Source organism: Oscarella lobularis, chromosome 20 (assembly GCF_947507565.1).
Source record: "Oscarella lobularis chromosome 20, ooOscLobu1.1, whole genome shotgun sequence".
Lineage (NCBI taxonomy): Eukaryota > Metazoa > Porifera > Homoscleromorpha > Homosclerophorida > Oscarellidae > Oscarella > Oscarella lobularis.
In genome coordinates this window covers 680,645-749,418 of record NC_089194.1, presented here as the reverse complement: position 1 = coordinate 749,418, position 68,774 = coordinate 680,645, and the positions used below count along the sequence as shown (strand labels likewise).

The 68,774-nt window shown below is 44.1% G+C and overlaps 4 protein-coding genes and 2 long non-coding RNA genes across 13 annotated transcripts; 4 read left to right on the top strand and 2 right to left on the bottom strand.

Annotated features, from left to right (window-relative positions):
* Positions 1–858: 858 nt before the first annotated feature.
* Positions 859–2,769, bottom strand: LOC136199254 (uncharacterized). The gene has a single exon (XM_065989428.1). The coding sequence runs from the start codon at positions 2,767–2,769 to the stop codon at positions 859–861; it is 1,911 nt and encodes a 636-aa protein (XP_065845500.1).
* A 6,673-nt stretch (positions 2,770–9,442) lies between these two features.
* On the bottom strand, positions 9,443–32,940 carry LOC136199086 (E3 ubiquitin-protein ligase rnf213-alpha-like). 4 transcript variants are annotated; one of them, XM_065989199.1, is made up of 53 exons: positions 32,289–32,940; positions 32,067–32,174; positions 31,838–31,969; positions 29,151–29,273; positions 28,942–29,094; positions 28,681–28,890; positions 28,433–28,630; positions 28,321–28,381; positions 28,132–28,268; positions 27,185–28,082; positions 26,946–27,131; positions 26,526–26,722; positions 26,177–26,472; positions 25,868–26,124; positions 25,598–25,822; positions 25,360–25,546; positions 25,242–25,303; positions 24,861–25,182; positions 24,714–24,812; positions 24,548–24,664; positions 24,306–24,501; positions 23,932–24,243; positions 23,302–23,879; positions 23,084–23,243; positions 18,443–22,969; positions 18,127–18,394; positions 15,776–18,060; positions 15,544–15,725; positions 15,240–15,476; positions 14,989–15,179; positions 14,821–14,923; positions 14,488–14,591; positions 14,249–14,428; positions 13,939–14,193; positions 13,766–13,889; positions 13,328–13,714; positions 13,140–13,262; positions 12,963–13,079; positions 12,659–12,907; positions 12,522–12,606; positions 12,432–12,466; positions 12,127–12,381; positions 11,882–12,068; positions 11,727–11,821; positions 11,616–11,673; positions 11,370–11,551; positions 11,180–11,318; positions 10,861–11,131; positions 10,601–10,808; positions 10,478–10,552; positions 10,144–10,431; positions 9,912–10,087; positions 9,443–9,848 (listed from the first exon to the last, which is right to left on the bottom strand). In XM_065989199.1, exons 1-53 carry the CDS (start codon positions 32,557–32,559, stop codon positions 9,710–9,712), a joined length of 17,010 nt encoding a protein of 5,669 aa, XP_065845271.1. In that variant the 5' UTR covers positions 32,560–32,940; the 3' UTR covers positions 9,443–9,709. The 4 variants fall into 4 exon arrangements, with proteins under 4 accessions (XP_065845271.1, XP_065845273.1, XP_065845274.1 ...); XM_065989201.1 differs by having other exon boundaries at positions 28,321–28,378; XM_065989202.1 differs by having other exon boundaries at positions 28,945–29,094.
* A 250-nt stretch (positions 32,941–33,190) lies between these two features.
* LOC136199253 (ATP-dependent helicase wrn-1-like) lies at positions 33,191–35,287 on the top strand. The gene is made up of 7 exons (XM_065989427.1): positions 33,191–33,332; positions 33,632–33,746; positions 33,792–33,999; positions 34,052–34,279; positions 34,334–34,430; positions 35,061–35,106; positions 35,149–35,287. Exons 1-7 carry the CDS (start codon positions 33,191–33,193, stop codon positions 35,285–35,287), a joined length of 975 nt encoding a protein of 324 aa, XP_065845499.1.
* A 639-nt stretch (positions 35,288–35,926) lies between these two features.
* Positions 35,927–36,382, top strand: LOC136199115 (uncharacterized). Of its 2 annotated transcripts, none has more exons than XR_010672982.1 (5): positions 35,927–35,958; positions 36,010–36,067; positions 36,116–36,169; positions 36,220–36,285; positions 36,343–36,382. It is a non-coding gene; the product is annotated as an uncharacterized lncRNA (long non-coding RNA). The 2 variants fall into 2 exon arrangements; XR_010672983.1 differs by having other exon boundaries at positions 36,340–36,380.
* A 703-nt stretch (positions 36,383–37,085) lies between these two features.
* On the top strand, positions 37,086–37,791 carry LOC136199106 (uncharacterized). The gene is made up of 3 exons (XR_010672975.1): positions 37,086–37,281; positions 37,335–37,387; positions 37,566–37,791. It is a non-coding gene; the product is annotated as an uncharacterized lncRNA (long non-coding RNA).
* Positions 37,792–39,144: 1,353 nt separating this feature from the next.
* LOC136199099 (E3 ubiquitin-protein ligase rnf213-alpha-like) lies at positions 39,145–60,408 on the top strand. Of its 4 annotated transcripts, none has more exons than XM_065989219.1 (64): positions 39,145–39,279; positions 39,334–39,385; positions 39,467–39,529; positions 39,590–39,629; positions 39,922–39,956; positions 40,008–40,085; positions 40,134–40,238; positions 40,294–40,320; positions 40,373–40,489; positions 40,548–40,592; positions 40,638–40,709; positions 40,766–40,909; positions 40,963–41,042; positions 41,091–41,211; positions 41,264–41,293; positions 41,349–41,402; positions 41,469–41,666; positions 41,716–41,773; positions 41,826–41,893; positions 42,072–42,182; positions 42,236–42,407; positions 42,465–42,623; positions 42,679–42,866; positions 42,919–43,193; positions 43,255–43,505; positions 43,554–43,784; positions 43,832–44,045; positions 44,111–44,169; positions 44,218–44,512; positions 44,565–44,672; positions 44,730–44,852; positions 44,908–45,100; positions 45,159–45,467; positions 45,523–46,115; positions 46,170–46,335; positions 46,399–51,571; positions 51,627–53,854; positions 53,910–54,082; positions 54,134–54,370; positions 54,420–54,613; positions 54,664–54,772; positions 54,822–54,922; positions 54,979–55,185; positions 55,236–55,496; positions 55,553–55,685; positions 55,735–56,127; positions 56,187–56,312; positions 56,367–56,468; positions 56,523–56,783; positions 56,835–56,919; positions 56,987–57,021; positions 57,077–57,162; positions 57,221–57,368; positions 57,880–58,072; positions 58,127–58,215; positions 58,271–58,328; positions 58,379–58,563; positions 58,617–58,755; positions 58,805–59,075; positions 59,132–59,339; positions 59,391–59,465; positions 59,521–59,808; positions 59,867–60,042; positions 60,090–60,408. In XM_065989219.1, exons 2-64 carry the CDS (start codon positions 39,334–39,336, stop codon positions 60,235–60,237), a joined length of 16,716 nt encoding a protein of 5,571 aa, XP_065845291.1. In that variant the 5' UTR covers positions 39,145–39,279; the 3' UTR covers positions 60,238–60,408. The 4 variants fall into 4 exon arrangements, with proteins under 4 accessions (XP_065845291.1, XP_065845292.1, XP_065845290.1 ...); XM_065989220.1 differs by having other exon boundaries at positions 39,584–39,629; positions 40,662–40,709; XM_065989218.1 differs by having other exon boundaries at positions 39,584–39,629; positions 56,190–56,312.
* Positions 60,409–68,774: the final 8,366 nt, after the last annotated feature.

The window sequence follows — 68,774 nt, the reverse complement described above, 5'->3', positions numbered from 1 at the left end:
CTGGGTAGGGTTTCTCTAGCGACACTGGTTTCTAGGCTTTTGAAGACCGTAGCTCTCAGATGTACAGTACAAATAGCCGCCTTCGTTACGAGCACATCCGGGTAAAAAGGGCAACAGACCCCTACTCAGCTAAATAGATCACGTGACCCGGAGTTTCATATCCCTCTCCTTCTCTATCTCTGCTACATTTGAAGAAGAGGTAAGGTCACGTGGGGTCTAGCGCACTTTACGGACGAAACCCAACCAAGAAACGGGTTCTACAGAAGCCAGAAAAAATCTTGGAATGGCCGCTTAATGTTCTTCTAAAACTTCTATAACTGGTTCAGGCCTTCCAAGTGACGGAGAGTGCTAGAAAACTGCATGATCGTCTAAACGAAGTTGCAAATTTGGGCCATCGTACGATCGAAATGGAATCAAATAGAGCTTGAAAAGCTATTTAAAACCCGCGTATAAGCAGCTTAGGATGCTGTTAAACAGCATATTAGAAGAAAAAATCGAAGTTTCTTTCGCAAAACGAAGAATAGTTTTACAATAAGACAGCGCATTATCCGGGAGTTTGCGTGATGGTTAACGCACTTGCAGTTGCCGCAGCGAGACAGCCGTGAGGTCCTTGAACGTCGGAAAATGACGTTTTCTGCAAAAGAATGCGTAGAAGCGAGTGGAGCGTTTGTCCACCAATATTAAATGCTGCAACACCAGTAGGTGCTGCAAGTATGCATTCGCTTCCGAGCATTTCCTTTATGCAATTTATTAGATACGACTTTCCGGTTCCAGCGGAACCGCAAACAATCATTCGAAGCGGCTTGCATTCGAAGCCGCTTTTTGTCAACTCGTTGTGGCTGCGAACAATGTCGTACGCTAATTTCTGATTGCCTTGAAGAAGGCTTGAATCGGCAGCCGACACGAGCTCTTTATTGAATGAAGTGCTTTTTTACGCGCTTCCGTTACAAATTTTGGAGCCTCTGACAACGGTGGAAACTGCGCAAGTTTTTCCGACCAGTTGTAGTGTGCGAGATCTCCCTGATTAAACTCAGAATCTCTTGTGTCGTCCTCGTCAAAGTCATCGGCTGAATTGGGAGGACGGCACAATTTCATCCAGTCATCTTGATCTCGGATCTTTTTATGTCCAAGATCTTTATCGTCGTCTTTCTGTGCCTTATTTGGATCGTCGTCTGTCTCTTCAAAAGGCATTTGAATATTGACTATTGATTCAATATCTTCCATCAGTTCAATTCTATTGACCAACTTCTTGCTGGCCGTTCGAATGAACTTTTTGAAAGCTTTTGTAGAAGGCAGAGGAATGGTTTCACCGTCTGTATCGGTAATCTCATTCTCGACTTCTTCCTCTTCTTCGATAGTCAAATCGTCTAGCTTACGAAAAGGTTCGAATTTCATCAACTGGTAGTAACAGTACTTTTCGTACTGTTCCTTGTTTGACTTATTGCAAAGGATTCGCGGTACTACACGAACGACTATAGACTTTTTTCTGCGCACCGTTTTACCCTTTGCGTTTATATAGTAGTCAGAGACGTAGTCCAGTAGACAAACGTCTTCAACTTCTACCGGACGTCTCATGTACTCTTCTATTACAGTTGAAAGCGTTGCAGTTCGCCCTGGCTTTGCAGCCGGATTGACTTCACGCTTATTCTCTAAAACGAGCGTTTTGAATTCGCGGGTCGATGTCACCAGCTTTTCGCCCATAATTAGATGGCAAGTTTCCTGTGCTGAATAGTCGCGCTCGCCAACGGTTTTCATTAGCAATTTGGAAACGGCCTTTCGAGCCGGATCGTCCGTGGACATTGACTCGGTAATCATCTTAAACGTTTCCTTCAGCGTTGCTGATTGCGGCTCGCTTTTTGTTGCGTATTTTGCGATATACTTACCGACAGCGTATGGGCTGACGATAACTTGCATGTCAACATTCGCTCGCCAACCTTCCAGCTGGAAGCGATTGTGACTGTTTACGCGAGGATCGTTGCGCTTGTGTTCTATCTCCGCCTCGGTATGTTGTTCCGGCTTTCCGAAAGGAGAAATTTCCAGTGTCGTTTCTTTTCTCAGCGTTTTTGGAAACCCGAAACGACACACGGACTCTCCAATTAAATTTGTTTTAAGGCAAGTCGTTTGCTTGCACTCTGTAAGGCACTGAACAGTGGCTATCAGACGCTTGTAATCAGCGTCATGATCGCTAATGTCGGCCCACTTTTCATGGCACGGATGATTGCCTGTCTTTGTTTGCGGCATTTCTCTTTTGCCTTCTTCGTCGAAAGAAGGATTCATCGTCGACACAAGCCAATCGGCAAAGTCGACAATTTCTTGGCCTTCTTCCGTTAGAATCTCTTTCATTCTCTCTTCGTTTGGTTCATCGTCTTTGCCAAGTTGAAACTCGGGGTAATCCTTTATGCGACGAGTTATCTCTTCGCAATCAGGAGCATCCCGAATCCAACCGATGCCGTGCGTGTGAGCACTGTCACGATGCTGGTATTCTATGCGAGCCCAACAGTCTGTAAAGCAGTAGACGTTTGCCATAATATTATGCAAATAGTCAGTGGCTCGTTTAGTAAATAGCCAATCGGCTAGCATGGGATTGCTGTTCAGAGTTTCGTTTCGATCTCTATGCTCTGCATGCAAATCCTCTGCCGTTTTATCTGAACTATAATGCGCTGCCAAATTGAAAAACTCGGGCCAATGCAAATCAGCTGCGCTCAAAGTAAAAAAGCAGCTTGGCGAACAGAGATTTTCCATCATGGCAAAAAGATTTTTCTTCTGCATGTTCCAGTACTGTTTTGTACCTTGCAGACTTTTGCCAAAGTGGACAACTTTGTTAGCAAAATGAGAAATTTTTTCCGACGTTTTTGTCATCTCTCGGAGTTCCTCAACGGTGAGGGCTGCATCGCTCGGATTTTGTTTGACAAAAACCCGAGCGGTTTCTAACGCCCGCCACCTCATCATTGTATTCAGAGCAAAATACCTAAAACGCGGATGCCTAGCAAAACGCCCGTCTTTATACAGCATTATGTGTTTCAGGTATTCGCCCAACGTAACCGACCGTAATCGGGGACTACGGAAGTCTCCTGCTCCCGTTGGAAACAACGCCGGAAAGGCTTGCGTAAAGTAGCCTTCCGTCGTAAACTCACTAATAAGATTACTGCCGTAAGTGGGCCAGCTCATATGGTCCAGCTGGTCACCATTTTCCTTGCAGCTATCTCCTTTTTCTTCAGCCTGTTCATCGGCAGACTTGTTTCCAAGACTGTCGATAAATTTATCAAGCTTTTGTCTTTCTGTTAGGTTTAATGCTGCGGAAGGCAAGACAGAATGCGAAAAGTAGACTGCATCGTCCTCGTCTTCATTCGTGTCTTTTGTTTTTTTTGCCTCGTCAGCATTAGCGCCAACAGGAGAATATCTTCGAAGGAGGAATCGTCATTATCCGCTCTAATCACATGGAGATCGTCAAGTTCTCCATCTTCAGGAAGAGCTTCTAATGCCTCGGAATCTATCTCTATGTTCTTGTAATACTTGTTGTTCCTTTTCAAGTTTACGAGTGCCTCGAGAACTCGTTGTCGCCTTACGCGGAAGTCATTGACCTTACCGGAAGTGCGCGTCTGGCGAACAACGACCATACCCAAATTACTCTTTGTTCTAGGCAGACGGGTCAAAACCGACTGCACATTTTGGGGCAAATTTAGCACGTGACCACGGTATCCAAATTGCCTTCCGGCCGGCAATCTGAAAATGTGCATCATTGGTGCTATTTGCGCTATGAGCATTTCTTCGACAACGGATAAATCCTTAAGAGGCGGTGGAACACGCCCAGGATTCATGCTGTTGTCGGATGTAAGAAGGCCTACACAACCGCCTACACAACCGTTTCCTTGGTCAGTTGTGCACTGCTTGCACATTTGTGTGCTGTACCTTATGTCTAAAGTGGGCCACGGCTCCTCGCACGAAACACACGTATGGAAGGTTAAACCTTCCATGCGTTTGTGAAATGCGTCTAAGCGAGGATAATGTGCAGATGCAAATTCATCTTGCGTCGCCCACTCTTTCCAAAAAGGAACCCTTTCCTCGCCCATTTCAACTGATTTTTCACGAAGAGCAGCTTCCTGCCTCTTTCGTCGCTTTCTTTGCGCTTCCATATCGTTTCGAAACTGCTTTTTATTCGCAGTCACTTCTCGTCTTTTAGCCGACTTGCGCTTTGAATCAGCTAAAAGACGCTTTTGGCGTTCTTCCGCCGGAAGCGTTTCATTTTCTCTTCGAAGAGACTTGACCATAGCGCCACGTGACAGACGCTCTTTGCGCTCTTCTGGCGTTTCATTATCTCTTTGAAGAGACTTGCTAATGGCGTCACGTGACAGACGCTCTTTGCGTTCTTCTGGCGTTTCAATATCTCTCCGAAAAGACTTGCTCATAGCGTCACGTGACAGACGCTCTTTGCGTTCTTCCGGCGTTTCACTATCTCTTTGGACGGAATTTCTAAACGCGTTACGCGACAAGCGCTCTTGGCGTTCTTCTGGCGTTTCTGCTCTTCGTTCTGCCTGGTGGCTTTCGACGCCCTTCCTTCTACGAGCCAATGTCTCCTCGACACTTTCGGAAGACCTCTTCCGACGTATTCTAAAGAGAGGATTGCATTTTTCGGACTCGTTCTGCGCGTCAGACTGATTTAGACGATGAGTTCGCCTTCGTTCGCGAGCGAGTCGCCTTTGTCTTGAACAAGGGGATTCCCCTGAAGTGCCTTCGTATTTGTGCGACTTTTCTTTCGTAAGCGGCAGCAAAGCCTGCCGCATTGAAGAGTCGCATGCATTATTTGCCGAATAAGCAAAAAAATCGGCGCGTGCCCACTCAAAGTGGGCGCGGCGACCGATATCCCGTGAGCTGATTCAACCGCAAACGCATCATCAACGCGGAGCGGGATCAAGCCCACGCGATCGTTCGCAGTTTGCGAAGCGATCGATTTGATGGTATCTTCATCGGAGAGAGGAGGAGAAAAGCTGGTGTCATTCATTGAGAAGCTGTGTGACGTCACAATGTAGAGGAGTTCGATGTTGCAAATTACAACGGCCCAGCCATCTCTATCTATGTACTACTAAGAGCGGCGGCCATCTTGGATAACATCAGAACCTTTCGTTAAATCACTAAGGCTTATTCGCTGCGCCTTCTACCGCACTCTCTTGCGGCGCAAACATCTCCGACGATCCGCGCGGAGATGACTGGCCATCTCTTTTTTCTCCGACGACATCGGGCGCTCCCTTATGGGGTGCACAATGTCTGGTGCTTTTGTCTTCATTATGACGTCGCACGGCACCACATTCTCTGAATTGTGTGCTTTAATTAAAAGAGAGCCCACTTGACATACGCTACGGCCTTATTTGTACCACAATAACGTGCAAAAGATCGGGCGACAAATGAGCCATTCTCCAGAAACCTCACGGCGTATGACGTACTCTATAAGTGGGCCCAAAAACCTCGCATACGGAGTCGAGCATTCCGTTTACACAGTACCATTTATGCTTTATACGTCAGTCACTTCTCTAATCTCTTGAACGGTAGAACTTTTGGTCATGCGGAGCGTATCTCAATAGACCTTATCCTGTTGCGTAGACCCAGCATGGCGGGTCTATAGAATAAGAAATACTTCCGCTATTTGTGCTCTCTGATGCGATGTGTTTCCTTTTATTAAATCTATTGTGGCGTGCTTGCTTTCATTTCGTACACTTGCTTGCTCGAAAGCTAAATACGCATTTTGCTAAACATTACAAATTGATATTTAGGACCTTAAGAATCAATCTCTAATATTTAGGATCCTAAGAATAAAAGATGGGGGTTCCGATCTTTGATTCTTAAGGTCCAAAATACGATCTGCATGCGTCTGCTTATCTTTACTCAAATACACATGCAAATAAGCCCGGTAAAGTGAACTAAACACACAATAGAGCTCATCGCGGGCGCCGCCACCAGAGATAATATGATGCCACCAACACTCACACTACATATTGCAGTATCTCTTTGCCCGTGCTTCGCCACCAACACACACACTATGCTGTGGTATCTATTTTCCCGTGCGAAGCACGGGCATCAAAACTAGTTTTCTATCTATGGTGCAGCTACGGCTCTTTGATAATCGATCCTTCGGATCGCTCTTCGAGCGATCCTTTGGATCGCTTTTCGAGCGATCCGAAGCTTCGGATCGCTTTTCGAGCGTTGTTTTCGATAGGTCCATTGATCCGGGTGTTCGACTGTCCGCCTGCGTCACAGACACGGTTTTGATTGTGACGTCAGAGCGTGACAATCGAAACTGTCGTTTCGGTTTCTCAGGGCATTTATAACACGGAAAATAGCACAGATCGATTGGAAATAAGGAATTCTAAGCATTTTTTCCGTTTATGAAAGAAAAAACGCTTTATCCGCGCCGAAAATCGCCTTTTTTTGGGGCACCGTTTTGGGCCCTATGTCGCGCATGCGCTTTACAAAGTAAGGGTTTTTCTTATGTGACGTCACAATACCGAGCGTGACGAACAGATATACAGACAGACAGACAGAAGGCCCATTCACACTGGCGACGTAACGTAACGTAACGTAAGACTTCTTCTCATGATTGGTCACTCTCTTTTGTGACATCACTCTCCTTGACCATATTTGGAAGTTACGTTACGTTACGTTACGTTAACTACGCTAGTGTGAATGGGCCTAGACAGACACTTCCGGCCTTGAGATCACGTTTGAGAGAGCCTCCCACCGCCGTTATACGGGCTCCACCCGTACAACTAAGGTGGTCGGCTCCATGAGCCGACCACAGCAGTTGTACGGGGTGGCAAACGCAGTTTGCGAGCCCGTATAACGGCGAAGGGAGGCTGTTTCAAACGTGATCTTAGAGCCGGAAGTGTATGTCTGTATGTCTCTGTCTGTCTGTCTGTCTGTCTGTCTGTCTGTTCGTCACGCTCGGTATTGTGACCCAACTTAAAAACCCGTTTTTTCGTACAGCGCATGCGCGACATAGGGCCGAAAACGGTGTCCCAAAAAAGGCGATTTACGGCGCGAAAAAGCGTTTTTTTCTTTCGTAAACTGAAAAAATGCTTAGAAACCTCTGTTTCCAATTTTTCTGGGCTATTTTCCGTGTTATAAATGCGCTGAGAAACCGAAACGACTCTTTTGATTGTCACGCTCTGACGTCACAATCAATCGTAATCCAATCATATACTGCATATGCGTGGGTATGTACGCGTGTACGGGTAACAGTAAATATGACCCGTACACATACCTACACATTCAATAAACTTCAAAGCCAGTATCAGAAAAGGCCTAATTAGGATCCTAAACATGGGCCCTATCTATGTACCTACAGTAGGTGTGTAGGACTGTGCTGTAAGACTGTGATGTACGTACAACAGTGTGAATACATGATAGCATGAAATTTTATGACGTCATGTTATCTAAGGCGCTCGCGTACTGTTAGCGGTAGGAGGCTTTGCATGATGGCCAACAGCAGGCCATCATTCTCTAGTTAGGCGCTTTTCTGACGTACTGTATTTGATAATGTGCTCTGTATTTGAGGAGGACCTATTTACGGGGGCAGGACGGACTTCCAAACGCGCATGCTCCGTCGCTAGGGCTTTTACGCGGCGTAGAATGTTCCTAAATCGAGCCGATTTGGCCCTCTAGCGAAGGATTTCGACTGTTTTCTTTGATAAAAACGAGAAGATAAGTTATTAATCACTAGGTCACGGGCGGATTTAGAGCGGGACCCTCTCGAACGAAACCTGCATCACAATGGCAAAATCGCGCAGTCGCGTGCACTTCATACACTATGGTGTATTGCCATTGCGGTCATACTTACCTGTGAAGTTGACTGTTTAAGCGAAAGAAGCACTCTAAATGATAAAAAGGGCCTTCTTTCTTTGCTTTGATTTTCGGCTTTTAAAAAAGCCGGGCTTAATTCCCACGTGGCTTGTGGATTTTTCTTAGCCGTTTGATGTAGAATTTCTTTCGTGGAAAGCCCTTACGTCGCTTGTACTCGTCACCGCTCTAATTGCCAGCATAGCTGTGATCACAGAGTACAGTTTCGCGGCGTTTTTCTTTCTGTAGTGCAGAAATGTATTCCGGTCTCACTGCAGAAGGCGGAAGATTTCTGAAGGATGCCTTTAGATGCTGTTGGAACTCCGTCGTAGTATACCAGTTTTCCTCTCTGTCTTCGAAGTCTTCCTCTCTATCGTCGTCCTCTTCCTGGACGTGGCCTTCATCTGCATCATGATGGTCTTTTGCGATGCTCTTGTTGAAGGCTTCAGAGAGTTTTTCATAGAGTCGAGCAGAAACGGCTGGCAGTAGACGCATGATTCATCCTTTGTGCATGTCGAATGGAAAGAGTCAATTTATTCTGAGTGCCCGCAGCTAAGTAGAATGACGTCATCGTTTTCCGAAGTGCAACTTTCCAAGTCACAAAGGAGATCTGCATTAGGCAATTTTGGCGTCGAGAAGCCGAGAGGAAGACTTCGCTGTTCTAAAGTGCAGCTGAACATGTTCCTAGTTAGCGCGGCGTTACGGTTTCACTTGAGTGCGATGCTTCCGTGCCAAAGGTTTCAGTGAAGTTTCGACGTTCAGCCGTACAGCGACAGATGTATTAGGCACAAGATTCCCAATACAAAATGTAAAGTCGACGTTTATTTCATTTTTAGTACTATTTTTCTATTCGCGTTATATTTAGATAAAACCGTAACGCACTGCCCTGATCCTGGCTTTAGCAGGAATGAGCAGCGAATGCCTCAAAGCTTCAAACAGTTCGCAATTTGGGAAAGCGTTGGAATTGCCTTTAACGACTGCTATGAACTCCGAGGAAATCGTACCTTGACGTGTTGAAAGAATGGAACGTGGGAGCACAAAGATTTTCCTCATTGTCGACGTGAGCTGGCTGACAAATTCCAGTTGTCTAAAATAAGGTTTTCACTCACTCTTTATGAGTCATGACTTTACTTCATCATAGTCTCTACTGATGCTGTCGTACCAATGTGCCTTAATTAAACGTTCTTGAAAGAAGTTTTTTATTGAATATATTACAAAATATTGCATGCTTTGGGTGCTATATCCTTCCGCAAACCTTGAAACTTCAGGAGACGGTAGGGTAAACGGCTTTTTCCGTTTTATCAGAGACCATTATTACCCTACAATATACGGGTATGACTAATGTTCAATGCCCGTATGACCAAAGTTTTGTGGCAAGAAAGTTTTGGGTAGGTCTCCTATTTTTCGAAGCAGTTGCGTAAAAGAAAAATTTTGTTCTTGCTTTATCCCGCTAAATCCTTTCCACGAAGATTTTTTCATCGACAGCGGCTTAGCAACTTGTTACGATATTGACAATTTTGTAAAAATAGTCGAAAATTACTGGCATGTGAGTGATTTATTGATTGCGTTTCTTCAGTTGATTGTTTGCGCAGCAACCCGCCTTTTCAAAGAATAATTACAGATACAGAGAAATTTTTTCCTTCTTTAGATGTCACTAAACACGTACAGACATAGACATTTACCTAGAAACATCCGAGACAATACCAAAAATTATCCCTGACATTCTGACCTAATCAGTATAATCATGCAAGATTTTGACAAATGAAAACCAGTGCACGTCTAAGGAGCTACAACAAAGAAGTAAAACATATAAAGACAATTGCTGCAAATAAACTAAACGAGCAAATGCTAGACAGTCACACAGAAATGAAATGCAAGTGCACTAACAACGATCCAAACTGTCTTGAAGGTGAACAGCAGTGCTCCAGCAGTGCAATAAATGACGGAGCAACAAAGCCTCTGGACAACGCTCTGATCCTTCCAACTCTGATTGACATAATTCGTCCAAAGCGTCTTTGATTCTACACGAAGGACAATAAATAAATTAAGGTAATTTGTGCACTTCATGCAGTGCTCTTGCTTACACGTAATCTTCAAATCCCTTGACCTCACTCTTATTTCTCACTTGAAGCAGAGCCAGTTCCATAATTTCGCTCATGAAAAGATTGACATTAATCGTTCTCAGATATTTTTCTAATTCCTGTTTCAATTCGTTGTCCATGCCATCTTTGTAAACGGCAGGAAGGTCTTCAAAAGGATCCTACAACCGATTAGCAATGCTATAAAAGAATAATTTAATAGTCCAGCAAAGATTACCTGATAATTCAGCGCCAATCTTTTTCCCTTTTCCACCGCTGCGATTCTCCAAAGAGATAAAACGTGCTTCAGACGGCAATGCTGTCGCGCTTTAGGACTGACAAGACCCTGATCTTCGGGCATTCTCAATGTAGAGTGCAAATAGTCGTGAATGAGCTTTTCCTTGTCGCCTCCAGTTGAAACAATGAAGCCTAAAAGAACATCAAGGACTGAGAGCACGCTATAGATGTCTGTCAAGTTAGGAAGTTCGCTAGCGATCTGCCGCGAAACAGCTGGCGCCAGATTGGCCTAAAAAAGCAATCTTATACAGTTCATAAAGTTAGATAAATCGAACTTGAGGAACTTTATGCCTAATTTTTACAAAGAGCGCTGTTGTATACAGATCTCCGCTGAACGAAAACTCACGAGCCTAAAAATATTGAATTTAAACACAATTGTAGGAAGAATCGATCATCACCTCAAACTGTATTTGCGGTTTTCCTGTTAAAAAACGATCAACCAATTGGCGTTCAATTCCCGCAAAATCGTATGATATGTCACATCCTTTCCCAACTTCCAAGGAATAATTGCAGTGAGATAGCACAAGCGGAATTAAATTTTTTTCTAGATCGTAAGAAATGAGTTGTGTCGAAGTGATTTCTCTCATTGGAATTTTGGGACCCAACCTAAATATAAAATGAAAAGGCATCATGCAAAGCTGTCTCAATAAAGCCATACCCAGACATTCCACTTAGACTCCGGAATCGAGCAACGAACTCGTTGTGCACGCAGTTGATCAAATAATCAACAAGCGACATAGAGCATGTTCCCGGGCCTTTAGTTGTCGGCAGCAAAAACGAAACGGAAGTTTCAAGCGAAATAACTCGGGGCATCTTATCTTCAGCTTTCTTCGGCTTGAGGCGACCGTGTTCAAAGATTTCAGGACACAGGTAATGCCAAACACTGCTGAAAACTTGCAGCAAATCTTTGAACTCTCGTTGTTCATGGTCTAAGCATATTAGGCAAATATATGAAGGCTACGAAAGGCCAAGCTTACCTGGCAACTTCTTCAAAAAGTTACCAAGTGTGAGGGCTTTTGCCTCTTGAAGTGACAGTCGGTGGTGATATTTGTCCAAGAGTAACCGCTGCAATCGCAGAATTTTTGGCAAATGGCGCAAGTATCTAATGTTTCTTTCCTAAAGGACTAAAGTTTACGCTTAGACTTTGTCCAACTATTTTTAACTTGCTTCTTTCAAGAACTCCTTTAATATTTTCGGTTGCGCTTCAGGTCTGCCTGAGTACTGCTGATTCAGAGTAACTTTTAGATGTGCAACAGTAACTTGAGCTCGGTATCGCCACAAAGAAGGAGGTGAGGTCGACCCAGGAGGACTCTCCACTTCGTAAAGCCACCGCAATAACGGGCAATTTCCTTTGAAAAAAAAGACGGGCAATGAACAGCAAGAACACTGAGAAGTAAAAGACGTAATACATACCAACTCTGTCGTCCTTTGTAACTAATGTCATCCACTCGCCCATGGTTTTTCCCATCGTCTAAAAAACTAAAAATCAAAAACAGCGATTTTCTTTTGTGTAGCGAGAGAGACCAGCAACAATGGCTCAATGTATGTGACGTTGAACGTTTTCTCCCACATCTGCCGGTCTTCTTTTGTTTGCAATAAACAAGTACTTTCAAATTGTTCTACAGTACAACATTACAACTCATCGTCAAGGTTGGTTATAGCAGAAATTCTAAGATTACCATCCCGCCGATAAAGGACAATTCCATTGAGTATCTGATGAATGACAGCACATCCATCATCCGAAGTCTGACCAATGGCTTGGGCAAACGCCACTATGTCCTTTTCAAAATGCTTCCAAAAGAAACTAGGTAAATCGCCATCCGGAACTGCTGGACGAACTATCTGAGCAAAAGATTCTAGCGAGTCCTAAAACAGGGTATAATTCAAGATCCGACACTTAATAAGGTTAATGGTAGTTTTCCACCTGGTCGGCGTTGCAAGACGCCCACATTAGCGCTGCATGCATCAGAAGACGTATGATAGCGCAGGAAGGAGATGAAAGATCACGTTCTGGTGCTACCAGGTCAGGTCGAGCATCAGCTTCACCAAGAACATGACCCTTCTCAGTGGCATCGTCCACTCTTTCCCCTGGCACGTTGCCTTCTGCTAATTCGAGGAAGCTCGCGGCGCCTATTCGAGCTCCACAGTGACATAATCCCTTTTCAACAGCTCTGCCGCACTAAGATGCAATTAAGTACGGGAAAAGCCTTCGAAAGACTACATTCCTACATTATCAATAAAGTAAGGGTGGCCGTTGGGACACACTAGATAGTCGATTTAACGTCAGAGTAAACCACGCAAAATAATTATGATTTTTACTATGCCACTTCGTTCCTTTATCGCCCCTTGCAGCTCCTTTCACAGCCAAAAAGTTGTCGTCAGGCATGGTAGGAAAAAAGGAAGACTAAACGCATCGATTAATTATAAGCAGGGACTTAACCTAAATGAAGGGTTACTCTCAACATTTCGGGGTTTTTCATCATATAGATCAGCGGCTTCATCAACAGATTATCAGCTGTCTCTATTGCCAACAACACGTGCAAAGCTACTGCAGCGGCAGACCTTATTCGTGAAGGCTGGCTAGGAGCCACAACAACAGCCTTCGGAGCACGAGTTCCACCCAATGAATTGTCAATTAATTGATTTCCGACATTTTCAGCCCAGCAAGGAAGAGTACGGCAAAACTCTCGGAGTACGTTTCGAACCTTACAATTAATCTCACAGCATGCGCAGAACGATCACCATAGTCACATTCCTTACCTCTTTTCCAACGTGTCGAGACACATCTTCGGAAGCTTCTCGCATTGTCACCTCTCTGTAGATGGAAAGAAGTATAAACGCTGTCTTTGCGTGACCTTTCACATCATGTGGTAGACTCTATATAACAGCAAATATTGCATACCTTGCGGCGCTAATAATCTAGAACATGCAAACTACCTCAACGGAATCGGATAGAGGAGCGGAAGACGCTGTAAAAACGCTTCGAGCGACTCCTTCACGAACAAGCTTGTACGAATTTCCAATAGATGCACAGTAATCAAACTCAACTGCTTCATTCTCCTTAATTAAAACAAAAGGCAGCGTAATTAGGAAAAATATTAAGAACGGTTGCCAAACAAAATTACGTCCGTGTAGTGTCGTATGGCATTCTCGAGCCATAAAAACTGATGAATATGAGACAATTTGGATAAGACATCAGTTCCGCTTTTCCTAACAAGCTGCTTCAGTAGAAACAAGAGACGATGTGGATCGTTTTGATCAGATAATAATTTCTCAACCATGCGGAATACGGCGATGCGCTCTCTAGGGAGAGGACTACCGCGTGGTTTACGAAGCTGTTGCAAAATCCATTCAGCAACCACACGAAGGCTAAAGCGAGTGCTTGCAACGCTTTGAAGGTAAGCAAGACTATGTTGCTCGGCATGGAGATTTTCCAGGACCTTGGTTAATTCTCTTGAAACGAGAAACAACAGATGCTGAGGATTCCCACTTGAAGCACAATCCAGTGAATCCTACGAAATAACAAATATGGGATTAGAATAAATGCAATATCTGAAACTTGCCTCTACGCATTGAACAAATATGACTCTAAGATCCATTATGTACTCCGCGCCGTCTGCATGACACTCGATGACTTTTTGAGTTTCTTGCAGGTAGTTATGCACGAGACCTTTAGTCTCGTCTTGGCTAAGAAAACGATCGTTTGGAAAGACAAACTATCTAGAATTTTTAACACCTGTATCGAAGCAACAGCTGCAAAAGGAAAGAGCGCACTACGGGAGTGCTATCTACGAAAAGCAGAAACTCTTTGTCCTTTGGTGTTTCTTCTCCCAGTTCTATTGTTCCACGGGTGATCAAAGTCATGAGAAGACGGACAACGTCGGAGGCGGGGGCTTTCTGAGCTTGCGCGTTAAAAGTATAAGCAGAAACCAACTCCATGAAAAAAGACGTGCAACACCTCTTGAATGTTAGAAAGCTGTCTATTTTTTTTCTGCAAAAATAGAAATCAAGCGCGTATCAGAATATGAAAGCCACAATGTACCCACTTCAAATCCACAGATATCTGGAATTCCTGGTTCTGCACTAAAGTTCCACAGTCAGGGCAAGGAAAATTCGTCCCATTGCTCGACATGTTGGTTAAACACAACAGGCAAAAAATATGCTCACAAAGCAACTGAACCGGATTTTTCCACAGTTTTTTGCAACACAAGCATTGTTTACTAGATCTACAAAAACAAAACGAATTAACTAAAAGCCCTAACAATCGCAATTACTGTTGCCTCACTGAAACATTTTAGAAAAGCAGTCTTTGCTGGCGTCATGAAGGAAGTGTAGTAAAAGATTGATGGTTTCAGCAGTTCTGAAATCCGGTGTTTCATTTTCAATATTCTAAAAAATGCTCTTTATCAGCTGTAAAACAATTAGATGTGCTTTTTAGAGCGAATTTAAAAGTTATTATTGTATTCAGAAACTTAGAAAAGAACATCAATACTTGCCACTGTTAGCACTATGCCAACGTTACCAATTTATCGTGCGTTCAAATCAAACTATTAGGAGCTGTAAGGAATTTTTGACAGCCTGCAGGAAAGCACCAAAAAATACGCAGAAAAGTAATTACCTTCCACAAAGTGCAACCAGTTTTAGCAACAAATTCACTTTCTGCCAACGGCTTAGCGTGCACAAAATAAAGCCGAACAGTGCAAATTTTGGTCCACATTACGCTACAACACAGAAACCAATGTCATGCGGATATTCAGTCACATGGAATTAAGATCAGAATCCTTACCGGGCTCTTTGGAAATTGTCTGACCGTTCCGGTAAATCGTCTAGGATTGGTAGTGCTAGCCAAGCGTCTAGAATCGGCTTAGCTTCCTGCACGCGCTGCATCCATTTATTTCTCGTTCCCTGAAGAAGCAAATCAGTTGAACTTGGATAAAGGCGTTCTAGGAAAAGTTTGAAGGCAGCGGAGTCCAAATTCTTTAGAAAAGAAAATATTAACTTAGATTGGAAAACCAATTTACTGCTCAAATACGGTACCATTTCTTGAGAATTATCTTTTCCCTTCTGTCTGCTAAGAAAAGAAAGAACGCTAGCATCAATACGAGATAATTCAGAAAAGTGTTTGAGGCGAATTCTTATATAGTCGTGCGCCACGTGAACGGCGGGAATCGTCAAGACTTTAGTTGACAACGTTTCTTCGGCTGTCAAGATATCCTTTCCGTACGATGCAGCACGAAGCTCCTTGAAACCATTGACGATGGCCGCAACAACAAGCTGCAACAGATATCGCAATTTAAGTCTACTTCAATACAAGACTATTTACGTAAACCGAGTGACTTACAGAGTGCACTTCTCCGTGGCAAGCGCAAGGGTAAACCATGTATACAAAATCAGCCAAGTATGCTGTTACCAGTTCATCTCGAGCTTCCGGAAATGACAAATCTACGTCACGAATCAAACTCCCTAGAGGACTTTCGTCGAAAACGTGCTGCATAGCGTTCAACAAATTTTTCGTTTCGAGGCCTATAGAGAACATTTCTGCAAAACAACACTCAACTTATAAAAGCACGTACCAGTGCGTTCTTTTGTTTTCTCAAGCATTATATCTATTTCCATTTTGAGGTTCCCTGAGAATGGAAACTGTGCGACAAACGGTTGCTCTTGAAATCCGTGGTTCTTAACTAAAACCCGCGGTCGAGCTTGAGCATTTTCACCAGGCGACAAGCAGTCTTCATAGTTTAGAGACAGCAGCCCACGGCAAGAAAAAATGTCAATCCATAAAATGCTAACCCAGTTGGGAACAGTAGTAGCTTTTGCGTTCCGAAGTAAGAACAAGTTTGAGTTAGCATCCATAAACGCTATCATTTCAGCAAAGACAGGGGTGATGACGCGGACAATTTTAAGCCAAAGTGATTGTCGAAACGTGCCTCCAGCTTGAATGCTATCCTGGCTACGCGCTTCAATCTTCACCCATTCCAGGGCGCTATCTTCGCTACCCCTCCCCTCTTTCTCTTTCAGCAACCTGACAACGCGACGTTTCAGCTCATTGAAAAATCTTATAACATGAGTTGGAGCCGATGTCTCGTCCTCAGGAATTAGACTGAATAGCAAACTGATTCGCTCATTGGCTGATTCAGCTGATGACGACTCATCATCAAGATGGTCAAGTCGACTAACAGACCCGTGAATACATTCGCGAAGAACTGGCGCTGCGCTGAGAACACAACCTACCGAACTGTTAGTTGGCAAATTCTCGCTTTCAGAATCATTCAACTGTATTTCGCTTTCTCGTGGGTCTCCAAAGAGAGAGCTGATTTTGCGACCTACTAATGACGTTATTGGCGGTTGCGTCGCATGACTGACTGGTAAATCGTCAATGTGAACTTCAGTCCAGGCACCTCCTTGAAAACCCAAGAATGAGCCGCCCGCTATGCGGGGAAGATGAACGACAACGACAACGTGCCGATTGACCACAAGTTTGTTAGAAAAACTCCGCCTGCGAATAGCATTTTCTTGTTCCTCCTGCACAAGGTAGCGAGCACATGCTACTAAATCTCCGTTAATGTCTCCGGCTTCGCACAAGATAATCAGAATGGCATCCAAATCATCGGGTCGCGAGTAGAAGTCTCCGACTCGAGAGCAGAACTGCTGTTCAGTATCAAATTGTTGCAACGATATCGACTCCGTCCGAAGCCCAACGCGAGCTTCAACATCGCGAATATTTTCCGTCGACAAAAGTCGGGAATGGGTTGTGATTTGAACGAGAAGGCTCGATCTCTCTCTTTGAAATTGATGTTTCAGGTAGCTAGCTAAATTTGAATGCTCTTGTCGCTCGAAGTAAACGTCCCACAATGCATCCGCTTGATTGTGCAAAGATGATGCCGGCAAGCGGGCAACCGCGTCAGGCGTGGCACACCGCAAAAGCGAGCAACAGGCGTCATCAATTACCGTTTTCTCCCAGTTTTCGTCTCCTGTGCCTGAATCCAATTCACTTCGACCATCCTCCTCGGCAATACGATGACACGCCCGAAGGATGACAGTAGCGACAGCGTCTTTGTGGTATCCCATAAAAGCGTCACCCGGCTTAAAACGGCTTTTTTGACGACCTTTCCCTTGCTCACGCCAATCTACTTCAGCAAATTGTTTAACCCACAGACAAATGTTGTCTACCATTCGCTGCTGCTGGCCAGTGAGAATAGACGACATAGCAAGAAAGTGTTTCTCCATGCGATTAATAAGAGGAATAGGATAGTCTTTGTAGACGACGTCACGATCTGCAATCAGGATCAATCGAAAATTTTTGTGTACTTGGCACTTGACGCGATGGCTACCCAAGCCCAAGTCAACAAATCTCTGACCACCGTGGTAGACGTAATACTGATTCAGAGCGTCGTAGAGACTTTCGTATAGTTGCTCAAGGTTCAGAAGAACAACTGTCCGGCCGGTTGCCATGCAGACTTTTACGCGATTGATGGTTCGACAAATCTGGGTGTATTCCTGATCTTTTGAAAAAGAGCTCCCGAAAATAATAACAGGATCTTCACCGACGAGAAAGCGCTGTCGAACGATGTTGAGAGCCGCGTAGTTTTCCGTCAGCAAAAGAAGATAACGGCTTTCTTCAGTATCCACGAAGTCGGTGTCTTTTTTTAGGCTCGCTTTGATAAGTCCTGCCGAGCTGCAATCCGGTGCGAAGTCATGGCCGCCAGCCGAAGAAAGATTAACAAGATGCTTGTGAAAAATTTCGACAGAGTCAATTCCATCCAAACCACCAAAATTACGCTTGATTGCGTGAAACATTTGGTCCCACGTGGGAGGTTGCTCAGTCATTTTGCAGAATGAAAACATCATTTTCACAAGACTAAAATAAAACATGAGGGAAGCGCCATTATAAAAAAGGACATTGAAAATATGCAGACACGTGTACCTGTAGAAATCTCGAAGGCCAAAAAACTCCCTTTCCTTTTTCTTCTTGGCTTCTTGGCAGATCTCGAGATAAGCGCTTGCCATGCCTGCTATGTACGGTTCCAAGTGGCGCTTAGTGCGACCGTCAGTGCTACATATTCCTAACGCACTAACAATCAGCTCCTGGTCGCTAGGCACTTCTCTTTGTACGAGGATTCCGCGATTCATCTTGGCTGGATCAAGAGCCCAATTCGATATCCCAACGAATGCAACTCGATTAGATGGTAGATCTACAATGACAATAAAGAAATAAACTGTACCTAACCTGACAATTTAACCTTCTTCACTGTCATCTGCTCCTGCAGTTCCGTCGTCCAGCAAAGGATGCAAAGCTTTAAGAGGAAGGCGAGGAGAATCTTCTGCCAATCCCACTTCATCGAGTACAACACATGCAACAAATTTATCAAGATCGTTTTCTTTCTGCATTCGTTGACACTGACTAAAGGTGCTGATAATACCTCCTGCCGTTGAAAGCTGACTGCACTGGTAGGAAACCATATGAACCTGTTTGAGCCGCCTGAACAGATCAGTGCTTGACAAGTCTCCGCGCATGGCATTTTTCACCACGTCTTTAGCCAGAGACTTGGAGCTCCCTGGCTTTCCCACGAGAAAAAGAGGAATACGAAGATTAATACAAACAACCATCATGAAAACATTCTCCTTCAGAGCGTGGTTCTTCCCTATCTTAGGAGGCAATTCTAATTCGTCCAGAAAAGCTGACTGGCAATACTCAATCTCCCTCCTCATCTGCGCAGAACCACCTTTAAGCGCGCAAGGTGGCGAGAAGAATTTACACACTTCTTCACGAAACTGTTCGCGCTCCTGCAGGCGAGCTTGGTAGCAGACTCCTAGAGACAGAACAAGAGAACGGGTGAGAGTATCGAGAGGTGAAATTTGTTGCTCGATTGGCAATGTTTTCTCGGCTTTGCTGTACGCTTTCTCTATATATGGTTCAAGAGCCTCGTCCAGTGTGTAAAACCAAGCCATCACCATCATTGCTCTTTCGACGTCGCGTAAACTGACAAAACTGCACTCGTCATTTCGAGATCGCATATAGTTCTGTGACGCTGCAAGCACGTTCGTAACGACGTCAATCATAGATTCAATGCGGGGAAGAGATTTCTGTACCAACACGTAGCGCGAGACGATCTGGCTTATGTAAGCCTTTTCTGCATCTGGTTTAAGTTGTCCGAAATCCCAAACAAGGGCTTTTACGCTGTCTGGCAAGGGATGAACTCTGTAAACAAGCTGTCTCAATGGAATTTGCCCTAGCCTGTCTTCCGTGTCGCCCGTACGAACGTGGTATCCCAAACCTGCCGCCTCTAACTTTTCAATCATGACTTCCGTATGCTTTCGGTATGGATTGCACGCCGCTATGACATGAAGATCATGACCTAGTCCGCGGATCTTGTGTCCGTTGACTCGCTTATCACACATAATTTCTTTGATCAATCCAACCGCGTCAGTTGTGTTTGCTTCATCAAAGAAGAGCACAGTTTTCACTTGATGCAGTCGATAATTTGCTTCAGCTTTGACTTCAGCTTCGTGAACCTTAAGCATGATGTCTTTACGAGTTACACCACCGTGAACTTTCATAAGAAAAAGATTTTTGATGTTTGTAGCTTCCTGTGACTTGCACTGAAGCCGGCACATGTAGCGTATGAGACGCGTCTTCCCGCACCCCGTCTCTCCCATAACAACAACTGGTATGCCGCAACGAAGACGCATGTGAATTGCTAAAATTTTAATGACGTTATCAACAGTCAGTTCATAAGTCGGGTCAGGATCAGGGCAGAAGTTCAAACCCATTACGTTGCATAGAGCGGCAATTTTCTCTTCCTTTGACCATTGCTCATAGTCTTGCTGAAGTCTAAACCCTTGCGTGTGAAGAGCGGCACTGAGCTCACGAGTCATTATCTGTTCATCAAGTATTTCTCTGGTGCGCATGTGCACCAGCTGCCCTCTTCTAGTTATTCGCAAACCGACAAACGTCATGGATTGCCGATCTTCGTTGAAAAACAGATAAGGATGAGGATCTTGCTCCCATTTGCGACGAAGCAAGTAATGAGAAAGACTTCCGGCATGCTGAGATGTACCGAGGTCGATGTTTAGCGATGGAGTAGAGAAATCTTTTGACATTCTAATCATTAACTTCATCACAAAACTTTTGAATCCAGGCAGGTCTTCTCCCGATGCTTCTTGACTGCAAAAATCGCTACTCTCACAGTCAAGAAGCTGATTGCTCAGAAAATTAACAAAATGTTTTAAAATTGCCCAGGAAGGATTTTGCACTCCACAGCTTCTTAGCAACGTCTCAAGACAAACTGGTGGCGTTCCTTCCATCGATCCTACAACAAATTTGAATTTTTCTAAGCTTTGACCGCTGAGATATCGCGTCAGATACTGAAAGGTGCGCTGAAAATTTGAATTTCCGAATTCGCGTACATCTAGAGAGGGATCTTCAATACGAGGATTTTTCTCTTTCTTAAGAATGTCTAAGGCTGCTTCCGGTGATCCACGAGAGACATAGGGAAGGAAACACACAAACGGAACGTGCCTATTGGTCTCTTTGGCAGACGTCGTAGAAGATTCTTCTACTAGGGCTGCCTGTTCCTGGGACCACGTGCACTCCAGCACGTACATATCCGTCAACCTTCGACGCCAAACGTTTCCTTTCGAATCCATAATTTGCCCAAGAACAAGCAAATTAAACAGAAGATTTTCGAGTCCCTTCTGCCTAACTGAAGGCGATATGTCAATGTGAATTAGTCTTGAGAGCGCTTGCTTAGGAGACGGAAAAGCCGGATCCAAAGTCTCCAACATGACATCGGTATCTACCACTAAATCATGCAGAGGTACTGTTACTCTAGTTAAAGGATCCTTCCGGCCGTATTGAAGCCTACGAGCCTGTTTGTTGTTTGATATGTCATACAATTTTGATGCCATTTGATCAATAAAGAGAGTTTTCCCCACACCGGCTCTTGTTGAAAACACTACGCGAACACAGCATTTTTCGTGATCAAGGACGGACGCTGCTGGAGTCCAATCCACATTTGTAGCCGTTCGCAACTTCTGTCTAGCAGGACCATCGCGAAACTTTCTTTTGAGATATGCCTGTACTTTCCCGGGCGTTGGACAGGGCAACGCGTGCTGCTTGTACTGTTCTAGGGCGGAGACAATGTACGATCGATCTTCGTTTTCAGAGCAGCATACAACCACAAGGCGGTACTGCTCCCCTCGCTGACCGTACAAGCCTTGACCAAGTTGGTAGAGTTCTTCTACTGCATCCCGGCTAACTTCATACGTCAATCGATCTGCTCCGGCAAGACAGAATAGGCGACTCTGACTTGGATCCTTAATGGCTCGTCTCCAGAAAAGACAGATATCTTCAACAGTCGTCGTTGAGGAGCAGAGAAGGACTTCTTCAGCAGACGGGAGAGGACTATCATCGTCTTCCATGTACAAGCTCATAACTGTTTGTATCAGCTCAACTTCTGGGACAATGAAAAGATTCGGAGCACCAAGTCTAAGAAAGTCGCCCTGGAACGACCTTGAGGGCAAACGAGGTGCTGACCTAGCCAAAATCTCTAGAAACTCTCCAAGGGTCTCAAGCGACAAATATTCATCGTTTTCAGGATTAAAAGTTGCAACATCTGCTGCTAACTCGTGTTCCGGTAAAGACGGTTCCGCATCAAATACAGAAGAGTTTATGTCCATAGTTGAAAAAGAACTGTCTGGCATCTCAAAAGAAAAGTCAGACGTGTGATCGTCAACAAATGACGACGATCCAAACGCGAACGACATTTGTTCAAACCCTGACGTAGAATCGTTCTCATGTGCTGACTCCTGTCTGACACAGGCTTCTTCTAAGGATAAAGTCACGTCGTTTGACGCGATGTTTGGTTTAATGCACTCGAGGAGGCCATAAACCTTGTTAGGCAAACCGTAACTCCCATCATGAGCAAGGTGACCTAATTCTCGTCCAAGAATTAGAAGCTGAGCCATTGTGAAGTAGTTCAAATAGTAGTACGTCATTCGAGTGTTTGCTAAGTCCTCTTTCCATTTCTTCAAGTCAGTTTCCATTTCCAAGGCGACGTGACGCATTTCCTGACAAAGCTCTTCAACCTGCTTCAACTGAACGTTGTTTTCGTCGCCTGGGTCGTTCGGGCGATTCAGTGGCGACACGCAATCAAACGATTTTTTCCAGTTGAGATACTTCACGTGCCCCGCTCTGCACAGCGCTACGAAATTGAAAGCCAAACGAGTCACATGCTCTAGAGTGTCGACAAAAACATTCACTTCATTTCGCCGTTCGTCTTTATACCCTGATATAAGTATCAGTTTGCTCTGAAGATCCTGAAGATCACTTAGATAGTATTTCTTCAAACTAACTGCGGGTTCGGTTTCTCTAATGAGAAGGCTTATGCAATCCGAAACACTCTGTGGAGTTTCTTTTGAACGGCATCCTAAGACGTATTGACCCATAGAATTGATCACTTCCACTTCGGAAAAAGAAGAAATTTCTACAGAACCAAGAGATTCCTTCATTATTTTAAAGTCACGAAGGTCTTTCGCCGTGTCACTCCACTTTTTGGGAATATCTTTATCTCTCTCCAGCTTGTTAAACACAGCCTTACAGGCTACTTGAAATTGGTCCAAAAGAATGTCAGCCCTTATATCAAACAGAAGAGACGAAAAGCCAGAGCAAGCTGCTCTAAGATGAGCTACTTTGATTGCCTCGTAGTCTCCTTCGGCACTCGACCTTGTTCCCGCCAGTTCAACAAAGGTTTCAAGCTCTTTCCATTCTACGTAAAAAAGAATTTGATAATCACGAAGACTTCGGTCTAAAGCCGGTCACATTTGCCACCCCGTTCGGAGGGTAGGCAGTAAAACGTGCTCGGCTACAGCTGCCCACTAACCTTCTAATTCTTCTCTAACCCAAGCGACAAGATGATCGCATTTTGCGAATTGTTCTAAACAAGCGATTTCCTCTTCTTTCATGTCAGTAAGAAAGCGACTGGCCAGCACAAGGTCGTCTGTCATTACTGACAAGGGTTGATTTAAGAACTCCGCGGAATTCTGCCGGTCACATTTAAACGAGTTAGGCAAATGCAACATAAATCAAAATTTGATGTACCTGCTCTTGCATTTTCTCCACAGCTGGAAACCTTTCAATCTTGAGCACGTCACACACATGAAGAACGGCAGTAGCTGCACTAGACGATTTGTTAAGTCTTGCCAACTGCAGTATCTGCTTTACTCTCTCGGGAACCCATGTTTTAGACAAAGTCGGCGCAGGGTCCATTACCATCAGTTCGTGGCATAAATCCTCTTCCTTTCCGAGTATATTCGAAAACAGCTTCCCAACGTCCTTCAAAGTGATACTTGCTTCATGCAGAGATCTGCACACTCTCTCCCAGATCTCAAAGACAGGTCGAATTATTTTTTCAACAAGTTCTTCCAAACTAAAAGGTTGCGTCACTGGCTGACCGTTGCGCTCTCGCTCAATTTTTGCTTCTTCTCCTCTTTCCGTCCACAGCTTTCGGAAAACGTCACTGTTTTGAACTTTATCCAGCGGAATTAAATACTCTCGAACATCGTTTGGCAAAGAGAAAAACGTGACACGAATGCTAGCGCCATCTGTCACTGCCAGGCTTCTCATCGCATTGTCGGAGACATCCATAATAGCACTAGCAGAGAGATCATCAAGATCGACTAAAGAGACGTGGATTAGATAAGAGGCTTTTTATAGAGGTACATATCATACCATTTCCCAGAAGTCTGCATGAATTAGCAAAACTCAAAACCGATGATCGTTCTTCATCGAAAGCTTTATATTCGAGGCGGCGTTGGGTAAGAGCGGAAATGGCTACTTGCTTAAGTTCGCTATTGTTTCTTCTGCCGTCCACGACGGAGCACATACCCAACAGCCTTTCCATGCCATTTTCCGCCAACTTATAATCACACACCGTAACAGAAGCGGAAGCTAATTCCTCAACAAACTCTACCAGTACTTGTTCTGCGCGGGCAAGTATCCGACCAACGTTTCCTCCTGACTCTTTGCCGGAAAAGAGCTCTCCTAAAGAAAAAAAACGAATTATCAAGATAAAATTAAGGCAGCCAAAGGAAAGTGAGGCAAACCTGAAAAGCGTAGGAATTTGTGCCACAGTGGCCACGTCAAAAGACCCTTTCGCCATTCACTTTTACTGGCCGCATCGTCTGGCGCATTTTTTGTTAGTAAAATTTCCAAGAGTCTGCGATGGTGACCGGGTTTTCGAGTGCGACTTTTCGCAGCTGTCATCAAAGCAACAAATGCTGCGTCTTGATTTTCTTTACTCTATTTACAGACATGATACAGAGGCGTCAAAAATAGGCAATCTCACCGAAATGAGCTTCTCCAAAGCTGATTCTGACATCTTCATAAAACATCGATCAATGATAGGGTGAAATTTCGAATCTCCCATTAGACTGTATGTCTTGAGAATTCGTTCTCCATTGCTCTAAACAAAGTTGAATGCAATCACCACAAAAAATTAAAAGGTGCATTACTTTTCCCAATTCATCCGAGAACTCCTTTTCGAGTAAATTATTCCAGCGGGCTTGAAGATCGCCATTTAGGAAACCGGTGTCAAACAGACCATCCCAGACCTACGAGAACGTGAACGCCATTTTAAAAAAAAAGATAAGAGACGCAACCTCGACATCTTGACGTAGAGCATCAGCACTTTGGGAGCGCGGTGACGAATCCCGCAACCAGCGGAAAACATCCAAGGCCGTCCTTTTTAGCACGTCGTCGACTGATGTCACATAGAACCTGGACGCTGTCGCTTGGTCGGAATATGACTCAGGTACTTCGTTTAAAAGAGAAACGTATGAGAAAACCAAATCAATCAAGCTACGGATTAGTTCCGTAGACTTTCTTTCTTTGAATTTTGAGCAAATTTTTAAGAGAAGCTGACTGCTGCCGTAAATTCCACTCCGCACTATCGCCTGAGTTGTGCTCGCTGGATTCGTATCCCTATAATGAAAGTACAACATATTCCGAACGAATCACCGAGTGTTAGCTTCGTCTCTTACAAGCTTGTCAACGCCACCTTGGCAGCTAAAGAGCTAACTAACTCCTTGTTAACAACCGACACCTTAGAAGGAAAAAATATGATCAAGAGAAAAACGGAAAAATAAAAATGCACAGTACCAGCTCGTTCTTTTCTGGTGGAGCACTATCCCATCTTTTAACCACAGCAAGGATAAAATCACAAGGATGAAGTAAATCTTCAAACTCCTTCAATTCACTGAACTTGACAACAAACAAGGCAGGTCTTGCCACAACAGGGTCAAGAGCTTTCATGGCGACAATATCCTTTTTAAAAGGCAGAAGACTCCTGAAGTATGCTATGAAATTTAAAAGTACGTTCCATAATAAAAAATCATACTTGGCTTTATAATGTTTTCGTAAGTGCTCCAATTCTTTTTCTATTCCGCTGTGACTCCACCACTCTGGCATTTTAGGGCGGAGAGAAGTTGGAAACTCAAATGGCAATGACGTTTCGCGAAGAAAGTGAATTAAGGGAATAGCGACTATCCACACAGGAGGAGGGGGAGGCTGCCTTGGTGAGCAGACGACGCGAAAAATTTTGTACACAGCCGCAAACAGAGATCTAAAATTAGTAATAACACATGATGCTACAATAAAATTTCCTTACGCTCGATCCTGAAAATTGGCCAGAAGTGAATCGTATGATCTGCATTGATGGCCGTCATACATTAACTTGAAGTTCCGAAGCAATGCATGATAATCGCCGTACAAAAGCTGGTCCTGTTTGACTTCCAAATCGTAGTGATTGATAAGAAGAGAAATGCTCAAAGCTGACAAAAGGGCATCTTCAGCCTCTTCTTCAGACATGATAAAATCCCTTCTTCCAAGCTCTACTAATTTAGGAGTCAAAATATCTGCTATGATCTAAATGCAACGTTATTTCAGCATTCTTGTTTAAAAACACAGAGCGCAATACCCGTTTTAAGCGGAGTGGAGGAAGCACGCAAAACTCTGTTAAGCCGCGCCTCTGTTCGTAGGGAAGGTTTGAAAGAGAAGATACAACGTTTTGAAATTGCTCCACAGCTTCCACGGCAGGCATGTTAAAATTTTCGCCAGAACTCTTTGGAAAAAAACCTTTCCACCTTGGCACCGTTGCGCGAATAGCCAACTCTTGGCTATCACTGCGAGCTGTAGATCCAGCAAAATAAGCCCAGCCTTTTTGGAATATGCCGGGTTCTTTCCGAACTACGTCATCGAATTTATGAAAAAGACCTACAATTAACACAATATCTTATGAACGAGTCCTTGCACAATCTTCCACGTACCTTCTTCTGCGGTTCGTAAAAACTCGGGAAGATTAAGAACACGGTTGATCACTCCTTGAGAACCGCGAAACAAAAACTCCCATTCTGGTGAGCCGTTTCTGTAAACTAAATACTTGTACGGAACACGGACCGCTTGTAACTCCTTCTCGATGTAAAACATGCCACTCAACTTCAATAATTTACCGCCATCTGTGTTCCTACAAAAAGCAATATTAAAATGTGAAGGGCAAGAACTAAAGACAAAAATAGATGTTGAGATTGTGCATATGAAAAAAAATGCCTGGATTCTGGCACATTGGGATAAAGCTAGCTTAATTTAGCGTTAAACATTCGAGAGACAACGAAAAAAATAATTCATTCGTGTGTGTGCAAAATCCTCACTGAAATATTAGTATCAAAATGACGTTGCGCTTTACTTACTCTTCGCCAACAAATTGCATGTCAACAACATTCCAATTCCAGTCTACGTACACTCTTGCACCAAATCGAATACACACTTTATGATGAACGTTTGTAGTATCGAATTCCCACTCAGGATGAAGTAAGGCATGGAAAATAACTTTAACCCCTCTTCTAGTATTAGCTCTTTCCCTCGCTTCTAAGACCCTATGCTGTCACGGTAACCAAACAAAGTATAGAACGCAAGAATTGCAAAATACCTGGTGTTTCCATTATCTAAAGGAGCACTGGTTAACGTCTGTGTACGGTCTGCACCAGATCGAGCGTCTGTCACTTGTGACACAGCTGGATTGGCAACGCTGCCATTGTTCCGTGCTTTTGCTGCATGGCGATCTGCTGCAGTATCAGATTGACAATCGTAATAAATTTCTTTGTCTTGCTGTTTTTCTGCGTCAGAATGACGACTCTCCTGGTTAGTTATCGAGGGTTCATAGATTGCGACATCCGCGCCTTTATTAGTATTCCCAAAAGAAGAGCCACTGCGCAAAGCAGAAGACTTGGCTTCGTCACTTACAGCCGCAGTAGAGCTTGGAGTAGGAGAGTCGTTATGCGGCTTTACACCCTCTGTGCCGGCTTGTGCATTGATGGTCGGTTGCGTTGCACGGGAATGAACGGTCTCTGCGCTGCTTGTCGAATGGACCTCTCGAGAAGGAGATATTGTTTGCGCGGTTTCGTGTTCGTCAGAATCCTTCTTGAAATTCTCCCTCTGTCGTGATGCCTCTTCTGCCTCTTGTGCTTGAATACCGCCTGCCACGTCCTTTTTCTCCTCAGAACTAAAACCAACCTTCTGATTGTCTTGAGGCGAAGCTGACTCAGCGACGCCTGACATCTGACCGCTCACAGGAACCTGAACCTGCTCTTCTGTTTTCGCTGAATTAGTTTCAAGTTTGTTCGTTTTATTTTCACTAGATTGCAATGCCAAAAGCTGAGCAGCTTTGGTACCAGGCGCTGTGTGATCTGCCTTTGCTTCACCAATAACTTGACGCGGATCATCTAGAGACGTGCCGGACACTTTGTGCTCTTCCATAGTTTTTGGTTCACTTAATGCTAGCGATTTATCTTTGTCACGCGCATTATCGTGGGAACAATCGTCGTCACCTAAACAACGCAATACGAAATACTGTATTTTGAGGCAAACGAAAAGCACCTGCAACCGATGCGCGCTGTAGCGCAGTTTTTGGGAAGTAGCCTTCCTTTCCGTTAACAGAGCCTCGGCACCTCCCATTAGGAAATTCTTCCAAAACTACAACAAGGTCTCCTTTGTTGAATGAAAGTTCCTCTTTCCTAAAAGACCGCAGTTACGGAATGCTACGCACCATTGACATTGCCAACTGACGTTTTCTGTTGGTAAGTATTCTGAGCATGAAGACCATAAGCAGGCAAGCTGTGGACCTCTACTAGTACAGTACATCATTTTTAATATTTTGGGCAGAACTTTTGCTGTGAACCTTTAGGCGCTGGATTCGGATTCAACCTTATCAAAATTGCTCTCATATGCCCAGTCTTCACATTCATAAATTTTAAATCACTCTCTTGAACTTGAGAGAACGATTCCATATCATCAAACCCTTCTTTAAGAAAAGCTTTGCAATATCTCCCAAATTTCTCTTTTTCTAGCCACTTTCTTACAGCATCGTCTCCATTACCTTAAAAGGTTTTCATAAAGAACAGATAAAGAATGATTGTTGCTCAAAACCTTGCTGCGGAGAGCGTGGGATCTGACTGCGCAGCCGTCCCAGGATTTTGCGCCTGTGACCTCGCAGAACTCCCATTCTATCAAAGTCGTCCTCTTCAATATTTTCGACGTATTCCAAATCATCATATCCTTCGTCAAAAAATTTCTGAAAGTATTGGCCAAGCCCCAGATTTTCAAGCCACTTTCGAAACTCCGCATTTCCTTCTTCATCTACAAGTAAAGAAATATGTTATATCATAAAAACCTTTGGATGGATAATACAACTGCTATCTGAAGCTCCTTGAATCGCAGACGACTGATTATCCGTTGCAACTTCTGATTCGACGCCCTGCAAGTCCTTTCGTGCTGACGCCCTCTGAAGGGGTGAGTTTCTGTTTGGCTCGTTCTGAACTTCTGCTACCTCTGACTCATCCTCTGCAACATACAGTAGTATTAAAAGCGTAAGTTCACAGGAAAAGAGAAGTCTTTACGTTGAAGAGACACACTTTCCTTTTTTTGAGAATCGGCCTCAGCGTCGTGAGTTACAGGATCGTGAGAAAGAGCTGAATCCAAATGAGAAGCTTCGCAGTCTGCGCCAGAAGACTGCTCCTGGTCTAAGTGTAACAGTTCTTAGAATTTAGGTGACGTAAAACAAGACAGAAGAGAAGGACTACGTATCGAACGTGGCTCCTTCGCATCATTCTCCGAAGACGCCCTACCAATTTCGGCGCTCGACCCGAGAAAAATGAGAACGGAGCGATGTCGTGTAACAATTACACTTGCTATCTTCTACGTGAAGAGTCCACACGGAACAAGAAAAGGGCTGGCTACTCGGTAAGGGGGGAGAAGGGTCTTTTGCTGCAAATATTGCGACCACCATGCATTCTGTTATACAAGTATGTATATACAAACATATACATATATCGACTGAGAGAGGCGGCTGATGCCGATCTTGGAATTTGGTAAAACTTATCGGTGGCTTGCTGAGCGTATATACATGACATGCATATATATATATTTTTTATATATATATATAATATAAACAGTATATATATATACATATATATACATAAATATATATACATAACATACATACATATATATACATAACATGTATATGTGGGTGCCTTCAGTTCAATTATCATGCATTGGTAAGAGGGCCTCGCTAGTTTAGTGTCAACATCTGCGCATGCACCAAAAATCCTCCCCCTCTTCTCTCTTATCACATGGCACGCGAGTCGATGCGCTACTTAATTTATGCAATGATTAATCGCACTGTTTCTAAAGGTTATTTATTCTGAAAAGGTTTAACCTGGAAGTGGTCAATGACCGACGATTGGTCAAGAGTCACTGCCGTGACAATTAAGAATGACGATCGCGCAATATGATGTTATTCTTATTCAGAGCACTCTGGCTGTAGTTATAGTGCAGGGCTCTGCCTCGCGCAATGACTTATGCCCTTAGTGCTCTAAACGACCTACCTAATGACACAATGCACGATGAACAACTAGTAATACAAAAAGGGCAATGCCTCGCGCACACGCGTGGTTTATGGCGGCGTACGGTTTTAAAATATACCGCTGACTTATGCTTGGATTATACACTGTAACCTGTACTTTTGCCCAATCAAATTTTGGTATATAGGCGCAGACGCTTTCTGGGCTTTCTCTGTACTCGGTGTAGACAGCTGAACACACTTTACACAGGTGTACACAGTCTACAATGGACCGGAAGCGTGACACGTGAACAATTTTGAAAGTATTTTGATTTTGACCTGCTGTAGTGACGTCGCTTCCGGGTATAGCACATGTCTTACAATGTAGTCAGAACTTGGGCAGATCATAGATGTAAATCTATGGGTAGCCTCGGAGTCCCAGACCTTCTCTCGCGTGCTTTAGGGTGGGCGTGCCGGGCGCGAGAGAAGGTCTGTTCCTTTGATCTCAAATTTGATTACGTTGCGCCCGCCTCTCACCACGTCTTCCTTCACATGGTCGCGAAGCTCAACTTCTGTACAGTGTGAGGGGATTCTTATCTAAGCACCAAATGTCTAAGCGTTCGAACTTTCGATCGAACCATCCTTTCAAACGTTCGAACCAGGCGTTCGAACGTTCAAACGTGTATTCGAACGTTCAAACGTGTGTTCGAACGTTCGAACGTTCGAACGTCCATTGGTCAAAATCCATAGTAGCAATACGGGCGGGTGTGAAACCCGGACAGGCGTAATTCGATTTTTGTGATCGCCGCTGATAGGGCACCAGAATCGGGTGCTCGTTCTCTGATTGGTCAATTGAGGTCAAGGCTAATCTATGGGCAGCTTAATGCCTTACGCGCATGCGCTCGGCGACAAGCTACAACAAGCTACTTGTAGCTGAGCTATAGAGCGGCCGCATACACGTATGCAGCGGCGTGCAACCGGTGCATCTCTGGTGCAACAAAGTAGCGCACAGCATGCCACTTTGTCGTAATCGAATTACGCGCGAAACGCACGCTAGTACCAGGAAAAACCGCCAAACACGCGAAATCGGGCTGAAAGCGGCTACACCGAAAAGCCCAGAACGGTTCTTTCGGTACGCCGCAACGATCCGGACGGCTAACGGGTCGAAAAAAGCCCGCTTTCGATGACTGGAAAGCGTGACAGACAGACAGACAAACACATGCAGACAGACAGGGTATTCGATTTTTCTCTGTACGCGATTACAAGCCTCGCGTAGACTCGCAAGCCAGGCTCTCCGTAGTGAAGCGCGCTTTAGCGCGTCCACTACTGGACAGCGCGCTTCACTACGGGAGAGCCTGAGTCTAATTCCTCGCGGCGCGCTCGGCAAAAATATATGCCATGCAACGATAAACCATATCTAAGCTGAAACCATAGATTCTATGCTGAAACCAAGACGGTGTTTACACAACCGGCGGTGATCTAGCGCAAGGAGGGGCTAGTAACTAAAAACTTCAAAGCATCGCACAGTTCGATATCTGAACTGGCAAGCAAAACGCTCCTTTGCGCGAGTCTCGTACCACGCATGAACGTGCTAACGAGAAAAAAATCCCACGCACTCAGAAGAGGGATTGGTATGAAGAAAAGAGTGAGGCCACGGCGAAAAAAGAGAAAGACTCGCAGCATGCGTGCTCGCCGGCCGGCCGTTGGGTGCAATGCCTCGGCTATCGCGATTGTATTGCTTACCAGTTTCGCCTCGTAGATTTGAGGGGTTCAAATCTCCTTCGCCTACTGAACCCGTATCGCCGTTAGTCGGGGTAGTCCCCGCTTCTCCTTCTTTTGATTTCTCTTCACTCATTTCTTGGGTTGGCAAAGGAGCTAGGGGATTGGGGAAACGATTAGGCGCCGGAACGACGTAAGACGTGCGATTCATTTGCGAGAATTGGCCCTGCGCCTTAAATAGAGTTTTTCTTACCAGTTTCGGGAGGTACATGCAAGTCTATCAGCTTTACTGCCTCGACCGAAAGCGTAGCATCGCTAGTTGTCGCTTCTGTTGTTCTAAGCGTCTGTCCACTCATTTCTTCTTGTGGGGGAGGTGGGGTTAGGGGTTAGGGGTTAGGAGCAGATGCGAATAAAAAGGATAGGGACGACACGACGTTAAACAATCATTAAAAATTACATTTGCCTTATTTCCTACCAGTTTCGGCCAGTTGATTCGATTCTTTTGGTGGCACTTCCTCTTCTAAATGCGGTGCATCGCCAGTCGCTGCTTCTCGTGCATTCAATTCCTCTCCACTCATTCCCTGTGGCGTTAGCTGCAACGGGGCTTCTCGTTGAATTGAAACGGCGTCAAACTCGCAGAAATGCTTCCTGCTTGTCTTCGAAGAAACGCATCGACGTTTGCTGACGTCATACGTCATATGACGTTTACTGACGTCATACATAATTCGGGGAAAGTGAATTTGCATTCACGTGCGAGTCGCACGGCTCCTACGAAAAAACAACGCATTCCTCTAGCTAGATAAATTCGTTCAGTTAGGTCAGGCTAGGTCATCCGGGCTCTCGATATGAGCGTCTGGCTATAAGAGAATGTAGATAGATCATACTGTCCCTCGTTTCGTCAAACTTAAAGGAGCTTCACAGCAGATGGAACAGTGACTCAGCAGGATGCATGGACGATGCGAGCTCGTTCGAAAGGGAACGATCGAAAGCTCTGAAAGAAGCACTCGATCGGTCACTCAACGAAAACGTAATGTTGCCGAGCTCTCCTCAGCGATTGCGTCATTGTCATTCGTAGAGATTTCGTCGGAGAATTGTGCCAGAGATTAGGGTTAGGCAACAGGATGGTCGAAGCGTTCGCGCGTGCGCCTTTGAGTCACTTGACTATGCACAGGAACCGCATGGCTACTAGCCTCGCGTAGCCAGGCCCTTCTCCCTGCTCTCCCGTATGTCCACGGGAGGGGAGAAGGGCCTGGTATCTGGAAAATCACGTGGTGCCCCCTTTTGGGGGTGCGGTTGGTATGACGCGGTAGGATGTGACGCCTCTCTGATAAGTGCTAATAAAGTTGACCTTTTCAAACGATCGCGCGCGTCTCCAACATGGCTGAAAGCGTATCGCGTAAAGCAACACGGCTTCTTAGGGAAGTCTTCGGTCTCCAGTCGTTTCGCGACGGACAGCTAGAAGCGATTGAAGCAGTAGCGGATGGCAAAGATGTTGTGGTCAAGCTGACTACTGCCGGTGGTAAATCCCTTTGCTATCAACTGCCACCTTTGCTATGCGGGCCTTCATCGTGCTGCCTTATCGTCAGCCCATTGCATGCGCTAATGATAGAACAGGTGAAAAACCTACATTTTCAATTTGCACTTGCTATACCCAACCGTTTTTCCAGGTAGCCAAACTCCAGACATTGGGACTGAGTGCAGTGTCATGTGTATCTGTGTCCCAATTGGAGGAAATTCCTGAGTGTGTTCTGAATTGCTGCCAATACTGTAATTTATATGCTAAACTCATTCATTTTTATACCTCTCAATTTGTTATAGTTTATCTATCACCCGAGTGCGTTGTAAGCTCAAAGTGGCTAACCCTTATGCGCACCAGAGTAGGAGATCGAGTGAAGCTGATTGCAGTTGACGAAGCCCATTGTGTGACTGAATGGTTAGAGAGAGTCATCACTTTACTATTGTAACTCTATGATGCTAGGGCCAATTTTCGACCGAATTATTGCAAAATTGGGTCTGTGAGGTCTCACTGCAACTGCCCCATCATGATTCTTACAGCCACAATTACACGACCTCAATTAAAGGACGTTAGGACAAAGTTGAACATGGTCCACCCAGTGTTCATAGAAAAGCCTCTGAATCGTCCGAATTTGTTTTTTATGTTCTTATCAATGAAGATCAATGACGAGGTACGGTGTTGTACATTTTTCTAGGCGGACTGTTTCAAACTATTACTGATAGGCAACACTGGAGCCAATTACGACCATGCTTCGAGAGGATCGAAGTGTGAAAACCATAATCTATGTTGGAACAAAGGCATTAGCTACGACTCTCTGGGAGATACTCTGCTGGTCTGGAAAAGTTGCCATTCACCACTCCTCTCTTACATACGGGACTAAACGACAAACAGAGGAAGATTTCCGGGCAGGAAAGGTGACAGTGGTTATCGCCACTATAGGATTTGGAATGGTACCAGAACCATCTGATAATGTTTTCGTGAACCTTAATTAATGTATGTTCAAGGGTATCGACGTGAGTGATGTTCGGCTAGTGCTCTACTATGGCGTCCCACGTTCAGTAATGGAAGTTTACCAAATTTTTGGGAGAGCTGGAAGAGATGGTAAGTCGTCCACCTGCGTCCTGTTATACAAGTCGCTGAGTCTAAGAGGAAAGACAGTCGATTCGTCCGTATCAACCCTAATTACCAGTAAACGATGTATCCGAGAACGCTTCTGCCAACTGCTTGATTCGTCCTACGACGCTGATAGCCAGAGAGACTTTCCCTGTTGCTACCACTGTGACTTTGATCAAGACGATCCTAACAAATTGTTTGTTTACTCAAAAACGAGGCCTAGAAAACGCCGAATGCACCGTGGCCAGAACGACCAGCAGCCTCAAGTAAAAACCCACGTTTCTACTTACATGAGGAACCTTCTGGCTCGTCGACTGGTTTCGTGGAGACGACGGGAAGCTGAAGCCCACCGGATGTTCTCCTTAGGAGTGGAAGGAGTTGCAAGCAACGCGCTGCTAGAAAAGATAATAGACGTCAGTTCCAGTATCCGTACCGTTTCTGACGCAGAGAGAATTCCTGGTGTTCAAAAGCGTTTTGCGGCATCGTTGTTTCATGCACTTCATTTTCCAGAAAATTCAATAGAGCACGATCATTGTTAGTGTGTTTATCTATAAGATCAATAACAAAAAGAGAGTTACAATTCGATGAAATCCTCTATATTCTCAATATTTCTCCTAGGGATTTCGTGGGTTGCTGTGGGAACGTCGAATTCTTCCTTCTGCAGGTATTTCCTAAGCCATCCCTCCTCTACCTTTCTTATGCCTAGCCTTCTGGGGTCAGAAAATCCGTGCGACGAAGACTGTCTTTGCTCTTTCAACTGTGCAACTCCTGAATCGTTCAGAATGGTAACTATTCTTGAAATGTCGTTTTCTGAAGAAGTGGTCGTGTGCTTAGCAGGTCTGTAGATCCCTAGTGACGTTTCGCATTCTCTGTCGGCCTCCAAGAGATGGTACGCTACTTTGGAGACCAAAGCTACGTGCGCTTTTGTTAGATTTGCCCCACTAGAGCGCACCGTATTCTTGATAAGCCTGAACAAACAGTTTTCGTTATCAAAACAGCACTAAGAGAGGACTTACAAATTGTAGTGCTCAACTAGCTGGTCAATTGGCTTCCCTCCTCCTTTCTTCCCTGACATATTGACTGTGCGAAAGTTAGTGTGAACGTAGGCAACAGTTGGAGACCAATCAGCCGCGAGGTTGGCCAAAAGATTCGCCGCTTCGTTTGCGTAGTTAACCTTGTGCCCACCAAGAAACGGGAGAAGCCAAAATCGCCACATCCTGATTATTTCAGGCCCGTTTTCGTAGCGAATAGCATCTCTGAGATTTAAGTAAAGAAATCCCATGTGCAGTAACGCCCTGTGAGAGGCGTACACGTCGTCCGTACTGATCTCGGGAAAAGACGGATTTTTCACTTGAATCGTCACAGCAAAGAGGTTCCGCGCCGTTGCCTCAAACCATCTCTCCTTGTCATCTTCTTTGATTTCGTAGTTGTCGTCTTTTGTTGTCATTCCAAGGTGATTGCAAGTAGCCAGAATTAGATGCCCTTGGAAAACCTAGCAAAATGTCAGAAAAACAAGGTATTTGACTGGTAGAATGTGCTGTACTAACGTGTAGAAAAAATTCGTCAGCTTGCTGAAATTTTTTTCCTCTCTTGTCTACCATTGACAACCCTAGAGCGTCTTTGAGGTGACAGAGTGAGCCTTTGGTATCAGTGTCACCCCAAAACGTTTCTAGGCAAAGGCATAGGCACTCCCACATAAAATGAAAGTCACCTACGATGAGTACGATGTAAGTAAATTTTAGCAAGAACATACGTACCAGGTGATTCTTTGGCCCAGTTTAGCTTGTTTACACCTATTGGCTCAGGCCTTCTGATTCGCTTGGCCCCGCGGATGTTTTTGCACGTGAGCTGGTCTCCGACAACGTTCTATAAATGATTATTATTTAACCTGATGTAGCAGAGGGCACATACCACTGCTGTGTCGTCCTTTTTTCCTAGATCACTAGCAAAGACGTCGAGAACACGAATGTTCCCATCTCTGCAGCCCTCGTTCACATCCAGTATTTCAAGGGGAGAAATTTTTGGTTTGCATGGGACTTTGAAAGATTGCAATGTTGGGCAGAAACGTCGCAATTGAGAAAAGGCTGGAAAATTATTTATCAGGAACCGTTTGATGTAGTTCACTCCGTTTAGAAACAAGTGGTCGTTGTCGGACAAGGATGGCAAAATAGCAGCTTCGTCCAGCAAATGACGTGAACGTGCCTGTACGTATACATCAGGCACGTATACAAATAAAATAACGTTTTACCAGCCTAGTGTCAGGTGGCACTTCCGGAAGAGCCTCATCAAAGTCAATGACTAGTCGTGTAGTCATGTCCCAACGTTCAAGGCGTTTATCTTGAAAAAATATATCAGTGGAAAAAAGTAAAACAGAAAGCATGAGTCGTACCAGTCCTTTCATGGCCGACATGCTTAGTGATATTGAGATTGTCGTACGCTAAAACTCGAGCTTTGTTATTCTCAGAGACAGGAACAGCCATATTGTCGGCTATGCTTTTCAGATGCCTCCAACTGTGGCTGTAGGATGTTGAGACTCCAAGAGTGTTCATACATCTCATTACCTTTTTGGCAAGGAAACTGATATCACTCACACCCAAGTAGATTAATTAACAATACCTGTTTGCTCGCAGAATTGCTAATAAGAAACTTGGATATCAATGTTGGAAGCCATAGTGCTATGTCTGATGACGATCGATTTTTCATCAATATCGATAAGACTAGAGCTGCAGAAAGTCCCAGACCGGCGTCATCGTTGTCGTGGTCGTCGACGTCGACATTGCTCGTGTGTGAAGTTGGAGATTTCATCACACGGCGCAGAACGTTATACAGCATAGGAGCGGTGCGTTTAATGATAACACGAAAATCGAGAAATCCATTTATATCGCATCCTAGAGCAACCAGTTGATCCAACTCAAGGCCCAGTGAGTCAATGACTGAATCCCACGGTATGTCACACAGATCTGAGAAATGATGTTATAAGAGTGTACGCCAAAACGGAACCGAACCTACCAGCGTGACTTGGCGTTGTGTTCGAAATGCCGGCTGGGTCCTGTTCTTTTCTTATCTTTTTCCTAATCCCAGCGTAGACGTAATTTCTGCCTCTTTTCACTCTTTTGAGGGCAGGAAAAGCGGCGCGCGTGGCATTCCCGACTTCAACGTGGCTGAGAGGGCCATACTGGCTGCGAAACAGAGCCTGCACGTCCGACACTAATACGGAATTGGAAGGGGAATCCTCAAACTGGTCGCGCAGCCTGCCGGAAGTACGCCAATTAAAAGTAACAGATCCGTGTTTTTGGAAGAAAATAATGACCATAAACAGCGTGTATTCCAATCGTTTGTCTGCATGGACGATACGCTTTCAGCCATGTTGGAGACGCGCGCGATCGTTTGAAAAGGTCAACTTTATTAGCACTTATCAGAGAGGCGTCACATCCTACCGCGTCATACCAACCGCACCCCCAAAAGGGGGCACCACGTGATTTTCCAGATACCAGGCCCTTCTCCCCTCCCGTGGACATACGGGAGAGCAGGGAGAAGGGCCTGGCTACGCGAGGCTACATGGCTACGTAGATGTTTTTAGGCCTCGTCGTCTTCGCAAGCGTAGCCGATTCGCACGAGCACTTCAGAATTAAGGCACCGGTGATTCAATTTGATGGCGAGAAACCTCTGTTGTGTTCTAAGATAAAGAAGAAACGGAACGTTATATTTAGGCAGAAAGTAGATAAACGATAAAGTGGTTCGAAATTCAGTTTCTCCGTGTTGATGTCCGGGATTTTTAGTTGTGAACCAAGAAACTTCATCGCGCTGCGTGCTTTTAGAACAGTCGACGTCGTATCGTCGTTTGAGTTAGTGTGAGATGTTCTAGCCAGATAGAGGAGAGAGGAGTTGTGTCTACAGCGAGCCTAAATAACAGCTAGGGGGCCCTGATCATGTCTTTGTGCCAGACTACGTGCAATGCACTACCCTTCTAATATCGTCTGTTTATTTTTATTTATTTATTTATTTACTGCAGCTCGCCTCAATCGTCCTCTAATTGTTTGAATGTAAGTTTTTAGGTCTCAAAAGAGAACGACCGCAACGTTCGATCTGGAACTTGCTCATCTTCAACTTTGAATTGAGCGATAGATACTGCACCATATACCAAGAACTGTAGCCAAGCGTCGTTCCAAAGAACATTTGGCTCTGATTCCGAGGGCGCTACTGATATTGTTCAATATTTCAATTCTTTTGATGAGGAAGATGAGGTTTTGAATAGATGTGTTGTTGTCAAGTGAGGCTAAGGCTTGGTGGCCGAGTGGCGGCAATATACGCGGTATAAAGTGAGAGAATCATCGTGGGATGAAGATGATGCCAGCAAAGAGGAGAGCATATCAAAGTGATCATAACAAAGGTAATTTTTGGAAAAGATGACAAGGACCCATACACGTAAAAAGCGTAAATTTAGTGAGAAATTAAACGTGGAGTGCGGTGCTTAAAAGGAATTAATTTTTAAGGCGTTCGACCACGAGAATAACGACCTTGAAAGGAGTAGAGTGGAGTTATTATTGCATACCCGGCCTTCAGAATGAAGATGACTTGGGTGATGGGAACTATTACGTGGAGACAAAGAATGTAGTCTTCGATGGGAGACTACTAATACTGTACCAGCCATATGGTTCAAACTACAGCGTGCACTTCGTCCAGGGTTGTGACTAATTAGGTTTGAGCTGTCACTTTTGATTGCATTACCTTGGCTTTGTCATTTTGTCACCGTCATCCTTCTCGAAGGTCGCCCTCGAAGTTGAATCGCAAGTCTGGACAGTCTCGCAGTCTTTTCAGACTCCGCATTGTTTTTGGCGTAATTAAGGCTAAATAGTAGATAGTAGAGGCTTTTCAGGCGGTATTTGTGCAGATGGATGACGAGTCGGTGGTCAAAGTTGATGACATTCAATTGTCTGAGCTAGGTAACTCGGCCACGTGTTTGTTTTACTGGCGTATAGCTCTTGCCTGTATTTCTTTGAACGATTTTTTTCTTTTCCGGGTAGATAAAGTCGTGGAATCTGACATCCCGGCTAATGATTCTAGTGACAATGGCAACAATTTAGACCGTAAACCGGTTTTCCCTTGGTTAAAGGTATGTTTTGTACCGAAGCCTTGTCTAGCTGCAGAGCGGGAAAATCCGGAAACGCCTACCCCGCTTTCTACGAAGTAAGTGTGGGAGTGCACTTTTTAAATTACATTACTTTCTGTGCGGGTGGTCTAAGAGCTGCGTAGAATTGCATAGCTACAAAACAAACCTGCATTTTTTACCGTCAAAAGAAGATATTCTCTCCGCGTGCTGTTTGTATGGCTTCACGTGATCTTTAAAATTCTCACGTGATGCTATAGCTTTCGTTCTCGTGAAATAATGGCTTGTTGTCAGTGACTTCACGTAAACGTTTTTAAGTGTCTGATTCCCCAAAAGATAGCAAGACTTTTAGAAATTTTGTTTTGATTGCAGGAAAGGGAGTGAGGTGCTTACTGATGTCTCGAATGGTAAGCATGTTGAACAAAACGCTTTGGAAAACATCCAAGTTGGAAGCGTAGACGAAGCAGGTGTAACAGAATGCCAAGATCATGCTTTTGGCTTTTCTACTTCTGGAGTTAAAGTTGGAAGCCCTAAAGGTGCAACTTTTGGAGAGTTCTAGGATTATTTTTCGATTTTCGTATTAGGCACGTCTACGTTTGAATCGAGTGCTTCAAATGCTTCGTTTGAAAATTCTTCGTTACCTTCGGAGGACGTGTTCAAAGATAAATCTCTAGAAACGAATGACCAAGGTAGTGGAAGTAGGCATTCCCGTTTTCGCACGGCTCTCATGTTCTGTTTTTACAGCGCATTGCGAAGTAGAAGTTGTCGGCTGTGAGGGCATTCTGTTGTTATCGTTTTCTCAGTGATTCTTTTATTCTACCAGTGACCTCGGCTCCAGTTTTCGAACCCGGGCACTCGTCTTCTGGCTCACGAACGCCTACTAGTAGTGAGGGTCCTGCTACAGAAAAAAACGCTTCAGGGAACGACGTTTCTGGAACTGGTCTGACCGGGGCTAGTCGTAACAACGAAATGTATAAGAGGTACTTCTTCTATTATAGATACCCAGTCTTCACCGACTCCGCCTGCGGCAAACCTGACAGAAGGTACCAATGAATTTGTAGTTCGCTAAGGCAAAATTCCTGTTGAAGATGTAGCTGACCGCGAGCAAACAGGGACGGATTTTCAGGCCGACATTGTACTAGAAGCCTTGGGTGCAAGCGGTGAGATACTAGCCGAGAGTTTTTTCTTCTCTTTCACTTTTCTGATATGTTGTTAGGCACTGATCAGTTTGGAAAAGAGACGGTTGACGGCGAGGCATTAGCTACTAGCAGATTGCCTAGCAGCGAAAGTCTTCATAAGAGCAATAGCCTCACTCTTCAGCTTTCTTTGGAGAAACACAACGAGGCCGATATGAGTTTAGGTAGCAAAGGTGCTATAGGAGAAAGTTTAATTTTCCAAAGTCGGGCTCATTAGATTTATTGCATACATCAGAGAAAAAATCTGTTCTGAAGCCTGAATTAGATGTTGATAATCTCGAGTCCTTTGGAAATGGCGTAGGGAAGATTTATCTCTTTCTTTATGCGCCTAACTAAGCTTCTCAGGATGAAAAAGCTGCCCTGAACGCGTCAAGCACTAGTGTGATGGTTAATCCGACATCGCAGACTGAAGAGACGAGGGGGCACGCTTTTGCTTCTGCGCAAAGCTTGGGGACCTTTTCTACTGGTATATCCTTTTCCGCTTTTTCCTTTTCTTACAAAAACGTTGATCCTTTTAGGTGCCTTTCAACCGCAAGGCAAGCAACCAAGTTGGTGTAATGGAATTGCAGGCAAGGCAATGTTAACAGTACTCTCTGCATCTAGATCGCAGTGGTACAGGAAGACAACAGAGCGTTGCTTTAAGCGATTGCCCGCAAGGTGCCCATCGGATTTTAAAAATGTTTACATTTTGGCATTCCCTTTTCTTCTTAAATGCTATATTAGGCGAAAAGGAAGTGATGAACTTTCTCAACAGAATTAACTGTCAAGACCTCTTTCAAAAGTTTTGCGAATTTGGTTTTAGAGATATGAAGACAGTAGAAAAAATTTCGCTACTGGATTTGCAAGAAATGGAATTGAGAGGTGGCTTTAAGTACAAACTCATAGATGTACTAGGACTTGATTCCTCAACTTCAGCTAAAGGTTTTAGGATGTTTCCTTTTCTTATCTTCTGAGAATTATCATTTTTTAGCGAAACAAGAACACCCAATTTGCGAAGAAATGCAAAGAACAGGCGAACCGATCCAACAGTAATTTTTAAGTGGAGTGAGACGTGTCTTACGAATTTACTTAATAATTAAGGTCTCCGCACAGCGAAAAACGAACCCCAGATCAATTGAGTAGCAAAGACCAATTAGCTTCTTCACCAGGTATGCATGCGACATGGTAGCACCATGCACGAGGCTGGTAAAACACAGGCTGATAGTTTTTTCGATGAATGTATCGGCGTTATGCATATCCGGATGGTAGTGGCCCCTTCAAATGCATGCTGGAACTATCCTACTTGATTTATTGCAAAAAGCATTGTTGAAATCTTTTGTTTCGCAGGTAGTTTGAAAGAGACAACCCCTGCAACAGACAAGCCTAATGATAGTGAAGTAAAGTGTGGAGATCAAAACGAGCTGCAGTTTCAGTTATCAAGCTCTTTTCTTCTTGAAAGTTTGCAAGTTTTAGACTGTTTTAACTTCTTTCAAAAGCCTCCATTTTTTAAGCGAGTGAAGAGAATGATTTTTTGGGCGATGACGACAAAAATGGCGATGCCGCTTCGAAACGTAACAGTCCAACAGAAATTTTTGAGGAGGCTCGTCAGGGTATTGACGACGATTCTTCTGAAGTGTTTTTCATGGCCCAAGAGCCAGTCGATGTGCAGCCGGAGCGGGAAACGTATGTCCAATTCGGTGTCAGCTATTAATGCACATTCGTACCTCTTTAACTTTATAGGTCGGTTGATAATGTCTTGGTTACTTTTCACGCGTTAGTTGATCCTTCTGAATGGGGGGGCTACAGCGCTAGAAGTGATGCAACCAGACACATTTTTATTGAACTATCGATTGCGAATAAGCCGCCGAACCGTGTCAAAATGGCATTTGAGCGTTCTTTGTAAGTGGTTCGTTTCTGCGCTATTCGGAATCACGTTTCTATAACCATAATTTAGCCGTCTACATGAAGGACATATGGCTCTTCTGATCGGCCAGTATTATCTGCCGGAGAGCCTTGTTGATAAAAGCATTCCCTACGAATACAAATTTACCAACGAAAGAAACGACGTTTTTAGAGAATTCATTTTTAGCAAGAGGAAAGGGGAACGGCCGCGAGTGTTGCATGTTCCGCTTAATTCTAAAGGTTTACGTTTACTAATATTCTTCGGCGGCGTATCTTATTATTGTTTTTTTAGACTACGCCAAGTATGACCACGTGATTCGTAAAGATCAAAATACCTTTTCTTGGATCAAGTCATTTGTTTTATCTGACACCCGAGCATTAGATGGCCGCGCCTTGGCTATAAAAGCCATGATTCCAAATTGGACGGGCTTTTCTCCTACCGGCAGCGTTAAAATGCTAGCCAGAGACGCTCTTTATCAGTTTTACGACGTAGTTACTCAGCTTGAGAGCGTCTGTACCGTAGGAGATTCTCGAAAAAGCAAGCGTAAAGGAGTCACCATAGAAAAGGTAAAATGTGATTTTTTTACTAAAACGGAGCAGGTGCCCATCAATCTTCTTTTTTTTATAGGTTCTTGCGGATATCGTGAAACCAAAAATTGATCACCTTAAAAAAGAAAGTTCTACCAGCTTTGATGCGACGGCAGATAAAGCAGTGTCATCACTTGCAATAGCTGTTTTAATTTTTCACTATAAAATTCAAGATCAGCTCGACGTCGGTGACTTTGAGGCTCTTGCTGTTTCTTTGAACTTATATCCGGATGTGAAAAACGCATCCTGTGCTTCCTATGACGTAATATGTCAAAACTTCGAAGACAAGAGGTCTTACAGCATTTTCTGAAATATTTTACGCTATTATTAACCTTTTAGGGAGGTAATATTGGCGATTTCTTTGATTTTCGACGTACTTCTGAAACGTGCCAGCTCAAAGTCGAATTTTACTAACTGGCTGATTGCAATGCCATTAATTCATTTGCTAACAGAGTCGATCTTGCCCTACGGCTTTGTGCGTTTTTCCGATTGGACAAAAATGGAATGGTATTTTATACCAAAAGACGTTTGGAAATACGCAGAGTTATTTGCGAAGGAAATCAAGAAAACGTAAGCTTTGAATTCTTGCGGCTCTTTGTTTAAGCTGTTACGTTTAGTGATCGAATTTGCTTTGACGACGATTTCAAGATGTTGATAATTCCTCTTTTAGCCTTGGACAGAGTTTTCATAAGAACAATTCTTTTTGTCTGCCCACTGAAATACTTGGTATTTTGGGTTGACGATTCTCAGCCGTATGAAATTCTTGTTGTGCTGGTTAATAAGACTAAGCACGTTCTCGGACGTGGAAGTGGAACGCGAGACATGGAACCAGTTAGTGTTTTGTTTGTTCTTTTTGCTTCCTGTGCTAAAGCCCTATAACCTTTCTGTTTACTTAGATTACTCACATCAGAGAAATTCTTCTTGCATTAAGAAAAAGGCTTTCAAGCTCGCACAAGTATATTTTCACTGTCTCAGTTTTAGTATTCATTACTACGCAATTTAGGAATTTTACTCCAGAAGAAAGTTCTCTATTTTTAAAAGATGGTCTTGAAGCTTTGACGCACCTTTGCTTGACTCTTTGGCAACGAAAGGATGTTTGTGAAGGCCTTTTTGAAACTTTATTAGACCTTGTGATTGAGTATTTTCGACTTTTGAGTGGACTTCAGCTCTTCCGTGATGGCGAGGAGCTGCGACATCGTATTGAGCATATTTCTCATGTTGCCTCTGATTGGATTATTTCGGTTACGTGGAAGAAGTTGTTTGAAGAACAGAAAGAGTCTTTTGTTGCGGACGTAAAGGTTAGTGGCGGTAACTAATTCTGGCTAGGCACTCAGGTTGCTTTATTGGCAGCTTCGCGCAGCAGTTATTCTAAAGGCCAACATCTTGTGTCCTGACCTGTACGATCTTTGGACAGATTGTCTTATTTCTGACTTTAATGTTCACCTAAGGCAGCGGCAGGTCTGGGGTAAATATTATGTATTTTCTGTAACATAACCTTTGACTTTGCATGCCCAGGACTTAGACAACTTAATAAAACTAGACGCAGTCCTCAGCGTCGGCGAAGACATTCCGCTACATCATAAACTAAGTTGCTTTTTAAAGAGCTTTCTTGAAGAAGCTTTGGAAGCTTTAACTTGCGTAAGATATGTGATAATCCAGTCATTCTTACTCTTTAGCAATAATGAACACGTAGGAGAAAGGGGGCTTTGCTGATAGCAGCATTATTCGCCTTTTCGAGAGCAGTGAAAAAAACTGGACACTTGCGCGAGCGATGCTTAGACAGATTGTAGATAAAGAAGCACCAAAACTAAGTTCTCCTTCTGAACAGTGGCTGCGCAGTTTTTTTAGCCACTGGTCACTTTGGATTTCTTGTCTTAGACTTTCAGGTACTGCGGAAAAAGGGGCATCCGTTTTTTTATATGTGGATCTGCTTCTGTGTTTTAGAAGCGCGTCTTAGCGAAGACAAGAAGCTATGTCAGACAATCGTTATAGCTAGAAAAGTGTTGGTCGAATGCGCGGATAAAGTCATTTTCGGTGAAGTAACAGTTTCAGACATTCGTCTTGTTGCTAAAGAAAAGAGGAAGTTTTTCGATCTGTGCGAAAGTATTTCAAAAGACTTTCTGGGAAAGAACGAAACAAAAACGGTGTCACGAGCTGTAGAAGATCGCCTTCAAGAATTAGAGGCTCTAGAACTGAAGAGGCGTGAAATTTCTGACCTCGTCATTCAATGCCAGAACATGAATTTAAATTCAGGTATTCTGGACGAACCAAGGAAGTGGTAATTTCTTTTTACCGCTGTTTTTTCTAGAGTTTATTGACGGGCTTAAAAGACTTTGTGGTGATGACTTGCAGGATTCTCAGATCAGCAAGGTAGTTTCAAGAAGCGGGGCCACTTTGAAAGTCGTGCATTTCCGTCTTTCCGATGAAACTGAAGATTTAGTCACTTCTTTGTACAACCTAAAGAAAAGCAGGCTATTTCTCCGACTTTTTCGTTCACATCTAAAAGGTGTTGCAGCTAACCGAGGAGACAGCGTGCCCGAACTTCCTAGTCTTTCCTCTGAGCAAGAGACAATGGGACTTCTAGTAACTCCTGTTATTGAATGTTGGAAAGGCGTGAGTGAACGTCTAAGAAATGGCAGCATCACTGCTGCTTCTGTAAGGCAATATTTTATTGACGGAGACGTCTTCAATAATGAACTGAAGCTAAAAAATGAGTTGAGAATTTTTTGTCAAGTGCCTTTACACGGAACACAGGATGAACTGTGGTTGGACGCCAGATGTCAGCAGATTCTCTTTTACCGAAAGCTTTGCGGCGCAATAGAAGCTGCCAGGGCAGTCAAACGCCTATGTGAAGTACTTGAAGTTCCTCTTCTCTCAAGTGTTTCGAAAATTTGTGAACTGGTATGTTTGCCGTATTTATTGTGCTTAATTCCTTTTGTTCATGGAAATCTATAGGATTCTTCCAAACATGCTCAAAGACCTTTGGCAGAGGATTTTATCGGTGGTGCTCTCTCTTCTGCACAGCAGTTTCTGGCTCAGATGAAGAGTAATGAGATCACGTGTTTGCATACGTTTTCTGAGTGTCGTTCGCTGTCTCAGTGGGTGAGACAAGAAATAGGAGGTACTCACATTTTGCGTTAGGTATACTGAGCGTGCTAACATTTTTCGTTGTATTTATATGCAGAGTGGAAAGAATTGGAAACATTTGTTGAGTTAGCTGCTACGACAGCTGAAGGAGATTTTGAAACAACAAAACTCGCTAGCCTTCGTGCTGCCTGTGGTGGATTTTCTCCTTTCCTTTTTGGCCCTCAATCGGAAACTGAACTGAAATTTGACAATTTTGAGGATTTCCTTTCTGCCTGCCGAAGAGTATTCTCAAGACTTGAGCAGGATAAACTGTTTCCTCAGAAGTGGAAAGACTCTGAAAAATATCTTGAAAATTTTAAAGTCATTAAAAAGTCACTGGGTTCCGTTGAAAAATCGTCTTTTTCTCAAGTCGAATCCATCAATTTTCGAGGACAGTATGTTATTGGTTGTCAGTCATATAAAGAGGTTCCATTGGATGACGCTGAATGTTTGAGACTAAAGTTAAGAGCATCGTTAAGTGCAAATGAGAGAATACTTTATCTTAGTGACTTGCAGGACCTTCAAAGCAAGCTTATACTAATTTCGGGTCACAGCAGTGAACGCCAAAGCGAACTAACGTATTTCAGTTCTGTTCTTAAAAAGGTTCTTAGGCTAACTTCTCTTTTTGTGGAGTTATGTAAATCTGGACACGTGAAGTACCTGACTAGAGAGGAGAAGGTCTTTGACTGTGTTTCACCTAACACGAATGGCGAAAGTGACTCAGAAGAAAAGGTTTTAGTCAGATTCAGAGATCTTAAACAATCACTTGATGAAGAAGAAAAAGCAATGGAGAAGGATTTAGAGGAGTCGCGGGAGAGAATGACGGTTTTACGTTCTAAATACTACTATCTGAACTATTTTACAACTGTTCAATTGCTTAAATTGTCGGAGCGTTTGGGGAAACTGGCCAAAAGTGCGCCTAATGAAGACTTGGACATTTCAATCTATAGTTTGCTTGCTTGCATCAAGCCAAGTGTTCAAGAAGGTAACATTAAATCAGCGATGAAAGAAGTGTTAGCTCCGCGACGGATGCGAGATACGAATCGTTCTATTTCTTTTTCCGGGTACGATGAAGACTCTTTCTCAGAAGTTGATCTCGCGTCTCTTCCTGGCATGGAAAATTACGACCTTTCGGAGACCACCATGACCTCTCATTCATCGGAATTTAAAGAGGCTCCTTTATCACTTAAGGAGGACGACTCACCGGTTTTCAATGTTGATAATGAAGACTATCTTTCACTGAACTGTCTCGGCAAGGTACTTTTGCGCCTATCAAAAACGTACGGAAAACGACCACGCAGGTCGTTTCCTACTGATCATTTTACTATTGGAGAGCCAAATCTTGTTGTTGTTTCCGAAGCAGAACTTTACTGGACTGTTGTGCGTCTATACATGAACAGTGAGCTGCCTCTTTCTCACGAGGTGCTGCTTTGTTCTGCTGGCACAACTGATGAGGATGTTGTTATATTTTGGCGACGAGCTTTAAAAGATCCGTTTCACCACATATTCTGCTTAGCTGCCGTAGATCGTCTCTCCTACGAAGTTTGCAGAAATGCCGTTGATCAACTCTTTGAACTTAATCGAGAGGCTGCGTCTCGTGGTGAACAGCGGTATCAGCTTGTAATAGTATCTTGTTGTGAAAACTATTTAGTCTCAGCTTTTGATCGCTACAGAAGACATCCACTTCCTTGTCCGTCGTACGAACATGTGAAAGGATACCTTCTTCAACAGTTCCAGCTTGGTCCTGAAAAAGCAAAAAATTTGAAATCGCCTGCCCGAACTCATACGAAATGGACTCCAGCGGCGGAAGAGTTGGATGAGGAAAAATCTTGCGTTAGGGTAATTTATTCCCTTCGATCAGGTGTTGGCAAAAGTCTTGCTGTTGCTGGCATGGAGCAGAGACTTTCTCTTTTGCGTAATAACAAGGAAGCGTTAAGCATAAAGTCCCTCGCTTCAGTTGACAAACACCCTATAACAAAAATTATTTTGCCCCTTCATGAGCCATCTGTTGATGTTGACGGAATATTTGAAATTTTGGAAACGGCCTATCCTCATCCTGGACTAGCCCTTTCAAGACTGATTCACTTAGACATCTCTCCTTCCGTCATACACGGAATTGAAGACTTTTTGTTTAATCTACTTTTTCTTGGATGTTTAACTGATTCAAAAGGGCGCGTGTGGCACCGAAGACCAGTAGACATGTGCGTCCTCGAATTAACCTGGCCTGATGTTCAAGATAATTTGCTGAAAAAGTCTTCTATCGACCGGCCGAAGCGTGTTCTCTTTCAGTACGTTTTACCAGCAACGTTGTGCCGTACTCCGTTAGAAGTTCTTGAATCTGGAGAAAGAAGCAGACTAGTGTGTAGTCAATTGACGAATTCCCACTTTCAACGTGCTTTTCAGTATCTTTCTCGATTCAGCAAACGAGAAGATCTCACTTTATTTACTTTTGATCCAAATCTCATTGAGGGAAATGTTCTTCATTGTCTTAAAACTCTTATTGAGAGCATCCCTGATCAGTCCGACCCATCTTGGGCAGTAGTCGACCATTTTGTAAAGTTTTTGAGTTACCAACTAAAAGTTTGTGAAGAAAATGATTTCTGTCGGCCGGAGGCTTACGGCGATGATCTGCCAGGCTTCAAAAATTTTGTAATGAAACTTGCCATCAAAATGTCACGGGACTTTTCTACTCCTTCTATTAAGTCTGTAATTAATCCGGGGGACCTACTTCAGTATGAGAGGCGTAGAAGATGGGAGGAAACGCTTCATCCCTACATTTTTTTCAACAAAGACAGGCATTCTGTCACTTTTGTTGGTTTTCAAGTTACTAGAGCTGGATGGCTAATTAATCCCGAAACTAAGGATGAAGGAGAACGAGTTATGTCTCGTAATCTTAGCACAGCTCTATATACTCAAGGATTTCGTTTGCAGGAAGACGGCGAGCATTTGAAGAAAGCCAAAAAAATTGAACTACTGTGCCAGGTTATGGGAATAGAAAACGTCAACGATCCTGATCCAACATACGAACTTACGCTTGACAACGTTATCAAGATGCTAGCCATTGAAATGCGATTTAGATGTGGAATTCCTGTAGTAATCATGGGAGAAACCGGGTGCGGAAAAACCCGGTTGATCAAATATCTTTGCTCGTTAGGAGACACTTCGCGCCAAACGGAGAAAAACGGCGTCGCTGAGGCAAAAGCGATAGCATCTGAAGGAGTTCACGAAAAGATAGAAGAAGTAGAATGCGTAGACGGAGAAGACGAAGATTACGATATAGAAGAAAGTGCAGCTAGCGAAGAAGCAAGCAGCGATTTCATGGAAATCCACAGCGAGAGTTTATTTAAAATTGAGGAAATGCCACTGGTGAGTTCTCCTTTCAAACCACAATCAAGCGAAAGAGAAGCAAGCGAAGACGTGAATGACGAAGACCGAATCGAGGCAATGGAAGACGTATTCCACAGCGAGAGTACAGGCGAGATCGAAGCACTAGACGAGATTGACGAAATGCCGCTAGTGAATCAATCTTTCAGCCCGCGCTCAAGCGAAAGATTGAGTTCGGAATTGCAAGGTCAAAATTCGTCATCGAACACTAGTGCTTCGGATCTGGCTAGCTTCTCAGGTGAACATAGAAGTCCAAAAACAAAGGACATGCTCTTAGTAAGAGTACACGGTGGCATTACGCGAAAAGAGATAGTGCGATCCGTTGAAAAGGCAGAGGAAAGAGCAAAGAAAAACGATGAACTGGGAATCGAAACAGTCTTGTTTTTCGATGAGGCAAATACCACAGAGGCAGTTGGATTAATCAAAGAAATAATGTGTGACAAGCGGGTCAACGGGCGAAAAATATACGGCCTTGGTTCAACACTTCATGTAATAGCTGCTTGCAACCCATACAGAAAGCACACTGAAGAAATGATCAAGAAATTGGACTCCGCTGGTTTGGGATATCATGTTGGAACAGGAAGCACGCACGATCGCCTCGGAAATATTCCTTTACGGCACTTGGTCTACAGGGTTCACTCTCTTCCTGAAAGTTTGAAAGCTCTTCTTTGGGATTTTGGAAAGCTAAAACCTGCGGCAGAGAGGAAGTATATACTCTTGATTGTGCAAAGATTTGCCTCAAATTTTAAGGCTTCGTGTTCAGACTTGAACTCACTTATTGATGTTATTGCTGATGTTATTACTGCTTCGCAAAACTATATGCGTTCTTGCAATGACGAATGCAGCTTTGTAAGTTTGAGAGATGTGGAAAGGACAATGACCGTGATGGTTTGGTTCTATAGGCTTCATGCCGTGCTGGAAAATTCAATGCAGAAACAGTACGAAGAAGACGATAGAAGATTTCACACCGCTTTTAATTCACTTACTCGGTCACTGGTTTTAGCTTTGGGAGTGAATTATTATGTAAGACTTAGAAGCCGTGAAGACTACCTGAGACAGATAAGCAAGTTGTTTAGGAATCCTTGCCAAGTAATAGAGAGTTGGAGGCAGCTCCAAAACGAAATCGACTACTGCCAATCTGTTTTTTTGAACGAGTTGAAGCTTCCTCCAAATATTGGTCGCAATCATGCTCTTAAAGAAAACGTTTTCATGATGGTGGTGTGTATAGATTTAAGAATTCCCCTGTTTCTGGTGGGAAAGCCTGGCAGTTCGAAGTCTCTTGCAAAGGATGTCCTGAAGACAGCAATGACCGGTGAAATGTCCACTAGCCCGTTGTTCAAGCTCTTCAAGCAGCTTCACATGGTCTCTTACCAATGCAGCCCTCTTTCGACTGCGGAAGGAATTATTGGATCATTTGACCAATGCCAGAAAATGCAGAAGGAAAGCGATTGCAACCGGTTTGTGGCTTGTGTTGTTTTGGATGAAGTTGGATTGGCAGAAGACTCTCCTCGCCTTCCTCTGAAAGCTCTTCATCCGTTGCTTGATGATGGCTCAGTAGGAGCGGATTTTGATGAGGATCATGTCCCTGATTTTGGCAACTCCAATCGTGTGGCGTTTGTCGGAATTTCGAACTGGGCTCTTGATCCAGCGAAGATGAATAGAGGGATTTTCGTGCAAAGAGGGACCCCAACCAGTGAAGAACTTGTTGTCAGTGCTCGGGGAATATGCGAAACGGATGATGTGGTCCTTTCTTTGGATAGGCTTATACCAGGAATGGCCAAGGCCTATTTAGAGATTTGCGCGGCTGATTGCAAAAAAGACTTTTTTGGTCTGCGAGACTTCTACAGGTACGTCCCGTCCGTCGTTATTGATGTAAAAATTGAACTTTTCGCGTCTGTTTAGTCTTGTTAAGATGGTCGTCTCTCTTTGCAAAAGGATAGGAAGAGAGCCTACACGTGGTCAGATGGTACATGCTGTAAGCCGCAACTTCGGTGGATTAGAAGGAGTTGATTGCGTTGATATTTTTCTTCGGCACATTGGTGGCATACTTGAAGAAGACAATCCTACAGATGAAATCGAAAACAGCCCTTCGAGTCTTATACAGGAGAACTTACGTGGGGGTGGAATTTTTGAATGCGAGAGTCGGTATCTGTTACTGCTGACGGAAAATTATGCAGCTTTGACTATTTTTCAAGAGCACATTTTAGGTCCTGAAGATGATGCAGTTATATTGTTTGGCAGCAGTTTTCCGAAGGATCAGGAGTACACCCAAGTGTGTCGAAACATCAACCGAGTCAAAGTCTGCATGGCAACTGGCAAAACAGTGGTTCTTCTTAATCTGGACAAGACGTACGAAAGCCTTTATGACGCTCTTAATCAATACTACGTAAATCATGGAGGTCTTCGTTTTGTGGATCTTGGACTAGGAAGTCATCGTGTGAAGTGTCTCGTCCACCTAAATTTTCGCCTTATTCTCATTGCAGATAGAGATGCTGTATATAACAAATTTCCAACGCCACTAATTAACCGCATGGAAAAGCACTGTCTCAGCATATCTTCAATATTGTGCAAAAGAGAGGAGATTGTTCTTAAGGCGCTAGAAAAGTGGGCCGAAGCTTTCGCTGGAGTACGGAAGCCATTCGTCTACAGTCAGAGCCAGAATTCTCAAAGTTTGTTCACACCAAGTGATGTTTTCATTGGTTATCATCCGGAAGCGCCAGCCACTATTATTTTACGAGTTTGTCGATTATTAGAGACACAAAAGAGGACCAGCGATAGTTCTCTTTGGGAGGGACGTGTTCTTAAAGAAGCGAAACAAGTACTCCTGCAATCGGCGGCGCCCGATGCGGTTATTCGTCTCCCAGTGTCTCGCTTGAAGGCAGAGGCGTTCGACTTGTGGAGCGGTTACTTTGAACAACAATGTCATTCTTCTCTCGCAGATTATCTGAGGTCAAAATTTGCTCACATAGACGAAGATTCTCTCACTCAGGTGACGACTCATTCGAGGTTCCTGTCTCGTGAAAGTGTTTCAGAGGTTGCACAAGCTATAGAAATGTTGACAGATTTTATTTCATTGCAACAGTTTGACACTGAAAAGCAGTTTCGTTCTTGCATTAGACGTTTTTATAAATCGTCAGGACAAGTCAACTTTCGTGTTCTCTTGGTCTTCGTTGAATCTGAAGACGTGCAGGGCGAATTGGCAGCTTGTGCTCGTTACTTGGTTCAAGAGGAGAAAAGAAACGCTTTCAAGAACGTCAAAATCCGACTTAGCAAGCACGTTGTTTTCATTGTCCATCTTTCTCGTGTTGTCCGAGAGTGCTTCAGAGGATTTCACGGCGGCGCCTGGACCCAAGTTCACATTGACGACTTGATGCCTGCCAAGCACCTCAGGAAGTTGTCTGTTACTGCTGTACAAGGAAAGAGAATGAGCACCCTCCTTGGCGCTGAGCGAACTGAGCGAGAGGCGGATTTTGAACACGGCTACAGGCTTATGCCTGATCCTGTTATCAGTTCCTGGCATCTCTTTCGTTCTTGTGTTCATGCCGCTACAAGTCGTCTAGACGATCCGTTTAATGCTCCTGCTGACTCTGCTAGCAAGCGACTGGGCCTTCTTCTTCAACTTCTTCCCGACAAAGAAGGTTCTCCTGGCGTAGTTCCAGGTTTTTTCGAGGGACTTGAGAGGACTGTAATTGATCTTATTATCGCAAGAGAGCAAGAGTCTCCAAATTGCGGTCAAGATTGGGTTAACTTTGAAGCTCTTTGTCAAAGCAGCTTGCAAGCAGGTGGAACGTTCCGGAATTCTCTTTGGCTTAAAGTTTTAACTGTTGCAACGCCCCTTTTTGCCGAAGTTATTGCGTTTCTTTCCGTCGACTCAAATTTAAGTTTGCTCAAAGAAGCGGTGGACGGGACAACCAACTGGCGGACAAAGTTCTGGACTGACGTCTTTCTTTTGTGCCCCCAATTGGCAACTTACGATGGCTTCTTGACGTCTCGAGAACGACAGTTTCAACAGCGAGTTGTAGTCAAAGGATCGGGATTTCAAGGTCACATTTTTAACGCTCAGTTTCCTTTTTCAAGTTTAGTAAAAGATCAAATTAACGAGTATGCAGTAACGGCACGATTGGTGGCAGGTATGTCTCATACGGGCAGTGGAACGCTGCTGCTGTACTTACTTGTATATTGTAGACGAGAGGGGAACTCTAACTATTGACCATCTTCATGAGCTGGTGGAGAAATCGAAATTGGGAAAAGTCATAGATTATGCTGAAAAAGCTGCAGAAGATAATGAATTAGCTGAGAGATATCTTCATGACTACGTACATATGGTATACAAGCCAAGAGGAAAAAGAGATTTTAATGTATGTGTCAATAAAAGTCGTTCTCTGAGTTTAAAAAACTAATAATTTTAGCTTGTTTCCTCTGCGATAATCGCAGGTTTTAAAGAAATAGCTGCTGATCCCAACGTTGGAGTTGATCCTCTAACCGGTGAAAAAGACATTGTTTTTGAAAAGCTGACTGTCTCGGCTGTTCATGTCGCACATGACTTCATCAAATCTCGCTTGTCCAATTTTGTAGCTCTAGTTCAGTTAGATGACGGATTCTTGGATTCGCTTTCGGACGATCAATTTCAAGGGCACTCTGAAATGGTATTTCTCATACAGGTTTATAAAACTGCGTTGTATTTTGTGTTTATAGACGTTAGACTTGATTGCCCTTACTGAGTTTTTAAAGAGGCTTCAGTCTTCGCTTTCCCATGTCAGCGGCAAGCGACATAAACTTGAATGGCTTCAGAAAGTGCGAAAGGGAAAGCCTCACGTAGAAGCTTGTCTCGCCTTGCTCGAAAAGGAAACCTCTCTTTCTCGGCGAGCATCTTTGCGACGCACGGCTCGGTTGCTTTTAACTCTGATTGACGCTAAAATAACCTTTTTGTCTCACTTAGGTTTTTGTGGACAAAAATTCTAGCTGTTTGGTTGTTTTATGAGCACACTAGTTTCACTGACTTTGGAGAAAGCAAGTTTTTAAGGATAGCCGGTGAAAAACTGGCTTCAGTAGGTTGAGCTGTTTCATGCTAAGTATATATTATGGTAGTTTTGTTAGATCTTTGACGATGAACCCGACTTTAAGTCATTTAAAACAATGACGCTGATTGTGAAGTTTATTAATGAAACTTGCAATGAGTTGTCGGAAAAAACAATTGGGTAATTAGGACGAACTGTAATCGATTGTGTACTTCTGGCTTTACGTGTTTCTATAGTTCTTCGGGAAAGGAATGCGCCATTTGTCATGAGCCATGGAGAGATCCGGTCAAATTGCCATGTCGGCATGTTTATTGCCTCTCCTGCATCAGGCAGTGGATGGACCCCGAAAGGATCGCTAAATTGAACCTGCACAGCGCTAACTGTCCTCTTTGCGAGAGTGAACTCAGCAGCGATTTTCAGCTTGCGGTCTCTTCTCAGCTGTCGTAAGTAGCGAAACTTTGCAAATGTACACGTTATAAAATTTGTCTGCTAGGAAACATTGTTCGCGTTTTATTGCTTTATGCCATTGCTTGATGTCATTTTTCATGGAGATAGTGGCAGTTTACACGTTTAGCGAAAATTCGTCGGAGCATCCTGAACCCGATTTAGTTTGCTTGCTAATGGACTTCGTTACTCAAAGACCTCAAGGATCGTCGTGTCGAGCTCTAAATTCGTCTCCACATTTGCGCCTTAATGCCGTAGAGCCTACGCCCAGCGTTAAGACTTTCTTCTTACAGCTAGTTCTAAAGCACAGGTTTGCTAAGCTTAGGTTTGTCCTTTGGATCCCAATGATTGTAATCTCTGTTTTAGCAACGATAAAGCTAAAGCGTATGTGAAAAAGTATTTTGAGCGTATTCGTGAGGATGTGTTGGAGCACTCTTATGGGCATGTTTTTCAGAAAGATTCCATTGATTTTGGAGTAATCTATATCCAGTGTGTTGAGGTAGATATTAGTCTCTTCATTTTTATCATTTTTTCGGGACTTCCTCTAGGACTCTATCTTTCGCGCAATTCTTGCTCTGAACTCTGAAAGTCGGAAATCTGCTCTCGTCGAAAAGCAACTTTCTTTTGCAAAGGAGAATCTTAAAGAAGATCATAACAGTCTTCAGTATTTAAACGCCGTTGCAGCGACACGAAGCTGCTTGGTTTTTGTTGCTGAAGAAATAACTAATTTTCTTGACCAGCCTGGTCAAGACGCCATCTCGCCTGGCCTCGAAGACATATTTTCGTTGATCGAATCACTCCTAAAGAAGTCAGAGGATTCGCAGCTATTGTTTTTCTTGCTAAAGCAGCTTACCTGGAGGCGCGGTGCAGATTTTTGGACTCAGATAAGCGGAATCTCAGGTCTAGAATGGCTTGATGATCTTGTTTCTGAGTTCTCGACTGTACGTTGCTATATAAATACGCTAGAGTACGGTATATTATTCTTGTACTTTTGTTTCAGCAGAACAGCGAGGAAGCTTTGCCGGATAATTTTTTGGTCTTTGGAAAAGAATACTTTGTTCTTCGGAGAGCTACCGCTCAATCAATTTTGCAAGAGAAGAGATTTCCTATAGAAAATGCTTTGAAAGTATACACCGCAGTATTCCTGTATACTTTTCGCGCAATATGCAATGTTATATAGGAGTCCACGTTATTCCGTTCTTCAAAAACCGTTTATCTTCTTTTGGCCTTGCACCGCCAGCTAACAGTGCGTAGATGTAGCGATGATGACTTCCGTACGGAAGTAAGATTGCATTGCCAGTTGTGTGCTACGTCATGAGTATAACTATTTTCATAGGTTTATGATATGTTATTAGAGTACTTTATGTCAGCTTCTGACGTACCGGAATGGGCTCAAACATTAGGAGCGCAGTTGATTCGTAATGAGCTTGCAGGCAGATGTGCTCCTGAGGTTTTTCGTGCAGCTCCTGGTCAAGATGCGCGAACAATGACAGCTACAGCTGTAATGTTTCATGTCTGGCTGGCTCTTCAGTCAAATCAGAGCGACAGTTTGATAAGGCCTTTATTTACCTTGATGAATGATCCTTCTCAATTTAAGGTATATTTTAAACTCCGTTTGTTCTTTTAAGAAATGTTGTTTGTGATTTAGGATGCTTTTTTGCCCACTATGCCAGATGATGACGCTTTAATGGTTATTCAAGCAGTCAGGGGAGACATTGGAACAAAGTGGCGGGGTTTGTTCTATACGTACTTATTTGATGACTTTGCCAAGAAGTACTACTTTTTCTCGTTATTTTCTAGAATGTTGCGAAGGCCATAAATACTTCATCGATGATGTAATCATAAGGATTTTTGTTGTCTTAATAAGCGTAGCATCTTGCGGTTCTGTAGTGTGGAAATGCTGACGAATCTAGCCAGTGCTTCTGCGGCGCAATTATAGGAAAAATTGAAGGTTATTTGGATGACGCAAAAGAAAGGTTTGGTTTTAAGACTTCTCTACGAAAACACCGCATGAAAGATGAGCACGCTCTGCAGGCAAACTCGAACGGACAAAGGCCATATCCTTGGAGAACCACGTGACCGAGAACAATTTTCTGCTCCAGAACGAGAGTTGTCTTCTGCGTTGTGCTCTCTTATGCGAATTTTGCTTCACGGCGCTTTGATGTGGGCGTCGTGTCAGGAGGTATGTTGTATTTCTATTTGTTTGGAGCGAATTCAGTGATTTAATCCTTTATGCGCTAATTGGTAAAAAATAGTAATCGTGCTGTATGCATGGCTCCGAGCTCGCAGCTGTGTACCGAGATAGATCGAAAAGGGCCCTTTTACGCCCATAAACGCTTTTAAATTTATTCCTTGTCTCCAATGTTATCCATGCATGTTTGTTGGTAGACCATGCAGACAAGTGGCAGAATATAATAACGAACTCTGCATGCATGTTTCCTGTAGCAACAGAAAAAAAACGCTTATTTAATTAGAACTGGTTACGTGAAGATAAATTAATACATAATGGTCTAATGACATGCATTTCAGAACGCCTTTTGACATCATTTTAAACCTAATCACCAAACGCTTGCAGTTTGTTTCTATTAAGAGCATATGATTAGCTTCTTTAAATAATTTACTTTTTCCTGCTGTAATAATTTTTGCTCTCGCGGTCAATGAAGTTGCTTTGTTTAACTTTCAGTATATTCTAGGCTACTGTCGACGCTGTTGTTTCTCTGACTCACGCGACTGTCTCTCACGAATCCCTGCCGTTCTTCTTCTGGAGCCACTTTCTTAAAGATTTGGAAGGATTTTCTGATGCAATTGGTCTTGCAGTCGATAATGCGAGCTTAGTTGCGCATCAAGTGTTGGACCGCATAGTGAACCACCCAGCGTGTGGCGAAAGTACTGCTACCATTCTATCTATCCATAGTTTGCACTTATATAAGATAATTTTAGTGGTATCTAGTCGTGATTTTGCATCGAAAGAAGGAAGAGCTAGTTGGGAAAAGGAATTTTGTAATCATTTTTTTCAACCTGTCATGCAGGTACCTGGTGTTTCTCATGTGTGGATTTTTGTCTTGAACTGTATACATTCTAAAGGTTGTTTGCACTAATTTGCCGAGGTGGATAGAGACCGTGGCAAGAGACGACGATCTTGGTTAGATGTTAAGGATTGCGTTGTCCATGATTTCTTTAAGCTTTTAGTAGAACAAAATTCGATGTACAGGTGGATACACGAAGTTGAAGCTCCTCGCCTGTTCAAGTCTCCTTCAGCTTGGTGGCGGCACAGAGTTCCTGTCAGCGTCAAACATCTGGAAATGTTGTTTGTTCGAAAGTACGGAAGGGAAGATACATCAAAAGTGCCAAGGATTCTGAAGGAATTTCTTGAGCATGTAAGTGATGCATAGAAATCGAGTTTATATTCAGGTAATCACTTTATCCACAGGAACAAAAGCTCCGTCCATTGATTCACCTTATATCAATTATTAGTCTACAAAGACTGCTAATGGAGAAATTTCACCGCCGACTTGATATTGGCAAGGCAAACAAGCTCACTATAGCAGAATTTTTGAAGCAATTGCCTGGTAAGTATTCTTTTCTTTCAGATTTTTCAGCATTATTGGCTTATTGTAGATAGAGAAAGAGAAAAGTATTCGTCACTGATCGGCATTTTTGGAAAGGTTTGGTCAGTCATAGGTAAAAGAGCTCTCCACTGGCACGGCCGCTTTAAAACCAAACTTCCGGATGACACTCTTCCTTCAATGTTTTCCCGAAACACACCAATAGCTTTTCTCTTGCCTACAGCGAAGGGACGAGGAGTGTGTGCAAGGTTGTTGGTTGAATATCTTGTTTCTGTTCAGAACGAGTTTATAGCTCGCTTCAGAGAGCTCTCCAGCAGCTCTGAGTACGTATATTAAGCTCCTTTTAACAATCTCTGTCTTGACCTAAAATTAATTATAGGCAACATGCTGAAATTTCAATGGATTTTTTAAGCCAGGCTCATTTGATCTCCTATGACTATGATCGTGATCTACTATCCCTTGTCTTAGCCCACTGTAGCTATTCCTTGGAAGCAGGCAGCGGTGCCAAAATTGAGTACGACTTTCCGTCTTTGGAGCGCGAGCTGATCAACCGCTATTTTTCTGGTAAACCTTCCATAAAATTTAAGGTAAATGCACTCTTGTTCCTTAGATTGCTAACAACTTTGATTTTTTTATAGCCTCTCCAATTTGCGTATAGCCAAGATTTTTATAGTATGGCTTTCTTTGATCGAATTCGACGAAAAGTATCTCAGGTTAAAAATAGATGTAGTTGATTGCTAACTTCTAATTTACTTTTTTATAATTTAGGAAAAGCTTCCTGGGGCTGTATCTCGGCAGATCGTGAGCGAGCTGCACGATATAACCGACGTCTATGCGGTTTTATCTGTTCTCGATATCGTGATAGGATTTCTGGTGTCAACAGGAGGAGACGGAGATGATACCCTTCACAATTATTTGCACATCACGTTAAGAATGCCAGATGACCAAGGATTGATCAGTCCCAAAGCAGTACGATTTTGTTGCCTAAAACACGTTCTCTCTTTCTGGACGATTTTGACCGTTGAAAGAAACAAGCGGCTTGTTCTAGCTGAGAAGGTAACTTCGCCTAGCTCCAAAATTGCTTTTTCTTCAACACGTTGTTTGTGTACTATAGAATCCTTTCGAAGATTTTCCTGTAACGTTTAAAGATTCGCTTGCAAAGGATCTAGAGACCGAATTCGTTAGGCAGTTAACGCACATTAATCTTGATATTTTCATGGGTGAACTAATGCATCTGGCGTGGCTTGAAATCAAGAATAAAGTCGAAGTAAAAGATTTCGAAAATTATAGGTAAAATAGCTAATTTTTATAAAAATTTCTGACAAGGCTTTTGTTAGTTTGGGAAACGCTTTATCAGATTTCTGCAACTCTAAACTTAAAGGATTGGAAAAATTGCCAGAAGAAATTAAGCTTCGTCATTTGTCTGCCTGTTGGACACAAACAGTTCTTTTTCAGGCTAATCGAGATCACCCACAGTACCATTAGACTATTATTATAACTTTCTGTTTGTCTTTCTTTTTGCTTGGTTAATATTATTCATCAGTGCTTTATCATTTTTTGTTTCTATTTTTCTGCTTGTCTTTCTTTTTGCTTGGTTAATATTATTCATTAGTGCTTTATCATTTGTTGTTTCTTTTTTTACTCGTCTGTTTCTATGACAACTTTTGATTTACTTATGCAAAATCGCTTGGTAGCCGCAGTAATGACATCATCAACCAACAAAAACCTATGGCGTAATGAATTATAAATACCTGCAACACACATATTTTTATCCTCTGCCCATAGCACACCGACGCGCTGCCGTCACGCAGATGGACGGAGACTTGGCTCAAAAATAGCTGTTCCAAGGCATGAAGAAACATTACTGTAGACAACAGCAAATAATCTAAAAAAGGAATATCAATATTTAGCACTCTGTATAAATATGCAATACCAGCAGATACCTTCATACTCGTCCTTAAAGTGCACGTATCTCAAAAAACGCTGCGAGGTGAGTTGCCGTGCTTTAGAGATAAAGATAAATCAAACACCGATTTACGAGCTTCCATGTCTGCTCCAGCTGAAATCAAATATTTTGCTATTTCAGGGTGCCAATGAAGACAAGTTTATTTATTCTAAATATCGAGCCACTTGATTGGCGTTCTACAGACCCTCACAAACATGAGTCGAAATAAATACTAGAAGATCCATACAGGGGGTAGAGACTGTTGATTGATGTTGTGTAGGAAGATGCACGTGTAGTTTAAATGTCACCGCTGTCACAGCCGTCAAACGTTTCGATTTGACTTTGACTGGGAGAGCTTCCTCGCGAAAGACCGAAACGGCTATCGACTGCTCAATTCGAACTTGCAAAACTTCGGGGAAAAAGGACGACGTACTTCGGCGGAAAAGGAAACAGGAAAAACTAGCCATACAAGATGGAAAAAAAGCGGCAAAGACGCTTACCACGCACTCCCAATAGCTGCTGTAACAAGAAAAGAAAGAGAACACCACTTCGCAAACAAATTTTGCTTGCTACAACTGCCACAAGAAGCAGGAGCAATATAAACAAGAAAAGGATACAAAATGAATAAAAATAGTCATTGACGAGGTTCGCTTACATTTCTTCTTCCTTTCCTCGGGATCCTCCTTGCCTTCGGCTTTCTCCCCTTCTACTCGCCGTCGCGCTTACTCCATTGATGTTCTAGTCCCTCGCGAATGAGTTGAAGCAAACAACAGCATTAGGAGAGCTCCATACAATGACAGCTAGACACATATGCCTAGGAGAAATTCTACGTTTCTTTCAGTTCATTTGATGTTTTTTAGGAAAGTGCGCGACTTTACGTGCGTTATAGATGTCACCGCTTTCATCATTTCAGCACTATGCTCCTATGCAAAAATGTGTCACCATGGTTGAAATGAAATGTAGTCTCTACCTTCACGCTCTCAACATGCGCTAAGCTTGTATAGCATTTCACTGAAAAAAATACGTCCCAGACAAAGCTACTCGACGCTAAGTCGATGATTGTCGTGGCTCGTCGCTGAAGAAATAGGGAAGCGACTGACAAATTTCGGCTTACACAGAACGCCTTTACATTGTGAGAACTGAATTCAACCTCTGAGGCGGGTGAAAAGCAATCGAAAAGCTGGTGAGAACTGGACTGTGGTGTTGTTGTGTTCAATGAACTTTATTGTGGGCTGTGGTACACAGAAGAGTGAGTATAGGAGGAGTGAGTCCGTGGCAGAAGGCTCAGGGACTATATACGAACAACGGGGTGACGTCACATTCAAAGCTCCGCCTTACGTACGGGCAACACACAGATAAGTCCTGAGTTCTAAGTAGCTCACACCACATCTCCCCTTCCAGCAGGTTGCTCATCGGCAAACCTTGCTGGAGGTCTAACAATACGACCTGAGCGGGTTCGGACGGGTGGAGGCTGTTGCTGCTGCTGCGGCGGCACTGGCTGCTGCTGCGGCGCTGCTTGAGGGGGATCCTCGACGGCTTCATTTGGAGGTACGTCGGGATTATTTCGTAGCTCGGGAATAACGATATCTTCATCATCTTCAGGTATGGAAGCGGCGTCGTCTCTCACCGGGATCAACTTTCCACGGTTGCGACGAAACGATCCGGTAGGTGTGTTAATGTAATAGCTCCTTGATGATGAGGCTTGGGCGACAACTCTGCCGTATTTCTGGCGATCGGGAATATAGACTGCTTGGCCTATTGGAAGTGTTGGCATTTCTCTGACGCGATGGCGTCGATCGAAATCTTCTTTCTGCTTCGCGCGGACGTGTTTGTCCTTATCGCGTAGCTTCTCCAGAGGGATAGCTTCTGGGAGTAGACTGGATTCAGTTGTAGGCACGTTGGATCTCAACCGGCGACCCATCAAGATCTGCGCTGGTGAGAATCCTTGAGCCAATGGAGTAGAGCGATATGACAGCAAGGCAAGGTACGGATCTTCGGCTTTCTTGAGCATTTCTTTGATCGTCTTGACCATGCGCTCTGCTTCGCCATTGCTCTGAGGATATTTCGGGCTCGACGTAATATGCTGGAAGTCGTACTTCTTGGCGAAGTCGGCGAATGCTTGGGATGCATATTGAGGACCATTGTCTGATCTAACAACGACTGGAATTCCGTATCGGGCAAATATTGATTTGAGATGTCCGATGACAGATTCAGATGTAGCCGATTCTAGTAGGGCGATCTCCGGATAACGGGATAAGTAATCGACTAGGAGTAGGTATTGGTTTCCTTTGAATTCGAATAGGTCTGTTCCGACCGTATGAAAGGGATAGGGCGGCGTTCCTGACAGTATCATTGGCTCGACAGGATTCGGCTTCTCCTTTAGGCACACTTCGCATTCATTAACCATGCGGCTGATTTCTTCGGACAAGCCTGGCCACCAGACTGACTCTTGGGCACGAGATCTGCATTTGACGATCCCTAAGTGACCCGAGTGAAGGCTCTCCAGCGTCTTCTGTCGGAGGCTGGGAGGAATGATGATTCTGGAACCACGAAGTAGTCCCTCGTGACTTGTGATTTCTCCTGAAAACGGGAAGTAGTGCTTCAAGTCGCCTTGGAGTGTGTTCTTTTCAGGCCATCCCTCCTTCGCAAACGACGAGAGGAGACGACAGACTGGATCTGCGGCTTGAGCGGATTTGATCTCGGCGATTTTGCCGGAAGTTGCGGGTAAGAATCCCAGAAAGGCGATAGAGTAGGTATCGGAGTCGGCGCTAATTTCAGCTGCGACTGCGTCCGATCCTGGTAAAGGTGCTCTCGACAGCGTGTCCGGAAGATACATGTGCTTTCCTGGAACGTGCGAGATAGTGAAATTGTAGCGAGCGAGGGCGATTCGAAAGCGCTGAACTCGCCAAGGCAATTCGTCAAGACGCTTTGACGTGCTGAGAAGAGGCACTAACGGCTTATGATCCGTGTGCGCGTGGAATATAGGTAATCCGTAGAGATAATCATGAAAACGACGGCAGGCCCAAACGAGAGCGAAGGCTTCTTTTTCTATCTGGGCGTATCTCTGCTGCGTTTCCGTCATCGAGTGCGATGCGTAGGCGACGGGCCTCAAATCACCATTGTCCTGGCGTTGAAGAAGGACGGCTCCAACACCGAAGGAAGATGCGTCTGCTGAGACGATAGTTTCGGCCTGTGGATTATAGTGAGCCAAAACCGTAGTTGAAGCAAGGATTCTCTTGATCTTGTCAAAGGCATCGGTTTGGGCGGGCTCCCAAAGCCAATGGTTTCTCTTTGACAGAAGGTTTCTTAGCGGTTCTGTGAGCTCCGCTAGATTAGGGATAAATTTTCCGAGGTGATTTACCATGCCCATGAATCGACGAACGTCTGAGACATTTTGCGGGGCCGGCATCTCCTGGATAGCTTTGACTTTATCAGGATCACTTCTGATGCCGTTGGCATCGACGTATTGACCGAGGAATTTGACTGACTCGACAGAGAATTTGCACTTGTCGGTGTTGAGTGTAACTCCTGCGTCAACGAGCCGTTTGCAAACGTTGCGCAGTCTCTCGTCGTGTTCCGACTGAGTGGATCCGAAGACGAGGCAGTCATCCATCATGCAGACGACTCCTGGTAATCCGGATAAAATTTGCTGCATCTTCAATTGGAAGATTTCTGGCGCAGAGGTGATTCCGAACGGCAGCCTATTAAAGCAAAAGCGGCCAAACGGAGTAATGAAGGTAGTCAGGAGAGCTGACTCCTTAGCAAGAGGAATCTGCCAAAATCCACTGTTGGCGTCCAAGTGTGTGAAGACTTTCGCTCCGCGTAACTGGGCGAGAACGTGATCAACGGCTGGAATCATTAGACGAGCTCGTTTCACGCATTCATTGAGCTTTCCGAGGTCGACGCAGACACGAACCTTGAGTCCGCTTTTAGGCACGACGACCATGCCGGAGCACCACTCTGTCGGCTCTTCGACAGGCGTAATCACTCCAATCGACTGCATACGCTGTAGATCCGCTTTGACTCTGTCCATGAGCGGAAGTGGCACGCGTCTGGGTGACGTAAGCGCAAAGGGCGTAGCTCCTTCACGTAGCGGGATGCTGTACTCGCCTGGCATAGTCCCGAGACCTCGAAATAAACTGGGGAATTCTCGGTGGACATCAAGAGACGAGGTTGCAGCGAGGAGTTCTGCTAGGCGCTTGATGATTCCTAGCGAACAGAGTGCTGGCTTCCCTAAGAGGGCGTGCCTGAGAGGACGAATAACGTAGACATCTTCACGCGACGATCGGGCTTCGAAGTTTAGCTGGGCTTCGAAGTTTAGCTAGGCGCTGAACGATCCGACGACTTCGAGATTCTCCGTACCGGCGCCTGAGACGTTGAGACTCGAACCTGGCGTAAGCTTTGGCGACCCGAGCTGAGCGTAGACTCGTTCGGAGACGCAGGTGACATCCGCTCCCGTGTCTATTTTGAAACGGGTGGGCGTACCGTCAACACGGATGTCGGCCTCCCACGGAGAGACTGCTTCCGTGACGAGGAGTCCGAGAAAGGGCGTTTCGGTCGGCGCGTCGAACGCTTCGGCAGTGGCGATCACTGCTGCACTACGGCACAATTTTGCGAAGTGTCCAACCTTGCCGCATTTACCGCAGCGGGCCTCGCTTGCTTTGCATTCTGCCCGCGGGTGCTCACGGGCGTATCCGCAACGAGTGCATCCACTACTGTTCCTTTGACCACTGTTCCTTTGAGGTGTCCAGTGTTTGGGCGTTTGTCCAGCGCGCGGCTGCTGGAGCTTAGTTTTGACGAATTTCGGCGTCTGCGGCTTCCGCATAACCGGTTCCAACGACACAGACGGCGATATCGGTTGGGTTGACGTGAGAGGGGCGGTGCTTCTCACGGAACTTTGCTGAAGGCTTATCTCTTCATATTGTCTCGCCGTGGTTACGGCGGCCTCGAGGGTGATTTGGGGATCTTGCTGTAACCTGCGCGAAACGCGGTCGTCGCGTATCCTGATAATTAGCTGGAGAAGAATTTCTTTCTCCCTTCGCTCGCCGAACTCGCAGTACTCTGACAATGTGTAGAGGGCGGTGATGAAGGCTTCGACTGGCTCCTTCTCTCCCTGACGACGTTTTCGAAACGTGCAGATTTCGAAAATAACGTTGCGGGCTTTAGCGAAGTAGGCGTCGAACTGGGCCTTAACCGGAGCGTACTTCTTCCGGTCAGGGTCTGCAAGGGTGAGTTGTTTCATAACATCGTTCGCTTCGGGACCCATCGTATAGAGCAGGGTCGTGACTTGTTTCTCCTCCCCCATGTCCGCTAGTCCGGAAGCGATACGGAATTGCTCGAAGCGCTCGATCCACGAAGGCCATGCTGCCTTGTGCTGGAAATTGAACTGCTTCGGTTGCTTGAGGTGTTCCATTTAGATGGGTATGACTCCTGACACCATGTGGTGTTGTTGTGTTCAATGAACTTTATTGTGGGCTGTGGTACACAGAAGAGTGAGTATAGGAGGAGTGAGTCCGTGGCAGAAGGCTCAGGGACTATATACGAACAACGGGGTGACGTCACATTCAAAGCTCCGCCTTACGTACGGGCAACACACAGATAAGTCCTGAGTTCTAAGTAGCTCACACCACATGGACTTTCTTGAAATTATCCGGGATATCAACAGTTAAACAATCGCGTCCAAATCCTCTCGCATCGCGGCAATCGTTGCCTTTCTCGGCGATCGAATGCGTTCTCACTTGGTTTCCCCCGCCGTTTAACCGGCGAAATGAGTGTAACTCTTGCTCGAAGGAGCAAATGAAGCTGGTTTCTTTCGAACCTCCCGTATATATATGCGGATCACCTGAAGTCGAAAAGCGCTCGAAAACTGCTTTTTGCTACGTTATTTCTTCAACGACGAAGTGCATGGGCGATCTGAAAACGAACATACATATTGTGGCACAGACGGCAAGGAGATCGAGACAGCATCGGATGTGTGGAGTTTGGGATTATGTGGGAAGTGTCGTCTCTGTGTCAGCATTCGCCCTATAAAAGAGTGAAGCACGGGCCTCCGTTTATACAGCAAGTACGTATGGGCTCTTACCAGAAAGCAATAGAAATATTTATAGTGAGAACGTCACTGAATTACAGTAATTGAATAATTATTGTTGTTTCTGTTTTTAGCCGTGTCGCTTGGAATTGAGAAGAGTGATGGAGCAGTGCTGGAACTGTCGTTCACATTATCGGCCGTCGTTTGAAACACTCAAAATTAAAATTGTTAGACGAAATGATTTTAGCTCAGTCCTTTGCAAAACCCAAGCCAGAGAAAGTAAAGGAATTAAAAAATCAATTGTTTTGATCTTTGACTATATCTGTGGCAGCTCGTAAACCTATTGGATTCGAAGAAAGTGCATGCAAGCGGTGGGCGTTTTCATGCGTCATCTGAACGCCAATATGGATGATATCAAGCAAGGTGAGAATACAAATAATTTTAAGTGTTTATTTATTTTTCTTCTTTTCACAGTCGTCTACAATCTCAATCCATCCGTTTTGGAATTATGCTACTATTACAAGCTCTATGAACTGCGCGGAACTTCTTATGAATTCGAGCTCACATTCGCGGTGGGAACCCTTGACGAAACAGTTGTAGAGGTGAGAGAGGCGTTAGAGTATTCATTTATGTATTTTTATTGGGGCTCTTAGACTCTATCATTCGACTACCGTGAGCTCTTTTATCACTTATGGGCTTATTCCTTGCAATAGGAAACTATATGATTGCTGGGAATTCACGTGGAATGGCTAAAGCGCTTGCTTTGGACATTCTACTCAAGCTAAAGAACGTCAAAACGAAAGACAACTCGTCCAATCTTCTCCAATACGTTGTATCCGTGTACGTGAAATAATATGATAAGGTAATTATACTGATAATTTTAATTTTTATATTATTTATTCATATTTTATTAATTAAGGATGCTGGGACAAGAGATGTCAACTTCCGGATCCAGCTGACGTCATCACTGCGTTAATTAAACGTGAATTTCGAGGAAATGGAAGGCAATATCAATTACATTATTAACGAGCAACTTGAAGGTAAATAAATAAATATTCTCCTTGTATACGTGACTTTAATTTTCTTTTGTTTTAGATGTAGAAAAGAATTCAGCTGAAGTCTTTCTCTCTTCGCCACCCGATATTCTCCAGCCCGGAAGAATTCCTTGGTTGGGCGCGCAAAACAATTCCAGACCAATTTGACTTTCTCTTCGATTGCAAGCGTCGTTTCCTCGCTCTCGTTGACTACTACTGTTACCGTGGCAACGGCGGCGTCGTTTCTCCGTCGGAATACTTCGAACTTTTGACGGAAAGGTGCAGCGATTTGAAGAGGCGTGAAAAGTTGAACAGCAGATCGTTGCCAAGAGAGTTTACGGGGAGAAGAGAGGAACGTTGAAGAAATTGGAGAAGTGTAGCATAAGAAAGGGTGGACGGTCGTCGTCTTTGGCTCTGAAGAGGATGCTGACGAGTCGGCGACCGTTTCGATAAAGAAACGACGATCTACAGAAGATTTTCAAAAGGTTCGCGATACTACGGATTATGAGAAATTAGTTAGCGTAGTGACGGATCCGGATTCGACGTAGTGAGGTGCATGTACAAAATTGATATCATTATTTTATTGCTTTTGAGAATTTGGCTCAATCTATCTCTATACATGGTCGCTGGGTTCGCCTCAAAATTCTCTGCACTAGAACGCTATTGTACGGGACTTGGTTTCACTGCGCATTCTCCAAGTCCTTCAGCTGGAATCTTCTCACGATGGGGAATAGCCTTGACGGTTGTAGTTATTCATCGTAATGCTGGGCTATTCCAACGATTACGTGTGCTTCTGCTAGCCTTTCTTTCGGCTGTCGAAAAAGGGGATAAAGTAACCGTGTCTTCATATATTCGACGTTATCCGAAAAAGTGGAAGACAGCGTCGAAGAAGGTGCGACGAGTAGTGTCAAATCAGAAAGTCAAAACTTCGATTGTCTCACGGCGTATTTAGTATGGAGAAACTTGCCTTCATTTGGCACGTGAAGCTGAAATGGCTAAATATTTGATTTCAGCT

Bases quoted from the DNA above. Each gene is read 5' to 3' on its own strand.
- LOC136199254 (XM_065989428.1), bottom strand. From the start codon at position 2,769: ATGCAGAAGAAAAATCTTTTTGCCATGATGGAAAATCTCTGTTCGCCA.
- LOC136199086 (XM_065989199.1), bottom strand. From the start codon at position 32,559: ATGCAAATTCACTTTCCCCGAATTATGTATGACGTCAGTAAACGTCAT. The intron at 28,382-28,432 runs GTTCACAGCAAA...GTACTGTACTAG, and splicing joins TCCGAATCCAGCGCCTAAAG to TAGAGGTCCACAGCTTGCCT. The intron at 10,553-10,600 runs GTGATGATCGAT...CAATATTTTTAG, and splicing joins AACCGCAAATACAGTTTGAG to GCTCGTGAGTTTTCGTTCAG.
- LOC136199253 (XM_065989427.1), top strand. From the start codon at position 33,191: ATGGCTGAAAGCGTATCGCGTAAAGCAACACGGCTTCTTAGGGAAGTC. The intron at 33,747-33,791 runs GTTAGAGAGAGT...CTATGATGCTAG, and splicing joins GCCCATTGTGTGACTGAATG to GGCCAATTTTCGACCGAATT. The intron at 34,000-34,051 runs GTACGGTGTTGT...TATTACTGATAG, and splicing joins CAATGAAGATCAATGACGAG to GCAACACTGGAGCCAATTAC.
- LOC136199099 (XM_065989217.1), top strand. From the start codon at position 39,334: ATGGATGACGAGTCGGTGGTCAAAGTTGATGACATTCAATTGTCTGAG. The intron at 40,086-40,133 runs GTGCAACTTTTG...TTTTCGTATTAG, and splicing joins TAAAGTTGGAAGCCCTAAAG to GCACGTCTACGTTTGAATCG. The intron at 56,469-56,522 runs GTAAGATTGCAT...CTATTTTCATAG, and splicing joins ATGATGACTTCCGTACGGAA to GTTTATGATATGTTATTAGA.